The 60,948-nt window shown below is 59.1% G+C and overlaps 1 protein-coding gene across 1 annotated transcript; it reads right to left on the bottom strand.

Annotated features, from left to right (window-relative positions):
• Positions 1-3,835: 3,835 nt before the first annotated feature.
• MYT1 (myelin transcription factor 1) lies at positions 3,836-47,095 on the bottom strand. The gene is made up of 22 exons (XM_060120558.1): positions 47,003-47,095; positions 39,051-39,105; positions 38,000-38,030; positions 32,645-32,707; positions 31,650-31,897; positions 29,417-30,202; positions 28,179-28,313; positions 27,614-27,704; positions 26,439-26,552; positions 22,712-22,926; positions 21,148-21,272; positions 20,356-20,616; positions 17,618-17,772; positions 16,544-16,606; positions 16,354-16,422; positions 11,980-12,042; positions 11,565-11,648; positions 7,916-8,137; positions 7,240-7,331; positions 6,572-6,675; positions 4,299-4,442; positions 3,836-3,976 (listed from the first exon to the last, which is right to left on the bottom strand). The coding sequence occupies exons 2-22, from the start codon at positions 39,103-39,105 to the stop codon at positions 3,836-3,838; spliced, it is 3,261 nt and encodes a 1,086-aa protein (XP_059976541.1). The 5' UTR covers positions 47,003-47,095.
• Positions 47,096-60,948: the final 13,853 nt, after the last annotated feature.

Consider the following 60,948-nt stretch of genomic DNA (forward strand, 5'->3'; position numbering starts at 1 on the left):
CACCAAAAATAAATCCTAAGAGAGCATATGCCAATGACACCAAGACCCTCCCCCAACCCTGGACCCCAGGAGGCTGGTGGCTTAGGCAGACCCTCCAAGCAGGAGGTGGGATCGGCTTTTTGGGGGGTGAACAGCTAACATCATCATCAGACTGTGGGACCATACAACCTTCTAGCATCTGCTTGAAGCCAGAGGGGCTGCCGTGGTCCCTCTGCCCACAGCATCACATACAGACACCAGCAGGTAAATGCAGAGCCCCATTCAAGCCCAGGTCTGCTGACACCACAGTGGACAAAGCCTCAGAAGCCCAAGATATCATCGTGGATGGAAGCCGAGAGATACTGAGGACCCAGAACCTCGAGGCCAGGTTGCCTAGTACCTCCCAGAATCCTGGAGCCAGAGAACAGTTTGGAAAACCTACAGGTCTTATAGGAGCAAAGCAGCCTCCTAAGTGCTGTGCTTCTTCAACCTCAGGGTCCTACACACCAGCACCCGTGCCCACAGTGCTCCCTCTCCAGAAAGCCCCCTCTCCTCCAATCCACCTGCCACATTCAGCACACGGCCTCTGAGAGGTCTTCCGAGATCCCACACTCCAGGGGCCACGCCCTTGGCCCACCCGGCCAGCCATGGGCCTGAGCAGCCCTGAGGGCAAGGCTGAGTCCATCTTTGCTGGAGCCCAGGCCCAGGGCCAGTCCAGGGCTGGTTTGGAACTGACCTCTCCCCAGGCTGTCCTTTCGCTATGGCCCACCTGTCCCCCAACTATGCACAGAGGACTTCACTGAGATGCGGCTCGTGGAGGGAGCCTCTGGCCCGCCCCTGCCCCCACCGTCCACAGCCCCTCTGTCCCCCCCCCCACATCTGCACACTCACCTGCTCTTGAGGCTGACCTCTGGGGCCCTCTTCCCAGCCGTGTTGTCTTTGTGGTTCTTTGGACCAACCAGGTTCTGCAGATCCCACAGGCAGAGCTTACCGCGACGAAGCCAGCTAGAGACCTGCGTGGCAAGTGCACCGGCACCCAACCGTCACCTTCACGGGCACCAGTGCTTCTCACGTTGCTGGAGCCCTTGGAAATCTGTGCTGAGGCCATGCCATGTGGCGCTGGGGAGAGGTTCTGGCTGAACTGGTGCCAGGAGGGGAGGAGGTAAGCTGGGTCCCCCGAAGCGCAACGTTTCAGAGTCAGGAGGCTAAGAGGCCCGCTAAACCCTCAGCAGGGAGCGGCCGAAGCCCGGGGAGAGGGTGGGAGCAGGATGTCGCACGTGGGACGGACATGGCCCTTTGCCCGTTCTTCCGCAGTCCTGGCCTCTGCCCGTCTCCTGCCAACTCTCGTGCCTCCAGAATCCTGTCACCCCAGCATCTGCGTGCTGACACAGATGAGTACCAACCCGGACCACTGGTCCCCTGTGCTCCTCGGGGAGCCCCTCCTCAAGGCTGCACAGGTTCCATGCACTGCCACATGCTCTGGTCCCCACAGCCAGCAGCTGGAGCCCTCCAGACCCTCAACTGTCCAGCTGGGACAGGTCTTGGAAGTGAGGCCCAGAATTCCTAAGAATTTCCTTTCCTTCTCAATTCGGGTGGGAGCTCCAGTTTGCCCTCAAGGGCCAGATTCCCAGTGAGGTCAAAGTGTGTTGACAGTTCAGGTTGAATGTGACCAGAAGGCCCAAACCTAAGTCTCACCTGGGAGAGCCCCACCTGACACAAAAGGGTAAAAGAGTAAGGAGCTACTACAGCCGTTGCCTCCTTCAGGTACGGCTAAATCCAGGAGCTCTGTCTGCCTCCCCCTCCCACCTCCACCTTTCTCTCTCCCTCTCCCAGCTCTGCCTTCCTCCTAAATGTCCGAACTCCCTTCTCTGCAGATGGCTCCCTCCTGCAGCCAGGAGAGGTGGCCTGGGGCAGCCCCCGTTTCACACCCTGAGTCTAGCAACCCCAGCAGGAAGATTTCTTCTGACCCTAAGAGAAAACTCTGATTTACACATGCATGTCTGTGACTCAAACCCTGGGGGGGAGGGCGGTTCCACAAAGGAGATGTGGGTTCCACGTGTAGCATCAAGGAGAGCCCACCCACCACCCACTCCCCAGGAAGGGGACCCCTAGAGCTCTCGGGACAGAGACGGCACCCTCACCAGACACAGCTCCCACTCGCAGTCAGAGTGGACTTTTATTAGGAAATCACCCTGCAGACACACTGAGAAGTGCTGTGCTGTGGGTTCAACGTTTCCTGAGGAAGGAGAATCACAGTATCAGAGCTGTCAGAGGGACGGGAGCCTAGAGCGGGCAGCTGCTCAGGGAGGCCTGCGGCCAGCACCCCTCACAGCGACAGGACTCAGCCATCAAGAACCGGCACACAGACGCGACACAAGAAACACGCCAGAGCACACACATCTGCACTACGCTTAAATAAACAATAAATACAGAATTCCATTTGCTGTCGTCGCGCCTGAAACAAGAGGAGCCAAAAGGGACGAAGAAAACCAAAAAGTCCTTCTTTCCATTGGACCGAGGGGGAAATATCCCCAAATTATCAAAATGCCTGTTACAAAATACTGTTTTAAAATTCCATTATTAAAAGAATAAATAACAAAATATATAAAAAATAACTCAGTTGCATTAAAATCATAACTAGAAGTTATAGCAAGATTTTTCTGTGTGGCCTGTCTCATAGTGAAACCGTTAATTTTGCTTTGATTTCATTTATTTCCCTCTCACGTGTCCCAGTGTGGGGTCTAGGTAAAATAGTATAAAATTAATAAATAAAAATGTTAAATAAATAGCAAACGTTAACATAAGAGGCTGTGAATATAAATACTTACATTTTGACAAAATTAAATAATTTACAGAATAATTAAACTAACTACTTTCTTATTTCTTCCAGGAAGTGCAATTTCTCTACTTTTAAATACTAACTTGGAATCGCAGTCACAGTTGATTTGGACTCTATTTACATGTTAGGAACATTGTGTTTTTAACACATTAAATCAAAATTTACCTTCTTTCGAATCTCGAATGGATCTAAAAAGAAGTGACACCTTGGTGGTCTCTAGCTAGGAATTTATCCCCTGACCGCGCTAACACTGTCCCCACCTCGGTAAAGCTCAGCCATGACCCGGGTGATGGGCGGGTCACGGGCCACGTGGGCACACAGAGAGCCAGAGACCCTGGCCTTGACCCCAACATGGGTCTAAAGGCCACAGCCTCGAGGGAGCCAAACCCTGAGCACAGGGTCTGCAGGCTAGGCCGGGGGTGCTTCCATGTGGAGCTGGCGCTGTCTTTCAGGGGGTCCCGGGCCAGCTTCCTCAAGGCCTACTCCTAACCTACCCTCTGGAACGCTGCTCTCTTCAACCCTTAACGTAAAAACTGAATTAAAGGACAACAGGAAACACACTCGCCACGCGGCCTCACCGCGCAGGCGCACTGGCCGCTCCAGGCTGACTCATCACACGCACCACCGCCCGGCTGGGCTGCCCTCTCGGCCTTGACAGACAAAGGAGTACTGTGGTTGCAGCTCCAAAACTTCCCTGAGAACCTTGTCCTTGAGTTTCCCCTGGAGACTTCGAGCTTTCAGAAGCAAAAATAAATCACTTTGTAATACTTCACGCCCCGCACTCGTGTGGAGAGGTCAAGGCCTCTGGCCCGGCGAGCGCATCGCATCGAGGGAGACACGGACTTCCAGGCACCCCTCTGGGTAAACCCCCCGAGGCCGCCCTGGGCTGCCAACTAGAAGTCACTGTGAGTTGGGAATCTCCACTGGGAGGGCAGGGCAAGGGAGGTAAAAGATGGAGGCAAGTCGGGGTACCCCAGGTGCCCCGGATCAGCACGATGGCTCCTCAAACGAGGAGGACTAGACCTGGATGCCCCTCACGGCCTGCTTGATGCTCTCGAGGAGGTCCTTGTTCTCGGGGTTCTGGTAGCACTCCTGGTTGGAGTACATGTCGGTGAGGGTGCTTACATAGGCATCAAAATTCTGTTCGCATATTGGCTCCTAGAGAACAGAACCAGTTTAGCGAGGCCCATCCGTGCAGGGGGCCCCAGGGTTTCCAGAAGCAAGGGAAATCGATGGGGGAAATCTCAGACCCACATGCCCACGCCACCAGAGACAAGCCCATGGACCCACCACAGGCAGCACATGGCACAGGCTGCTCAGGATGCTACAGCCGCTGTGGCCAGCTGTCTGCCCAGGCAGAATCCCCAGGTCGGGGCCCTTCCAGAAAGACCCCAGAGGCAGAGGGGTGCCCGCCCTCCCAAGAGCCCCAGGACGTGGCTGCCAGCTCAGCTGTGGTGGCCACGGGGCCGCTGCTACTTACCATGTGCGGAAGGCGGATGTTGGCAAGACTTTGGATGAGGGCTTGGCTCAGGCCGGACAGCTCCAGGAACAGGGCTTCGTTCTGCTCCTCAATGAGTCTGTTCTCCTCCTCGATGTTCTTCAGGCTTTTCTCCATGGACGAGATCTGCGCCAGACAGAGACGGGAGCTGCCTTCTGACGCATCCCCCTGGGAGCACGCGGGGCGTGCCTGCTGGGCCACGCCTCACGTCCCTCTGCGAGAGGGTGAGGAGGCAGGGGCCCTGCCACAAGTGAGGGCTGGCAGCACCCTGGTCCCTGGGTGGAGGAGGGGATGCAGTGACTGAGCCGGGGCGGGGGTGCCACGGCTTTATGTGCCCCATCTGTCCTACGGGGTGGAGAGGAGCACAGACTGAGGCACCTGGGCTCAAGTCCCAGCCTGCTACTAGCTTCCTGTTCTTCCTCTCTGGTAGGGACACCGTACACACCTTGCGGGACATCCGCCTGCCTTTGGGTTTCCCCCACCAGAAAGACCAACCAAGTGCCTTATGAACGCTGTGAAGGCAAGCAAAGCAGGCCGCTGCAGCTCTCTGCAACTCACGGCCGAGTGGAACCAGCTGATGATCCCTCCAGCACACCAGAGAGCATCCTGGGATTTCTGGCACAAACCCTTCTCCTTCTCTGGACCCAGCAGGGCACTGGGAGGGAGCCTGGAAGTTCTCCCAGGGGCTCTAAGGGTTCCACATGGAACAGCAGAGGATGGTGATGACAGGGCTGATGGCCATGGGCAGTCTCGCCTGCTCTAGGTGCCACAGGCACCACGTGGGTCTCAGCGTGAGCAGAACCCTGTGCAGAGGGTCACCACCCTGTGGGGAAGGTGGGCGAGAAGCCCACCCCGGGGCCTGGCCCAGAGGAGACATGCTTGGGAGGGCAGCTCCCAGCCCCACTGCATCTCAAAGGAGCCTCAGGGCAGAGGCAAGCTCATGCAGTGTGTATGACACACCAAGCCATCCCTCAGGGGCAGGATGGTGAGCCGCCTTTTAGGAGGCTATGGTTCTGTGACCTGCGGCTGAGGAGCATCACTCTCTCATCACCTAGTGACAAGCCTTTGGCTTTAAAAGCTTTGAGTCGCGGTCTGGAGCCTGCCTTCTCTGCCTGAGCCCTCCTGCGAAGCACACAGCTCAAAACTCCCTGGACGGGACAGGGGACTCCAAGTCCTTCCAAAAGGAGGACAGTGAATAATCTGTCTATAAATAGGTGGACATTGGCAAATAAAGAGAAATCAGAGGTGCTTCCCAAGGGTGTTGACACTGGGAGATCCCTTGGACTCTGAGAAGGAAAGGGGCAGGGAGGTATGGGGGGACAGCCACCCAGTGGGGTGTCTCAGTCCCCAGAGACAGCCCCTGCACCCCTTCTCTGCTTCCACTGCCTGGGCACGTGGAGAAGATGCTGCACAGCAGGACAAAAATCCCTCCTGATCCCCATGGGCTGATGCTATTTTTACACCGGCTTCTGGGTAACAGGAGGTCAGCGTAGAAGCCCGTCTGCCAGGGGAAGGAGGGGCGGCACAAGTCACGTGGACTCCAACATCTCACACTTCCCATGCATCCCCTCTGCCCTCCAGGTCCGCAGGGCCAGGTCACCTCCTTGTCCCTGGGGACACGTCTGTGTGCAGCCTCCCCTCCTGTGCCCCTGGCTCTGCTCCGGCCCCAACTCAGCAGCCCAGGGAAGGGCACGGTCTTCTTTTCAAAATAGACCATCACTGTTCTTTGTGGGGTTTTGTGCTTTCTTCTTCTGGTTGCAAATGTTCGTTTTGGGGAAATCAGAGAGATGGGATGCAGACACCTAAAGGAATGTGTAGCCCTGTCCCTCAGCACGGCAGTTCTTTCTGGGTGGGACACCGTGCTCATCGCTTTCCTCGTAGAAATGCATTCACCTTACAACAAATGAATGCAGTAGGTTCTCTGATTATCTGCACTCTTCCTGGGAGGACATCCAGGTACAGATCAGATGAGAGCCCCACAAGGTCACGGAGGCGGTTTGTGGCAGCGCTGGGCTGGAACCCAGCGCCAGCCGGGCTCTGAGGACCCACACTGGGGATCTGGTCCTACTAACCCACGGGACCAACCACCACCAGCACCTCAGGATTCCTGACGCCGCTGAGCAGAGCACATGCTGAGCAGAACCTTGACAAGGCGCTGGGCTCCCCCCACACTCCCCAGAAGAGGAGGTCGAGGATGGGAAGGACGTCCTTGGGCTGGGAGGGCGGGGCGGGGGCAGGCAGGCAGCACCACCCACCTGGGACTGCAGCTGCACCATGGCGGCCTCCATCTCGGAGTTGGACTCGTTCAGGTCGCGAATCTCCTGGTTCAGCTGCTTGATCTCCTCGTCGTTGTCCAGCACTGCCCCAGAGAGAAAGCTGAGTCGCGGCTCTCGCATGTGGGGGTCAGCCGAGGCCTGATTTCTAGATGGACCCAGGGACCCCCTTCCCAAGCAGAAGCCCTGGCTCATGGCCCACAGCTCAGGCTGGGAAAGGTGGCCTTCAGGACTTAGTAGACGTGTGTCAGCTGTTTGCCTCCTGGCCCTGGGTCTTGGTGGGAAAATAGACGCCTCTTGGGCCAGTGTTAATTGCTGAGATAAAAATGGAAGTTTTTCCAGATGGTGCTGATTTCCTCAGCTTCCCTCTTCATTGAGCCTGAGTGAGTTCCCAGGTCCACACTACGGCTTCCAGCGCTGCCAGCAGGGCTCACCAACCCCCGGGTTAGAGCCGTAATGACCACGCGAGGGCCAGGGCAGCCAGAGGCTCTGAGCCGAGGTCAGGAGGACCAGCGGCTCAGCTCAGGAGCCCTGTCCCCACCGCGACTCGCTCCAGGGTGGCTCTGCTTCCCGACCCACTTCGCGCCAGTGCCACCCGCCCACTCTGGCTGCACAGACCACGTGCAGGGGTTGCAGGAGGGCAGCCTTACCATCGCTCGTCTTGAATTTCGTGCCGAGAACCTCATCCCCTGAGACTTTTCCCTTCTTTCCAGCAAAGGTCGCTCTGGGACAGCCAGACAAGCTGGAAGCAAAGGTCACACGTGAAAAGCCAGTCCAAGCTCACGCACCACGGGCCAGTCCGAGGTCACATGTCACGGTGAGAGCTGGCGGCCTGCTGGGATCCTGTCTGGAATGTCGTCGCTCATCCCCGGTGCCCCTCGCTCCCGACTCCAGCCCCCAGGCTCCCTCAATCCTCAGCAGCCCAGGCCATTCTCAGCTCAAGCCACTGCCCTGAAGTCTCGTCCCTCGGACGGCTCGGGGCAAGCGCCCCACCACCTTTCCAGAAAGGACTTCCTACCCCCTCGCTGCTGCTATCTCCCCCCAGTGTGTACCATCCTTCACCAAACTAGGTATTTAACTTATGTGCTGGTTTGCAGGGAGGGCTGGTTGTCCTCTTGTTCTCCAGAGACCATCTATCTCCAGAGACTGATATTTGATGGACTTTCAGTAATGGCTTGTGGAATGAATGCGCTACCAGTCTGGGTCTTACTTTTTCCTCGAGAAACTACCTGAGCCCCGGTCTGGCCCTCCCTGGGAGCCTTGCCCACAGCCCCGCAGCTGGGGCCCTCCTGGGTGATGGAGGGGCAGGGAGGCTGGGATAGTCACCTCCTGTGGGTGAGGAAGCTCCCGTTGGCATGGCCGGAGCCGTCGCAGCCTGGGGTGGGGCAGGTGGGCCCCTCGTTCTTCAGGGGCTTCCAGGAGGAGGATGAGCCATTGAGGGAGCCCTCTTTCTGCCTTCGGGCGGCCAGAGGGCAGCCCGACGCACTTCTGTGAGAGGCGTATTTGCCGCTGATGTGACCAAGCCCCACGCAGCCTGGAACTGGGCACCTGGGCACAAAGAGGTCAGAGGTGAGCCCCAGGCACCGGAGCCTCTGAGAGACCCCCCCCAGGCCAGACCCTAAGACACGCCGGGGTCTCCTGGATGAACTCCAGGCCTTGGGGCAAGAGAAGCACAGAAAGCACAGAAGGACCTGGGCCTGCCCAGCACAGGGCTCATGCTCCCTCCCCAGCCTTGGCCTCACGTCCCCTGCACAGCTGGGGGCTCAGCAGCCACCTTCTCGTCCCGTCCCTCAGCAGCAGTGACCCCTGGGGCCTGGGGCTGGCTCTTGGTGGCCTCCAGGTCCACAGCTGGACCGTGCGGCCAGCATCATTTCTGTATCACCCCAGAGGCCGCTTGCTGGGAGCTTCCCCTGAGCACTAGCTGTTTGTCACCGCTTTCTACATGCCACAGACCCAGCAAGCACAGAGGACCCAGTTCACAGAGACACGTCAGAGGCAGGAAGCCCCCGGGAGGGGGCAGGGCTGGGGGACAGCGTGCTGCCTCGCGGCCCGCACACTCGGACTCATGTCACAGGCGGCCTCCTCAGCCGGGCCCGTCCTCATACGTCCCCTGTATCAGCTCTCACTCCTTTCTTGCTCATCCCAGCCACGTGGGCCCTAACATGGGCTGTCCACCAAGCCGGCCCAAGGTCACCTTCGCCGCCGATCCAGAGCGGAGTCACTGCCAGGGGCCCCTGCGGGGGACTTGGGGAGGTTCCCTTCTATGTCCAGCACCAAGCTTGGACACCTCCCAACTGTGAGGTCCCAGGGGGACCCCTGGGCCTGGCCCTCTGAGGTACCTGTGAGGTACCTGACGTTACAAGATCAAAAGGCCAAGTGAGAGGCAGCTCTTCAAGTCGCCACCCACAGCTGAATCTAAGCGCTTTCTTCCCACTCTCTTTGCGAAACCCTTGCCTTCTCCTCAGGAGGGTCTGCTGGGGTTTCCCAGTAACTGCCTTCACGGCGAGTCTTTCAGCTATGTCAACAGTGACACTGCGAGTCTTTCCCCCCACACCCCAGGTCCAAGTCTTCAGAGCTGTCAGGTGACCTCACGTTAAGATGCGTGGCACACCCAGGGGACCCCCGGTCAGAGGCACAGCTCTTTGGTCAGGTGCCAGGGCGCCCGGGGGCAACCGAGGCCTCTCCACGGGCAGTGGATATGCAGCTCCCCACCCGCCACGCTGGAACCTCCACAGACTTTCCTTCTTTTTTTTTTTTTTGCGGTACGCGGGCCTCTCACTGCTGTGGCCTCTCCCGTTGTGGAGCACGGTCTCCGGACGCGCAGGCTCAGGGGCCACGGCTCACAGGCCCAGCCACTCCGCAGCATGTGGGATCTTCCCGGACCGGGGCACGAACCCGTATCCCCTGCATCGGCAGGCGGACTCTCAACCACTGTGCCACCAGGGAAGCCCCCTTCTTTTCTTTTTATTGGGGTACAGCTGTTTTACAATGTTGTGTTAGTTTCTACTGTACGGCGAGCGAAGTGGAGCTTCCTGCGCTATAGAGCAAGTCCTCGTTAGTTATCTATTTTACACGTATTAGCACGTACACGTCAATCCCAGTCTCCCAAGTCATCCCACCTGCCACCTCCACAGACTGTCTAGGTCAGTTATTCAGTCGTGGGCAAAGGGATTTACTGCAACGTGCTGACCAACTCAAACGCTGCAGACACGAGACGCCTAAGAGGAAGCTCTTCCTCTATGGGTCCCTCCGCAGCCGCGCCAGTGCCGGCTGACCAAGTCACGCCACGCAGCAGGGCCTGGCACACCGATGGAGGTTTCTGCGGCCACCTGCCCTTGTCTAAGATGCTCGTCAATTATAAATACGGTTAGTCTATGGCTGGGGAGGAGATCTTATACAACGGAGGTGCTAAGTGGGCGGCCCCCTCTCCCTGCCATGGAGCCATTAGAAACTTCATCCATCCTGTAAATGCTGAACTGTTTCTACAAGTCACATTCTCCACTTGGCTGCAAAATCTTGTTGTTTGTTTTTAAAGCAAAGTTGACAGCACATCAGGGAAAGGAAACCCATTTTTCCCCATTAACTTGAAAAACGCTGATCTTGACTTTAATCATTTGCAAATGCAGCACAATTCATTTATCATCCCTGCCAGCAGGATCCTTGCTAGACCCATAAGAGCAATGCGTTTGTATGATCACAGGCAAATTCCTAGGTTCTCAGAAGAAAAAATATTCTTTATCCACCCTCTCATTTAGTAGGCAGCATTCACAACACCAACAACCATGTACTTTGCATTTTTGATTTAGCATTCATTACAGTTTTACTGTATAAATTAAATAAACAAGCCACTGCCTTATTACAGCAAACAGCCGGTGGGGCTGTCCCCTTTGAAGGGCATAATGCTGGTCAATTAGGCCCCTCCTCTGCGGCCAAGCAGATGTTTGGGTGGCCAAGCAGCTGGGCTGAGCTCCCAGGAAGAGCAACGGAACCTCGGGCCAGGTTGATCCCCTCTACAGAGGTGAGTGTCCAGCTGTTCCTGGTCCACAGGGAACACAGTCAGGGCAGACCTGCTTCCCGTGGAACGGCGTGCCCTGCCCCAGCCAAGCCACCCGAGTTCCTGGGCCACCAGGCAGCCAGAGCCATTGTCTTCCAGTCCTCAGCCGCCTGGGGGCACCCACTGCCTGCTCTACCTGGTGTCAGCTCTGAAAGTCCTGGGCAAATGGGGTGGTGGGTCACCCCGTCTGCACCTGTGGCACGGCCTCGCCCCCACCTGCCAGTGGGGAGCCCGGGCGGTCCCGCCTGAAAGGACCAGTTTTCAGCGATACCAGCCCCCACCAGGCGAGTCGGGGTCTGGGTCAGGGTTCATGACATGTCAGGCACCCCCAGTGAGAAGGTCCGTAGAGGGTTTCAGGCCCTCCGACCACTTAAGGCCCAGGATGTCCTCTCCCTTCCCCACAGGACTGTTGAGGTCCCAGTTCAAGGTGACCCTCCCAGGCTCCCTCACGGCACGTCAGCTCCCTGCAGAGGTGTGGGAGCACGCACACATGATTCAAAGACTTGCTGTCTTCCTAACCACCCTCTCCTCGACCCTTGCACCTGACCTTTCCCACCAGGCCAGGAGCCGTGCAGACCACAATGCCCGTGAGTGCCTGGGGTTGCCAGGCCCTGAGGTCCATGCCCAGGTGCCCAGGTGCACGGGCAGCAGGGCACTCTGCCTCTCCCGGCCTATCAAACACCGCAAACGTGAGAAGCCCAAGCAGGAGCCAGCACACACGCGCATGGGCCCCTCACACAACGCACGCGGCTCCCGCCTGCAAGGGTGTCCCCGTGCCCGGTATGAGCGCGTCTGTAAAAGTGGGCATTGTCACAGCTATATTAATGCGAACGGAATCTAGAAGGCGCTTTTAAAATTATAAAATCCAGGAAAACCCCAAGTCTGCACAGCGGCCAAGAGGCCAGCAGGACCTGGACTCACTTCATCAGCTCAGGGTCTTCCTTGTCATCCTTCGCGGGTGTAGCCTTGGCTCCAGTTTTCTTGGCACGAGGGCAGCCTGACAAGCTGGTTTTGGAAGAGGAAACAATGCCACAGTGGTCCCGGGACAGCAACGTCTCACACACACACCCTGCCTCACCCTCCCCTTAAGCTCTGTCACAGCACCCCGGCGGCCCCCGGCAGCAGGGCCACACGCAGGAAGCGGCACCGTGTGCCCCCAGCTCTGGCCAGAGGGTGCCCTGATCAGGCTCTGGGAACACTGGCAGTTCCGATGAAAGGGACGAAACCGCCTCTGGATGCAGCAACGTTAATGTCTTACTTGGAGCCTGGAACTCCGTCTGAGGAGGAAACCGTCCCCACCCGCTCCGGCCTGGCACCCAGGGCACGGCAGGCTCACCTCCGGTGCGATGCGTAGTTCCCCGTTATGTGGCCGGAGCCGTCGCAGCCGGGTGTGGGGCACCTGCGGAGGAGAGCGGAGCTGGGACCAGAGCCACGGAAGTCACTTGGCCACAGAAGACGCCTCTGTACTGAGCCCCCTACAAGTCCACCCACTAAGGTCTCACCAACGGCCACGTGTGTCCCAGCCAGCCTGTTACCACAACCTCCGGGCCTCAAAGCTTGGCCACCCACTCTCCCCAAGGGGCCCCAGGAGGGCGGAGAGGAGAGCACGTTTCCGCTGCGGGATGATGGGCTCCTGGCTCAGCCTCCTGCTGAGGCTAGAGGACTAGGCTGGACTAGAAGGTTCCAGAACACATCTGGGCCTTTAAACAAGCGCTCAGGATGCAAAGCTCGCATCTAGGACCGGTTCATCCTCCTGAGCTGGCTGGAGGAAGACGGCCTTTTCTCACCGAGGGCTGCCATCGTCGTGAGCACGAACGGACAGCACCGAGCACCTGAGACGTGCCACCCCCAGAGTGGCGACGTCGGGGCGTGAGTCCTACTTGCTGAGCACTGAGTCCACACGGACGCAGGCTTTCGCGGGATGGCTGGCCCCAGCCGAGGGGAGGGAGGGGAGGGACAAACCACAAAAGCCCACTGTGTACACCCAAACTGCCTGATGAGTATATCACGTAGAAGGTAACAATTCTCCTCTGATACACCAGCTTGGGTTTTCTTATTTTTTCCCTGAATGTCCACTGAAGAAAAATGAATCATTTCCTGCTGGCGTCAGTGGGGAGAGCACCCAATCCTGCAGGTGGGTCCTCAGGAGGCCTCCTCCAGGGTGGATCTGCCGCCTCTGCCGTGTCCCTCGGGAGGGCGTGGTTTCGTCCTATGGGACCCGGCAGGACCATGGTGCTTGCATCTGGAGAGCCTAGCACTCACTGGGTGCTTATCTGCCATTCCTGGCTTCATCCTCACACGGAGAGAGGACTGTGGGGCCAAGGCCAAAACGTGGACCCAGAAGGACAGAGGGCCGAGCGCCAGCCGGGCAGGACACAGGTGGCCCGTCAATCCACAGAGGGCTCCCTCGCGCCCAGGCTCCGGCAGCGTCCGAGACCCTTCCTTTGCATCCTCCTCCCAGCCGTCAGTGGGCGACACTGCCCGCCCATCTCAGGCTGGCATGGCAACACGGAGGGGCTAGATGCCCAGGAGCCTCCTTCCCGACCCCTCGGGCTTTCTTGGGGTCCTCTCTTCACCCCTGCCCCAACTGTCACACATCAGCGCCTCCCTGGCCTGGCAGCCAGCCAACAGGTCAATCTCCCTTCGGTCGGGTTTGGGGTGACTCTGACCCCACTGAGGCTGGGATGCCTCCCGCCCGTCACGTGTGGTCATATTCCAACCCCCACATCTGGGGCAAAGAGGCTTTTGTGTTCTAACGGAAACCACCCACCACCTCTGTCCAGGTAAGCATCACCCTTGCAAATGAACCTCAGCTGCTGGGACCTCCTGCTCTGACACTCTGCGTCTCTGCGTGGCCCGCGGTCCCAGGGCGCCAGCTGCTCAGAAAGGCCCTCTGGGCCTCACTGAGGGCACCAGGGTGTCCCTCGCATGGCTCTCTGCACTGAGGCCCAGGCCTTGTGACACCCTCTGGAAGGACAGTGCTTCTCCTTCCTGGTCCTTCGCAGCTTCGGAACACACAAGCTGGGCGCTGCAGGCAGTGGCCAGGACGGCGGGTCCATAGCAGTCCCAGGCCTCTGTGGCCATAAGCACAGCTCTGGTCTGTGGGTGACACCCCTGCGAGTTGCAGCCTCTGGTGGTGTCTGTGAGCGGGTCTCAGGTCTGGGGGAGGTGACTCGGTGAGAACACGCACGTTGGGGCCCTCCTGCTCCAGGAAGGCGGGGCAGCCCCACCCTCCTTGCTGGCCTTTCCCCAAGAGGCATGTCCAAGAGAGGATGACATCACACGGCTGGAGAAGCAGGTGTCTGCTCTGGGCACCAGTAGCCTCGGCTACTCTTATGGCCCTGGGTAACCCCAGGGCCAGCTCCAGGAGCCCTCCCACCTTCTGTTCTGAGGGTGTTGTCTGGGCAAGACGAAGAGTCCATGCAGCTTGGTGCACAGCAGACGTCACCCCACCCCCACCCCTGTCCTGTGGCCGGGGCGGGGTGGCAGGGGGCTGTCCCCCAACCTGTGCAGAGCTCCCCCATGACGCCCTTGCAGGCTGGTGGCTGCACTCCGAACGCCCACACACGGAGTGGGCTGCGCAGCCCAAGGCAGCCGAGTCCCCAGCTCCTGACCACACTGGGCACGTGCGTGGGAAGAACAAACGCCCTTGGGATTTGATTAAAACACGGAAAACACATCGCCTGCAACTGTCACTGCAAACCGGGTGTTGATGGGGGGCCACCAAAAAAGACTCATTTGCAAGGCATGGCACAGGTGCCTTTGCCCCCCGTGGACAGGTCACCTTCAGCTGGCACTGCCACGAGGCTGATCAGGGTGCCAAACCCCCACCGAGCGGGGGAAGGAGAGAGGGGCATGGGGGAGCCAGGCCACATCCACATTGCGGCCTGCGAGAAGCAAGGAGCTCGCTCCACGGAAGGACCCCTGGGGGAGAGAAGCACGTCGCAGGGAGTTGGGGGGTGACTTGTTCTCAGGCGAGGGAAACTTTCCACTGCTAACTTCCAGGCAAGTCTGGGTTACGGTTCTTCACAGGCTCTCAGCCTCAGAAGGGCACTGGCCCTCCCTGTTGGCCACATTTCTGGACCCAGACCAAGTCCGCGTGTTCCTTCCAGGAGCCCCGACTAACGGCTCTGCAGGAAAAGGGCTACTGGGGGTATGTGGTCACTTCTAGAATTCCACCACCACTCAGGCAGGCCTTCAAACTGGAAAACCATGAAAACTGATCAGTTAGAAAAGCAAGTCGAATTGGAAAAGATAACAGGAGAAAGGATCACGAGAAAGATGGTAGAAGAAGACAGGAAGGAAAATGGGAAGAGGACGGTGGGGAAGAGTGCTTCGAACCTACAGGACTGAGGGCCTCGCTGCGTTTCTGGGGCTGGACACGGGGTGAACGGGCATGTGTGTGAAGCTGCCATGATGAGCTGAGCTTCAGAGCACGCAGGTGTCAAAGCCGACAGTTCCCAGAAAGACGCTTCTGGTCATGAACCCTGCCCAGCTGTGCCTGCGGGCACGGAAGGCCCCACTGGTCAAAGAGGCAACGCCACGCTTCTCCTGGCTGCTGGGACCACACGGGCTCCCCGGAGCCACAGAAATGAGGCCGGCAGGACCGGACACTCTGAGAGACCTGGAGCTTCCTGCCCCGTTTCTGAGTCGGCTCAGGTCGCTGGAAGCCTGCGGCAACCGTGGCCCTTCACCTGAGAGGCACCAGAGCCCCACTTCCTCTCTGGCCCCAGATGGGGATGAGCCGGGGAAACCCGGCCTGGATTCAGGGCCCCAGCACAGAGGCCCAGGGCGGGAGGAAGCCCCTGAAGAGGGGGCGAACCGAGGGGCGAAGAGGGGGCCCTCCTTCCACAACCTCGGTTCAGCCTGGAAACCCAGAGCCAGCGCCTTGTGGCTTAGGGCTTAGCTCTGCAGAAGGCATGAAACCACAGGCAATCACAGTCCCCAGGTCCAGCCCCAAGAGGACGCTGAGAGCCGGGAAACCTCCGGGTGCTTGCTGCTTGCCTGAGCAGGACCATCAAGCAGAGTGGCTGGTGCCACAGGGCGGCCCTGCCCAGACGTCAGGGGCAGGGGGAGCAGAGAGAGGGCACGGCCAAAGGAAGGGGTGAGCACGGAGGAGAGGCGTAGGGGGGAGGGCACGAGGGGCCAAGACGGAAGCGGCGGGAAGGGGCTGCCTGAGGAGGGAAGCGCACAGAGCTTCCTCTGCCGTCACCAGCACCCAGTTCACTTAGCAAGAGCTGCACGGCCTCTGAGCCACGGTGAGACGTACAAGCTAAGGCCAGTTCGGGACTCCTCCCGAATCTCCACGGCAGGAGGAAAGCAGGCCCAGACAGCCCGGCAGGGGTCCTCAGGAGAGGGAGAGAACGGGCCAGGCCACCACGAGCCAGAGCCGGGCCCTAGCCCTGCTTGGCCCTCCCGGGCCTCGGCCCTCAGAGGGGAGCGCGGGAGCGTGTAGCGGCCCCGGGCCCAAGGAGGCAGGCAGACAGCGGCGCGCAGAGCAGGGGGATACAGGCAGCAGTGGCGACAGCTCAGCCAAGCAGAATCAGCCCCTCCGTGGCCCTGCCTCTCGGCCCCACGGCCCTGTGCCTCGGACTGGGGCCGGCCGGTGCCAGAGCCCTGCAGAAGGCTGCTTTGGGCCGGAGCCTCCTGGAAGGCGTGAGCAGAGCAAGGAAGCCACCCAAGAGACGGGAGGCCAGGAGGGCAGACATACTTGAGGTCAGCAGAATGGGCAGCCATGAGGTTTCTGAGGCTCTTGTCAGCAAGAGGGCAACCAGAGAGGCTGAAAGAGAAGAGATGGGATATCGGGGTGAGCTAAGAGGGGGGGCAGGGGGCAGAGGCGCAGAGGAGGAAGACCCACCACGCGGCACCCAGGCCGGGCCAGACCCGCGTCGGGGACGAACCTGCGGTGGGAAGCATAGTTCCCAGTGATGTGGCCGCTGCCGTCACAGCCGGGGGTGGGACAGCTGGACAAAGGAAACAGAGCGTCAGAACAGAGAGCGAGGCAGCCCCGCCAGGCCCGCCCCCCAGGCTGAGCCCGCTCGGAGAGGGCGGCGGGCACCTGCCTCTGGCTCACCCGAGAGCCAAGGCGCGTCTCCTCCCCGCCAGCCCTCGGAGCCGGGCCCTCGCCTCTCCGACTACAAGTTTCTCCCACACAACTTAACTCAAGAAGCAATGGGAACCCACGTGAAGCTCAGCCTAAAGTTGGGGTGCCTCCGAAGCAAACGTGCCGCGCATGCACACGTGTGCGCGCTGGGGGATGGGTGTGCAGGGAGCCCCTTCCTGACGTGGCAGGGCCTTCCCCGAGGACAAGGCCCCAGACCAGAGCCATCCTGGGGCGAGCCAGCTACAGGGCAGGAGGAATCTGGAAGCTGGCGGGGTTCGGGGCAGGAAGAGGAGCCCCAGGAACAGACTCTAAGCGTCGGTGGGGCTGCATCACCTGAGGGGCAGGGGCCAGGCCTCTCACGTCCCCTAGGGAAGGTGGTTCTCGGTGGGGGCTGGCCAGAAGGCTGTGGGGTAGCTCACGTCTACCAGTAGCTGCCCCCTCTCCAGTGGCATCTGGTTAAACTGACTGGGCTGCCGGAGCTGAGGACACGGAGCCCAAGGCAGAGCGCACCTCAGGCGGGGGCGCCGAGGGCCAGGAGCGCAGCGGGCGCTCGGGGCTGGTCCCCTCCCCTCAGGCCTTGTCTGCTTTGTGGGCCACACGGGGGCTCGCCCTCACTCTTTATCGGCCTGAAGGAGTGGCTTAGAGGCCAGCGTGGTACAGGGGTGAGAGGACGCCTTCCCCCGCTGCCTGGCCCAGGAGGGTCCTAGTAGCAGAGGCCCAGCCTCTGCCCACCAAGCAGCCAGGCCAGGAGGGCGGCCAGCGCGGGGCTGCGCGGGGCCAGCCCGGTCGTCACAGGCTCCCACTGAGGCGCGCTCCTCTCCAGGCCGTGGCGGTCCCCTGAGGGGTCCTGCCGTCCAAGGTGGGGACTTACGTGAGCAGCTCCTTCTTTATGTCCTTGGAGAGAAACTTCAGCTTAAAGTTGGCCAGGGTGACCTCCCCGGGGTACTTCCTCTCCTCAAAATTCTCCTCCGACACTTCCTGGTCATCTGCTTCAGAAGAAGCAAAAGAATGGGCTGCTGGTTCTGACTGCAAAAAACCAGCAGGGAGAGGTTTTAACCAGCTGGCGGGGGGCCGGGCGCCCGACCCGGGGGCTGAGGGAGAGGGGCCTTTCAGAACTATGTCCACAGAGGCATTTTCCGGAGTCTCCTGTCTTCTGGAAGCAGGAGGAAGACACAGAAAACAGCACCCCGAGGGGCTGGGTGCTCCCTCAGCTCAGCCACTGCTCCTGAGCTGCCCGGGAACGAGCAGCCCCGGGCGCTGCCCAGCACCGCGGCTTCTGACGCCCTCCGCGGACTCAGGCAGGCGGGTGACCGCCAACTACCCGCCCTGGGCTGCCATCTACACGCCAGGGTGTACACCAAGTGTGGCTCCTTTGGGGCTCGGGATGCACTCAGTAGGCAGTGGCACTAAGTGCTTGTTGAAATGCTATGAGGATGAGATGGCACAATGTGTAGAGAATGATCAGAAATAATCACAGCGACCTTGGGACCGTCTGGCCCTACCGTACCCCAGCCAGCACGATGACCTGAGCGCAGCAGGCACCGAATAAGCACTTTGACCTCAAGTGTGGGGCCTGGAAGTGTTCAATCGCCCCCCAAGGGCAGGGTGCCGTGGATGCAGGGTGCACAAGGGGGGCAGTCCCTCCGCCCAGGCGCAGGGAAGGAGTCCACGAGTCAGGAAGGTCAGTGCCCTACAGGTCAGTCTGCAGCAGACCATCAGCCCCCGTGGTGGATCACAATTCAGATCTCAGGACTGGTACTTGCTGTGCATCCCAGGCACGCTGTCCAACCTCCTGGGCAGCACACTTTGAAACTGGAAAACATAGCAGCCCCTCCCAGGACGTGTGGGGATGGAAGGAGGAAAGGCCCTTGGCACCACGTCCTGCTGTGGTCACTGTTGCCACTGTTACTATTACTGAACAAGGCACAGCTGGGTGGACGAAGTCCCTCAACTTAAGCCCAGCCTGCAGGAGAAACGGGGCTCTCCTGAGGGGGGGACCTGAGGGGGGGCTGCTGCCAGACTTGGGTGAGGTAAGGCTAAAGAGTGGGGCAGGATGCTCAAGGAGCCTCGGACGGAGCTAGAAGGAGGGTCTGAGCAGGGAATCCAGGGCCATGGTAGAGGGACTGGGAAGGCCTGATCCAGGACCTGTTTCTGGGGGGTCACCCAAAAGGATGTGGGCACCTGTGCCCAGGGCACCGGGGAGGAGAGGAAGGGCCTGGGGGTCAGCTGAGGCTTCCTGCTGGAGAGTGGACTGTGGACCATGGGGCAGAGCGGCAGGCTTCTGTGGCCAGGGACCACAGGACCTCTGAGACCAGGGTCACCCCCAGAGGACATGACAGTCCTGGGAGGGGATGAGGGCGCTCAGGGGGCACGTGGAGGGCGCGGGGGGCAACGTGGCCAGAGAGGCCAGCCTGAGCTGGGGTCAAAGAAAGGGGCAGGGAAAGGGAAGGAGCCAAAGAAGGGGCCGGAGGGGCGGAACCGAATAAGGGCGACCGCAGACGTGGGGACGCCACACTGGTGGCCCAGAGAGGACCAGGAGGCGCCACCAGGCTCAGACTGCGGCCTCCTGCGGCCCCGGGTGGGCACCCTCCGCCAGCCTCCCTCCCCGGGGGCTCCCTCTGAGAGAGGTGGCCCTCTTCTGAGGCCAGACGTTGAGTTGCAGCCACGTGACTCCGGCAGAAGACCTAGGCCTGGGGCTCAGTCGGCTCCTCTGTAAAGTGGGCTTGCATGCGAAGCCTGTAGAGAGAGGGGCCCTAGCTGGCCCTGAGGCTGGGACTGCGGGGGGGCTGGGCTCTCAGAGGGACCCTCACCACCACCCCCTCCTGCACAGGAACCTGCCCCCCTTGCCCTCCTGGGAGTGGGGGCTGGGAGGGCACCCACAGGCCCGTCCACACTGTGCAGAGGCCACCTGGTCTGAGCCCTCAGAGCGCGGCTTTGCTGTTCGGGAGGCTCTTCTCCTTGGGGAAAAGCCCTCCATCAGCCCCCATCTCAGCTGGGTGGAGTAACTGGGAAGGGAACGTTCCACTGCCCCCAGACTACAGCTCCAACACAGCGGCCTGGTTTGCGGCTCTTTACCAGGCAGTACTGTCCTGGGACTCTGGCCACTGGCCACCCAAGGGGCTCCTGAGTCCAGGAGTTTTCTCCTGCCTCCGTCCAGGGAGCCAGGCGCCTGAAAGTGTCCTGGGGACAGTGAGAAGAGGCTGCTGCCAGTGTTCAGGGTGTCCCTAATCTGGACAGCAGGTTGGTGGGAGGCCCACAGAAATGAGGAATTCGGAGCCATTCCCAAATCATCCCCCGTGGGATCTGAACAAAAGCCCTCTCCTCCCCGTGCTCTGGGAGAACCACATTGGTGTTGACCACTGATTCTGCAGAGGTGAGAAGGCCGCCTCTCTCTCGCAGGGGACAAGGCCACAGACTGGCCCCATGGTGGAAATCCCTCCAAGAAGGTGGGCTCAGCTGCCCGAAGGGTGCAGAACCCTGGGTGGAAAGGGGCAGGACGCACGGAGGCTCTGCCTGGAGCGAAGGTGCGTTCACACCCGGCCTCGGGTAAGGCAAACTGGCCACCCGCGCCTGCTCAACCTTCCGCCAGCTCAGGACCCCAGGACCCACCTCCTCAGGTTCCTCCTCTCGCTGGCGGCTGGGCTTGGTGTAGTCCAGGGGCCGGTCCCACTCGTCCTGGCGGGAGGCATGGCTGGACTGGGGCGAGGTCACGGAGCTGCTGGGGGCGCCAGTGATGCTCTGGCCCTGGGAGGCATCAGGTGAGGTCACTCCAGGGCCACCACCACCGCCGGGGAAAGCGTTCTCCCGCCTGCGGTGTCTGTGCATGCTCAAGTCCAGGGTTCCGTTCTCATCCACCTCAATGTCTGTGGCCTGCGTTGCAAAGGTAACGTCTGTGTTAGACACCACCCCCTTCCCGTGTGTGCCTTCTGGTCCATTACGCAGCTCCCCGGAAGCCCAGACAGTGCCTTCCTCCAAAGGAAGCAGAGCCCAGCAAGCAGAGAAGAGCCCGTGAGGGAAGAAAGCGCCCTGAGGTGCCGTGTGGACTGCACTCTGCCCACTCCCTCGAGGCTTCCAGCGCCGTAAAACCAGACCCTTGACACGGCAGCTCGTGTGGGCCCCCAAACACGTGCAGGGCCTGCAGACTCGGCGAGATACGGGAACACATGTGTGCACAGCCACTGGGGCCCCCTTAGGCACAGCACACGGAGTTCGGAGGGGACCCATCCAATGCCTCTGCCCAGCAGGGTCAACGGTCAGGAGGGAGAAGAGGAGAGAGTGGTGATCACCTAGTAGACCCTGGGTTCGCTGAGCCCCCGTCGTGCAGGCGGCACGTGCCCCTGACTGCAAATCCCAACCCCCTTCTCTGCCTCCGAAGGGTCTCCTGGCGGGGGACACACCAACCTTGCTGGGCAGGTCCTGCGGCTTCGTGCTGAGGTTCTCGGGCATCTCCCAGCAGCGCGTGGAGAGGTTCAGGATGGCCGTGGCGGCCATGTGTGCGGCCTCCGCGTCATGGGCGTAGTCGAAGCCTGTAGGAGAGGACGAGGTGCAGGGGCTGGGCCTGGGGGGAGGGGCCTCTGGGGAAGGTCGGGCTGCAAAAAGGGAACCACAGCAGGGCTGATAGACAACCTGGACGGGAGGCGGCCGCGCAGACATGGGGGGCGGGGGGACTTTGGGGTGGCTGGGAGCAAGTACACAGGGCGCAGCTATGTGAAGGTGAGCCCAGGGCTGGGTCACCCACCCGCTGCCGGGAGCCTGCACACCCACCCCAGGCCCACCCTTGTCAGGTATTGAGAAGGCCGTTTCTATCTCGACCGTAACTTGGGCAGAAACGGCAAAGCCTCCAAAGACGTTCTAGCGTCCCTGGCATTTCAAACAAAACAAGTTGTCTGTCGGTGAATGCTTATTGAGAGACTAAAGTCTGCGCATAGGAGGAGGGTCTGGAATATCATTCAAGTAGGACAATTTTATCACAACATCACAAAAGGCTGATTTCGGTGTCGCCCCCGCCCCCCTCCGCCAATAGCCACAGCTTTGGTGAATAACATTATTGTTCAAATAAACACGACACAGGAAGGCATAAAATGTTATCTTTTCTAGTAACTGTGCTATAACCATAAGATCACCCTCAGGTATGATTTCTGAGTAATCAGGGTATCGCCAGCAAATTTCCAGCACCCCAGCGTAAGTGGGTGCCTTGCGGGAAGGCATGAAGCCCCCAGTCCTAACAAGTTGGAGACACGCTGGCACTCCAGGCGGCAATTGTACTGATCAGTGTTTCTATTATTAACTTGTAGGAAACTCATCGCCGCCAATTCTGGGGGCTGGCAACAGCCACCAGTAGCCGCCAGCGCCCATCTCATGTGTGCACTGGGGTGCTTTTCCATTCTATCTGTATTTCCAGGGCTAATACATTTGCAACTCACAAATTAGTGCAATAAGTGACCCCTCCCCCCCCCCAAAAAAAGACAGGAAGGCTTGTTCGGGAAGGTTTGGCGGAGTGAATTTTGTTAGTGCTGAGCACCCGAAAGTTTGCTGCTAATATCACAAATGGCACATTGTATCCAGCAAGATGGTCCCCACGCAGGAAGCATCTGTCCGGTACCCAGGCTCAGCACAGCGGTTGTCTGATCCTCCCAGACCCCCACCCCCTGAGCTAGAATAAACTGGCTGGGAACGGACAGCCAGGGGAGGGCACGCTCGTAGGGTGAACTACGGCAGCGACGTCGTTAAGTCTGTGGACACGCACGGCATAATGGACTTGGGTGTGTTTCACGTGTAGTGAGGAGACACATCCAGTTTGATGGTGAGCATTTGGGCAGCAACATGGGTGAGACACGGACTCTGAGAAAGTCGCCACGGGGGGTTGGGGCCCCAGGGTGCAGAGGACCGACACGCTGCTGCTGAGGGCGCCCCCTCTGCTGCCCCTCAGACGCTACACCTCCGGGAGCCGCTCTCCCCAACTTACATTTAAAGGCTTTCGGTGAGGTTTCGCTGGTCTGAATCTTTGGGGCAAGCATGCGCTTGCCAAAAACCTGAGCGTCAAAACTTGCGTAGTCGAAGGTGACCTTGGAGAACTTCTCCAGCTCCTTGGCCAGGTTGGCCCTGGGTGTGGTGGAGGCCACGCTGGGCCGGTAGCTTCCATATGGAGGGACCTCAAGCTGCTTCACGAAGCACATGGGCCTGGGGTGTGAGACGGAGATGAGAATCATGAAGACAGGACGCCAGCACTCTGTGCTGTTCATCCCAGGGACCCGTGCCATGGCCTGGCCCAGCCATCCCTCAGACCCCGGTGCGGACAGAGACCCAGGCAGGCCCTCCCTCACGTCCACCACTACAGGGGGCCTAGGGGCTGATGTGCAGGAAGAATTGCCCCAGGGACGAAGCCCTAGGAGAAGAAGAAACAGTGCGTGTCCCCTTGCAGCCCGCGTCAACAGAGAAGGGAATGAGAAGAGCAGGTTTCAGAGCCCTTTGCAGGGAGCCCTGGAGGAGCGCCCTTAGGGCGGCAGGCAGCCAAGGCAGGATTCTGGTGGTGGAATAACTTACAATTCCCCAGAGGGGAGGGAGCTGGGGGGCCTGGAGGGGACATGGAGGCGTTTCTGAGAATCAGCCTCAGGGCGGCCGACTCAGCCCTTCGCAGCGAGGGGCCTAGCCCTCCCAGGTCTTCTGCTGAAAGTCACTTGAGATGCCCCTGGAGGGGCTGCTGCAAGGGTTAAAGACAGGCCTGAAAGGACGCTGCAAGCATTCAGTCACTGTTACTGAAGCTCTGGACGAGCTCAGATTTTTAAATGCACAAGAGATGGTGCGAACGCACCAGCCCTGACAGCACTGGAGCCACGGCAGGAGGAAGCTCAGCCTGGCAGAGCAAGGCCACAGGGTCTGTACCGCTCTGTGCAGGGGCTTGTGCACCAGTCAGCTCAGAGAGAAGAGAGCGGGGGAGGCAGCGACTTTAGTCTGGAAAAGGTGGGTGGGCGGAATTAAGACGGAGCCAGTGGTGAGGCCCCCAAGGTGCCAGGCACTATAAGAACTTGAGCGTGACCCGAAAATAGGAGCCGGGTGCCAGGAAGACCCTGCAACCACGATAAGGCTGGCTCTGAAAGGCCTTGGGAAACCGATGCCACCAGAGCGCGAGCAGGCTCTCCTTCCCCAGGAAGGGCAGGGGGGCCCCTCTGGACCAGCCAGTGGCATCTGAGAAGTTGCTGGTGAGTGCTCAGGCACCCCTGCGGGGAGACAAGTCCTACACTTAATGTCTGTGCCACGTTTTGGTGGCTTCCTCAGCCAGGGCTTCCGCCAGCAGCAGACTCAGTGTCCGTGTGGCCCACAAAGCTTTGCAAAGATTCTCCCCACACCCTGGGGTACAACATCCAGAAACGCGGCCCCATGGAACACGTGGAGCCTGCATGGAAAGCTCTGCACCCGGGCCGCCACTGCTACCATCCGGCCTCCTCACCGAGGGCCCGGGGAACAAAACGTCCCCGCCTCATTCAAGCCTCGTGAGAAACTTCTGAAGTCGATAACCTTGTTGTCCCACTTTTACGGGCAAACAAACTGAGTCACATTCCCGGGGCACAACCTCCACATCTGGCACCTGTTTGGCCCCCACCCTGGCCTCACCAAGCCTTACCTGCCTGGTAGTTTGACATTTTGTCAGTGACTTGGATCAAGGCAAGAAAACCGACAAGAAGCCAGAAGGAACAGGAATAAGATGGAGGAAAGAAGCAGTTTCCACCATCGTGAGCGCCCCCTGGTTGAAAGAAGCCAACTGGAGTGCAGGGCGCCCCAAGGACAGGGCTGCAAGGGCTGCCCAGTGCGGGAGGGCGAGGCCCAGCCCGGAGACCACTTGCACGTGACCCTCTGAGGCCAAGGTGGGAGGCCAGGCTCCTCAGGCAGAGGCTCTGCCAGTCACATGCCAGGGAAGGGACAGGTGGGTGACGGAGGTGGCCCGCCCACCTCCAGACCACGGTCTGTGCCGCCGCCCGTGCTCATGACTGCCAGACGCCGGGCCTGTGCAGGGTACAGTGGCCCTGGTCTCCCACACGCTCCTTTGGGAGACGGACGTGGAACAGGAGTCTGGACGGGACGACCTGTCAGTTCCAGCTCCTCGGAGGTGAGGGAGCAGGGAGTCCACTGAGCGAGGACCCGGGGGTGAGGGAGAGTCCGCCAGCATGGTGGGCGCCAGAGAACCGGTCCCAGTGGGAGGAGATTCTGAAGGGGGCTGCCGGGGGAGTGTGTGGCCTTGGGAAAGTTCCTCAGCCTCTGGCCTTGTGCGTGGCACCTACAGGAGCTTGCAGGTGAGGTCACACTAAGCAGACTCGTTCTAAATGGTCTTTCAGAAGCCCGCTCATGGATGAGCCATGTCTACATGCACACATGGGTGCACACACACACGTGTGCATATGCACCTAAACACACAGCACCTCAAGGGTCACAGGGAGTGGCACTCTGGAGGGTGCTGCTGGCACCCACTCCCCTCCCCAGTTCAGGGCCCGTCCCGGGGTGAGCAGCTCCCAGGGCTCCCTAGACAGCAGGGGTCCTTGGCTGGTGCAGCCCACTCTCTCCAAACAGGACCAGCGACTCCACAAACAAATCCCTGAACACAGCCCGTGCTCCGCAACAAGAGAAGCCACCACAATAAGCATGTGCACCACAACGAAGAGTAGTCCACACTCTCCACAGCTAGAGAAGGCCCGCGCGCACCAATGAAGACCCAACGCAGCCAAAAATAAATAAATTATAAAAAAAGAAAAAAGAAAAAAAAGGGGCTTCCCTGGTGGCGCAGTGGTTGAGAGTCCGCCTGCCGATGCAGGGGACACGGGTTCGTGCCCCGGGCCGGGAAGATCCCACATGCCGCGGAGCGGCTGGGCCCGTGAGCCATGGCCGCTGAGCCTGCGCGTCCGGAGCCTGTGCTCCGCAACGGGAGAGGCCACAACAGTGAGCAAGGCAGGGGCAGCCGTGCGGGTGTCAGTGCCCACAAAACCACCCTCCAAGTCCGCCCTGGGAGACACAGACACACGAGCGTGGACACACACACACAGCAGCGGAGAGGCGACTAGCCCCCTGGGCACTTGGGGAGGCAGCCCATGAAGCCAAGCAGGACCCTGCAGGGCCTTCCCAGGTAAAAAAGCCCCTGCGTGTCCCTGATTCTTGTTTGTAGGGGAAAAAGAAAAGTCTTTCAGCCGCTTAGGCCTTCCCACCCAGTTCCAGAGCAGGTTCAGCCAGTTAATCGGACGACAGAGTCACGGGGCTCCTATAGTTCCTCCTGAAGAGACAGAGGTGACAACCTGACGCGTACCTCCGAGTCATTCTGCAGAAACTAAGACCCCCACCCGGTGGAGGGTGGTGATGACGTGCTGACCACAAGCACGTGCACCCCAGACTGGTGGGAACCGTGAGGCTGAGATTCCCGAAACGTCCCCCAGCTACCTCACCATCAGCTGATCAGAAGGGGGCCCACGAGCTGATCACCATCCTGGACCCTCTCCCCTCGCACTGGCTGTAAAGACCCTGCCCGAGAGCCATCGGGGAGTCGCGTCTTCTGAGCACAAGCCACCTGCTCTCCTTGCTCGGCTCCTGGAACAAACCTTCCTCTGCTCCAAACTCTGACCCGGTTTTGGTGTGTTTGGCCTCACTGCACATCAGGCACATGGAGGCGGGTTCGAAAACACCCCTCCCGGCCTGTGATTCATTTCACTCACCTGAGGATCCGATCCGAATTGGAGCTATTCTTGGAGGGATCTCCCGTCTGTGGCTGTTGCTTCTCGTGAGATTTGGCTAATTTTTCGGCAGCAGCAATAGGACACCCAGACAAACTAGAGGAAGGACAAGAGGACAGCTGAGCCCTCCTCCAGGCCCCACCCATCTGAGCCGGGAGCCAGGCGTCAGCAGGAGCTCAGGGCAGGCTGCCTTGCCTGTCGAGGGGCCTTTCCCCCAGGTCTGTCCTCAAGCCCTCAAAGCACCTGCTGCTCAGTCAGCTTCTGTTTTTGGAAATTCTAAGCCAATGACACAGGGACAAAACGCACCCTAAAGTTCTTCAAGGCTCTGAGCAAAGGCACCTCCTCTGGGTGGGTGTGGGGCCCGGGCCCGCCTCTCACCTCCCTCCTCTCCCCTCACCACCAACCAGAGCTGCTCACATTCTATCAGCCCACGGGCCATGGACTGGGTGCTGACCCTGGAGGACATGGGCCACCAGGGTCACACGAGGAGGGCACAGGTCCTGCCCAGGAAAGCACCCAATCCGAGACACCACGGATGCAGCTTCAACTGTCAGAACTGAGAAACTGTGATCAGCCAGGAGAGGTGACATAATCCCAGCAGTGTTGGGGAATTTAGTCTCTTCTCAGTGACTGGACCTCAAAAACCCTGGCCAATCGTTCCAGCTGAGTGTCACTTGCTGGAGCCACTTCACGCCCCACCACGGTTGCAGCTACCCATGGCTCGGGGCGAGGGCGAGGGATACGGCGACCTCTCACCAGAAGACGGCAGACAGCTCAAGCACTAGGGTCTCAGCACCCCTACAGAGCAGCCAGGCTCGGTCCCGGCTGCTGAGGTTCTGCCTTGAGCAAAAGCTAGTGTCCAGAGGTTTCCCGAATCTCAGCAGGGCGGGGTCTCTACCTGGCTCTCCCCACAGGCTGCAGGCCTCCCTGCGCTGCGTGCGCCCGTTCCTCCAGCCGCCCTCTGGTCTCTTGGGACCCCCACTCACAGTGGCACAGGTGACCACCCCTCCAGGTGCTGCTCTGCTTCCGCCAAAGGTCTGCCCTGACCGTGCACTCACCCCAAAGAGCAGCACACAGGGAGACCGTGTCCCAGGCTGGGGCACGCACTGCAGGCACCCCCCTCCATGGCCCTCACCATTCCCAGCCCAGCCCCGTACCTTCTGTGCGTGTTACGGTTGCTATTCACGTGGCCCTGGCCTGTGCAGCCAGGAGTGGGGCACTTGAGCACGTTCTCATGCATGGCCAATACTGCAAGACAACCAGGGGAAGCCGGTGAGCACCACCAGCCCCGGAGGGTGCAGGAGCCCCAGGCCCACCCTCAGTCAGGCCACGCCCCCTCTCAGTGTGGCCCTGGCCTCCCTGAGGCAGAAACCTTACAACCTCCCTCCTCTAAACTTACCGGTCACGATTGTTGCCCCTCGCCTAGAAGCAGGGGCAGCTTTTCTCCTGAGCCCTCAGAACACAGACAGCGGCCCCTCCCCAGCTCCAGGGCCCGGCCTCCCCTCCTGTGTGCCCGTGTCTGTGGCCGGTTTCCAGGGGCCCTGATCCAGGCTGCCGTTTCAATGTGAATAACTGGGCATGCTCCATGTCGCCATGCTTGTAGGGCCCAAGTTTGGGCTTCTGGACGTGCCAGTCCAGAGGGACAGGGTCCTGGGTGGCCACTCCTCTATGTGGACACCAGCCAAACACCAGAGGCAGCCTGAGCCGTGCAGAGCTACTCACTCTCCGGGGGGATCCTGTCCTTGTGGGGGCAGCCAGACAGGCTGCGGTGGTGCGGGTACAGCCCGGTGACGTGGCCGGTGCCGTCACAGCCTGGGGTCGGACACTTGATCTCACGCTTCTCAGCTCTTGAGGGATCTAAACACACAAGGCCTATCAGTCGGAGGGCAGCCAGGAAGCTGGGTGGGAGGTGGTGAGCAGGGAGGCGGCAGCCGGGCAGCTCATGACCCTTCACGCTGGCTGTCCAGAGAGGAGAGTGACCAGACTGCCCATGAGCCCAAAAGGGACCGTGGCTGGACAGCACGGGGACCCTGGAGAGACCGCCACACTGGCCGTCTGGGTGGAAAAGCTCCCCACAGATTGCGGCAAGCCACAAACAGCGGGACCCGCAGGGCTTTAGGGGGGACCCCCCGGATGGCGGCTGCCACCTTCTGCCCTGTCCTGCTAATGTCATGCGAGGGCCACTGGCTTCGGGGTGGGAGCCAGGCCTCTGCACAGAGAGGTCAAGCTGTGTGACAAGGTCTCTGCCAGGACACGTCCTTTGTATTTGACAATAACGGGGACCGAGGGGCTGAGTAACTTACCCAAAGCAGCTAATAAAGGCCTGGGCAGAAATTTGACCCCAAACCTCAGTTACTGACCTCGTACAGCCTCTGCAGGCCCAGAGAGGTCACTTTCAGTGCGGGGCAGAAAGGAATGCCTCTCAGGACACACACGGTCCCCAGAGCATGGCCAGTGTCCCAGAGAAGCTTCCAATGAAGCCGTCCGTCCCCTTTGGTAGGGAAGCCACAATGCAGAAGTCACAGACCATGCTCAGAAAGCCCACCCCAGGGAGGGCAGGGCCCTGGCGGGCTCTGTGTGATTTAACTGGGAGGAAGTCGTCCTTTGACCATCAGGCAGGCAGGGGCACCCTAAGGGGCTCACAAGCCTCTCCCGGGCACCGCCTTCCTGCACTCGCTGTCGCCGGCCGCTCTGTCCAGGGCTTGTCCGGCGTCTGCACCTCAGCGTCAGTCAGCCCCTGAGAACCAGTCCCACTGTCCTCCGTGGCTCGGGCCTGCTCTACACTGCCCAGTGCTCCCAGCCTGGCCACCTGCCTCACCGACCACAGGCTGCTTCTGTCTGGCCCACACCACCTCTCCCGGCCCGTGCCCTCCAGCCTGTAAAGGCCTCAGGACTGGTCCATGGGTCCGGGACGGCGCATCCCTGGGAGGGGGCGGGGCAGGGCCAGGTGCCCGGCCTACCTTTGCTGCAGTAGCTCTTCCGGGTGGCGTCCAGGGGCCTCGCCGCCTTCCCCGGCTCGCCCGGGCCCAGCAGGCCTTGCTCAGCGGGTGGGCACCCCGGCTCGCGGACGGCCCGCACCTGCTCGGCCTTCAGGGCGATGGCCTGCTCCAGGAGGCCCAGGTTCCCGCGGGTCATCATGTCATACATCTCCGACTCATCCGTGACCGTGGACTTCTGGGACTTCGAGTCCTCGTCCTTGCCATCGTCGTCCGAGCGCACTTCCACGAGGACGGAGTATGCGGGCTTGGGGCTGGGCGGCGCCGGGCGCCGGGGCTCAGAGGCCTCCGGGCGGGGGGCGGGGGGGGCCTCCTCCCGGCAGATCACGTCAGGCGGGGCCTCCCCCACCTCGTCCTCGTCCTCCTCGTCCTCGTCGCCCAGGGCCACCCTCTGCTTGCTGGACTCCGCGCTGGCCACACCCTCCAGGGCCTGGGGACGCAGCTCCTGGGAGCGCTCACTGGTGACTTCGATCACTTCCTCTGCGTCCTCCGGCTGGATGAAGACATCCTTCTCCCCCTCGTCGCTGGTGGCTCCTTCCTCAGCCTCCTCCCGAACCAGGCGCACGATGCCGGCGCCCCGCTTGGCCCCCTGGCCCGAGTCTTCCCCGACCAGTGTCTCTTCAGCGATTTGGCCCAAATTTAGGAGAGAAGTTGCAATGATCTCCTGATAGCTGCTGTAGCTGCCCTTGGAGGAGCCCGTGAGGCTGCTGATGGGACTGGATCCGAAACGAGCCTTGACGGGGCTCCTTCCTGCACAAAATCAGAAACTGTGTGGGAGGTACACGGGGAAAGAGGACAGGTCTCCAGGCGGGGCTCCTCCAGCCTGCCCCACTGCCGCTGGGGGACACCAAACCCCCAGAAATGGGCTCGGGGTGGCCGTTTTGGTCAGCCCCTCTGTCCAGATCTGGAGATCACAGTAAACTTATGTCGGGAGGTGGAGGGAGAAATCACTGCTGTATTTTGAAGCTGAGAATTACTCTGATATTTTTGATTAATGGTCCTCCCTGTTATGTGTACTTTCTTAAATCAGGCGAATCTACATTTCATAAAATGGAGCTTAAAGAATGGATCAGGGCTTCCCTGGTGGCACAGTGGTTGAGAGTCTGCCTGCCGATGCAGGGGACACGGGTTCGTGCCCCGGTCTGGGAAGATCCCACATGCCGCGGAGCAGCTGGGCCCGTGAGCCATGGCTGCTGAGCCTGCACGTCCGGAGCCTGTGCTCCGCAACGGGAGAGGCCACAACAGTGAGAGGCCCTTTTTAAAAATGGTTTCATAACTGAGAAACAGCAAAAGTTGTTTTTAAAGTTTAAGTCTTTTAATTGCCATGGCTAAGACGCAGTGGGTGCTCACCACACCCAGGCCCCCTGGGATGATCAACAAGGACCCCCCCCCCCACCAGGGCGCAGCAGCCAGCCCACGTCCTCCCACTCTAGGAGGGGCCGAGCCAGGGCCGATGCCTGAGCGCCAAACTCCCTCCTTTATAAGGAACCCAGCAAGCGAGAGTCCCCTGGCCCTGCACCCTCTCAGGCAGAGCCGGGTCCCCAGGAGGGAGGCGGGTATGAGGACCCTCCCTGGAGTGGCTCCAAAATGAAATAAAAATCCACCTCAGGCCCTGAGAGGTGAGACCACCAGAAGCTTGGAGGTGTCGGGGGGTTTGGGCCTCAGGCCTCAGCCACATCCCCAGGACCCTACAGTCAGCCAAGGTCTCGGGACATGGACGTGTCCCAGCTTCACACTAGTGTTTGCCAAGGGCAGGGGGCCCCGCAGGAAAGAAGGTGCCAGCAGGGAGACCCCCTCAGTTCCCCCTGCCCGGCCCAGCTTCCCTGAACACCTGCACCATCTCCCCTAATGCCAAGCAGACCCCTTGCCCCTCCCGCAGGTGGCTCTCCTGAGGCCAAGTGGGGCGGGTCCATCTGAGACCCCGCCACATAGACGCACAGCCACATCCATCTGTCCGACCGTCTCTCACACACACAGACACACATCCAGATGCACAATGCTCACATACAGATGAGCCTCTGGGCCCCCCGAGCCCCAAGCGCCAGCCCCTCCCCAGGAAGCCTTGCAAACGTCAGACAAGAGGCGCTTGTTCTCAGCAGGGCTTCCTCGCTCGCGGGAGCCCTGCCTGCTCACAGGCTGCGATTCTCCGGGGCCACACTAAGCGCCTTTATTCAGGGGAGAAAGAGCAACAAAGCACCTTCAGCTGGCTCGGGGCGATGAATCTCCTCCTGTCCTGACGCCTCAGCCTCGTCCTCCTCCGCAGTTCCTTCCGATTCATCAGAAACAGAGGCGTCCTTCACCTCGGCATCCTCGCCGCCGTCGCTGTCCACGCCGTAGCCCTCGTCCAGAGCCAGCTTCAGGGGGTGCGCCTTCCGCTTGGACCCCAGGTGCTCGGCCTCGGCACCCTCCAGCTTCCTCTTCTTGGCCAGAGGGCAGCTCAGTAAACTGGGAGGGAGGAGGCCGGGCCACCTGTCAGCACCTCCCGGGCCCCCGGCCTTCACCCTCTGCAGCGCTTTCCCTGTCCTGGAAATTTCTGTCTGCATCTCATCACCACCCCTCCGCCAAAGCTCCAAACTCAAGACTGGCAGGTTGATGTGTTCAAAACTTTACAGTAATTGTCCGCATTAAAAAGGACCTGATTGTGCTTTACATTTCACTTCCTGCTTCTCTGGGAAGGCCTAACCTCAACGGCCCTGTCCACACCAGAGTCATTCCCCCTGGGATGGCGGGGGGTGGGGGCCGGCCCAGGCTGCTCTGCTGCGTGCCCACCACCCCCCAGGCAGGTCGTCAGGAGTGCCCAGGCCCTTCCTCCTTCACTCCAGACCCTTCACACCTTCACCCACCTCCTGAGCCTGGCACCGCAGTCGGGGGCCCCTGAGGCCCAGCAGACCCCCGGATGACAGCAGTGAGAACAGCCACCCAGCGTGTGCCGGCTCTGCTCTGGGCTCTCCTACACAGACTTCTCTGGCCTCACCGCGGCCCCAAAGGGGAGACACCGGAAAGGCACGCCACAGCCGCGCTCGGCCTCCCAGTAAGAGGGTCCCATGGGAGGCCACCACAGCTCAGCAGCCAAGAGCAGAGGTGGAAGGTTCTAGACCCACAAAGGGTCCCAGAGCAGGAGAGGAGCTCCAACCCCCTAGCAGCCCAACCTCTTTCCCAGGAACCTTGTTGAGGGCCCTCCAGCCTCCTTACCTTCGGTGCCTGGAGTACTTGCCCCGGATATGTCCCGAGCCCGTGCATCCGGGAGTGGGACAGCTGGGGGGAGACAAGCAGGGGCGGTCACCTGGGGGCAGGCCCCATGGGGCATGGGGAGAGGGTCCGAACCTCGGGGCCCACCCCAGACCCTCACCCTGGGAAGCAGAAGATTGTCTCCAAACAGTTCATCTCAGAATGGCTGCTTGCACTTTGCAAAACATTAATGAAATAAGTCACCCCCATTTATATAAATGAGTGGCTCCTCACAATTTTATGAGAGTGTTTAATTAAAGATCTGTGTGTATGAAATCAAGGCTGGACGACTTCCTTTTTCCACAATGAGTCTTTCCCATTGCAGGCAAACCACCACCAGGCTTCCAGCGGTGTGGGAACAAGGAAGCTCCAGGGTGCCCCCAGAACCAGCACCTGAAGGTGGCCCAAGGGCAAAGCACAAACACGGGGATCCTCCATGGCCTTCAAGATGCTGCGAGGCCCTGCCAGGCGTGCCCTTCGCTGGCGCACTGAGCTGAAGCCCCCCCGCAGGAACAACCCTGCGAAGGTGCAGTTTTGACCCGAGCCACAGGACCCCGGCTGGAGGTGGCAGCAAAGACCCCTCCCCAGAACTGGCAGCCTGGTGTGACCCCAGCTTCCCATGAAGGGAGGTGAAGCCAGGAGGGCCGATGACCCAGGAGCTGCCCTGAGACCGCGGTGGGGCGAAGCCTGGCCTCTTACAGCTCCAGGAGTTCCTCTCCCTTCACCATCATCTGTCTCCCCACAGAACCAGACGGTGGGAAGCTCTGGAAACTTCCAGTCACAGGCACAGACCACCCAACCCACTTCCCCAGGAGTCAGCTCCCCAGGGCAGCAAGGGGCCTGTGTGGGGCTTGAGGCCAGGGTCCTGTGGGCTTTTGAGACGGAGAACCCATGGTGGGAACAGGGGGAGCCCGAGCTCCTCCCGGGAGGGATCACCGCAAGGTGCCCCCATCCAGGAAGGGACCACCTTGTCGTCACAGGGTCTGAGCCCCCCACCTCCAAGCAGGCTCTCCCAGAGCCTGGGAAGGAAGGCTGTGCGGACCCGCCAACACCAGTGGGCTCCTGAGGCTCAGAAAGGGGCACCACTCCGGACCTCTGTCCAGACACACTGATGTGTCTAATCTGATTGATCACAGACCTGACTACAGAGGACTGTGGGGTCCCACCGGCCGGCAGCCCACACTCGCTGACGGATCAGCAAGAAACAGAACAGTCCGTGGAGGCAGGGTCGCGCCCCCCAGCGCAACGGTGGCCTTTGCGGGAGCCGGGGTCTCTGAGGGGGATGCACCCTGCCGCCCCCCATGATGAGGCCACCGTGGCTCGTCTCCTGGTGTTTAAAAGAAGAGAGGAAAGGAGAGAGGGAGGAGAGGGAGATGGAGGGGGAGGATGGGGGGTGAACACGCCAACTTTACTGTGCGTTTCCTTTCCAGACAGACAGGACTTGCTGCTGCCCGAGGCCTCTCCCTCCGAAGTCTATGCCCCACACTTGCTGTCACTTTCTCAAGAACTAGCTTTGAGACTCTTCACAAAAGCTCCTTGTTACTGGGGATCTGAAGCTGAGGTCCCAATTAGTCGATTAATCACTGAGTCACTCAGGCAATTAGGTGCCAGCTGCTGTGGCACTGGCACTGCCCCCAAACACGTCACCTGCTCCGAGCCACACCTCCGCCCACCAGTTCAGAAGCACCTGGCCTCCAGCCCTGAGGGCCAGCGCCTCCAAGGGCAGTGGGCCAGGCATGCGCCACACGTGCAGAGCTGCCAAGGGCCGCTCTGGGAGGGGAATCTGGAGACCCCCTTCTCTCCATGTGCCAGCAGAGACAGTACCCATTGAAAGCGACCTGAGACCCAGCCAGGGCCCCAGGGGTTCAGTGCCAGCAGGTCACCCTATGGACACCCCCAGTGCTGGTAGGATGCCCTCTGTGTGCTCGGGGCCGGAGGGCAGGGTGAGGCACCAGCTCCGGTTCCAGGCCTCTGGAGCCCCTCCCCAGCATGGGGGAAGAGGGAGACCCGGCCAAGCCCTCCCCCGATTCCCCAGCATGGCTCCGAGTGTGGCAGAGACAGGGAGGTGGGCAGAGGCCCTGCCTGCCCTCAGCCTGAGCGGGGTCCTGGCGATGGCTCAGAGGGATCTGAGGATCTGAACATAAACAGTAGCTCTCAGGCCATGGCGGAGGCTGGGAGGAGCTGTGCCCCAGCGGGAGCCCCTGGAAGGGACTGGCTTCCCTCCGGCCCCGTGGAGGCAGGTAGAGGGCTTCCCACTCCCTTCTGTCGCCTTGGCAGGAGCTGGCCAGTGGCTCAAGAGGAGGCCCTCAGGTGAGGACAGGCGGGCTGGGGACTGGGGCGTGGGCGTGGCAGACGGGCGTCCTTCCCGGGACTGGGAGACGCCCCAAGGTTGCTCCAAGAGGGGTCCACCGACTCCCTTCTGCAGAGAGGGCGGCGCCCACCTTCCCTGCATAAGCCACCTCCCACAGCATGGACAGCAGATGGGCCCCATGGAGACCGGGGCAGGGGGTGGGAGGGGGGTGTCTGCTGGCTCTTCACTGCGCAAAGGGAAAGGCCACCAGCCCCGCTTGTTTTCTCTCAGGGACTCGGCTTCAAGTCAGAGCAAGAGCTGAAGGGGCTCCGGGTGGGAGGAGGCAGCTGAGAGTCCTGCTTGGTCCAGGCCCACCCGCTCCTCAGCTTGTGTCCTAGCAACCGCCACTCGCCGGCAAGTGGCTCCCGGAGTCTCTGCTTGAGCCGGGGAAAGGGCCGCTGGGGGCCACAGATTCTGGGTCCACAGGGCGCAAGTCCCTCGTCCACAGAGTGTCCTGTGGGTGCGGCTTCCCTGTGACCCGTCCTCCCGTCAAGTGATTCCGAAGGGGTTCCTTTGACATCCCAGCGGAGAGTCTGCTCCAGAGTCGCTCTGCCTGTGCTGGCGCCCACTGCGGAGGCCCCGCGGGACCAACCACAGCCCCCCACGTGCTGGGGGCAGGAGTCGGGCTTGCAGCACCTGCCCCTTCCCGCGGGGTGAGCGCACAATCACAGTGCCTCGGGGATCGTGCCCCACGGGTGGTTCGTGGCCAACAAACGGTTGTGAACTCAGGCGTGAGTGGCACGTTCCACGTGGATTTTCCTCTAAGCATCGATTCTCAGAAATGGGAAGAATTGCTGAGGACATCGTCGCTAGAACACGTTAATGCATTTCTCCCCAGTTTCTCCATCAAATTGCGTGCGGGCCTCACTATTACCATGTAGACAGGGTGAGACCAAGAGATCGATGACGCTGCACAAAATCCAGATGCTCACACAATCCCCTTACTTACACTGGTCAAGTCCGCTCTTAGAATATTTCAAAGTAAATCTATTCTGGGTCATTTCTGCTTCAAAGTTTCAAGAGAAACTTTGCCCTTTGGGTTTGCCTTTCCAGTCTCCTCCATTACTTCATCTGTTACCAAAACTCAAGTCCTGTGCCCAGCCTCCTCCCCCTCGTTGTCCCCAGGATGTCCCCAGGTGAATGTCACATAGCCCAAGGGAAGCAGCACCTCCCCCGGGAGACCTGCTCTCCACCCTGTGGTCTGTGGCCCCTCTGAGCATCACGTGGGGTCTCCTCCAGTGGTCCACCCGCAGGCCCCTACCCTCCAGGGAGCCGACCACTGTGCTTCATGCAACTCCCAGGGGCCTGGCTTGGCTGCTGTGCCCCCCTCACCCTCCAGCCCTGCGGCCAGGACTGGCCTTTGAGCAGGAGGGTGTGTGATTCAGCTATTCTGGCTGCGTGAGTTCTAACCCCCCGAGCCTCAGTTTCCCCACTTCACAAGTGGGGAAACACCACCAGCCGCCAGTGCCTCCATGAGAATCCCTGAGGTTGGACTGCACTGTGCAGCCGCTGCAGGGCTCGCCGCGTGCGCGGGGCTCTGAGCACCGCTCCCATGTGCTTCCCTCCCGCCTCCAAGTTACAGCCTCAAAGGTTGAAGAGATGCTGGTATGTTTTGGGGTCCTCTCATTTTCCTGACTGCCAAAAGCCATCCACTCAACCACTATCTGGTGAAGAATAAGATGGTCCCAGCCCCAGATGTGTTCACTGTCTAGTGAGAATCTTCACACCTAAGAATGTAGAAGTGGCTCATGCCCTGGAACCATGTGATTAGGTGGACAGAGCTGTTCCAGGCTGGGGCAGGGGGAGCAGGAAGAGCAGCATCCACCCTCAGTAACTAGAAAGCCCTGCCTGTCTCCATCCTCGAGTCTGGAAGCCCACAGAAATGTCCATCAGGGAGTGGCCGTCACCCCCAACCCCGCAGCACAGGCAGAGCAGCACGGTGGTGAACTCAGCACGAGCTGCCCCAGGGGCGGGAGGCTGGGCTCGGAGCCCCTTCAGCCCTCCAACAAGCCTCAGGCAGGTTACCTTGGCCACAGTTCAAGCCTGGCCCCGTCTCACAGGAAATTTATAAAAATTAGACGGGGCATCCAGAGCCCACCTGGCACATTGGGGGCCCTCCCTTCCTTCTCCAGTGTTCTGAGCCAGATGCACTGGCACTACCCTCTCGTCCGGAAAGGGGGGATGCGAGAGGCTGGTTTCCTTGCCAGTCACTGGACACCACTCAGTGGAGCTCTGTCTGGGCAAGACGGCCCAGGGGCCGGCCCTGGAGGCCCCAGGAAGAGCCCAGGCCCACAGAACCTGCAGTCCGAAGGCCACGTGGGGTGATGCTGGGGCAGCCCAGCCCGTAAGCACTGGGGTGGCTTTCTCTCTGGCCTTCCCCCAGCCCCTCCCCTCCACACACACACAAAGGCTTTGGCCAAGCCCAGGACGGAAGCCAGCAGACGAGGGCGAGTCGACCTCTGGGGAGGAAGCCTGGCCCCTCCTGCTTCAACCCAGAAAACTGCCATGTGTCTGTCCTCTCTCCTGTTCAGGATGCCTGTCCCTGTGAGGCCGGCCTGGAATCTGGAAAGTCACAGCGCCCAGTCGATACATAAGCCACTGCCTGCCCTCAAGTCAGTGGAAGACTCGGGCGTGGGACAGCCTGTCCCCTCACCTCTGGCCGAGGAGCCACTCAGACAGCACCTTGCTGCTGGCTGAGGACCGTGGTGACAGTCATGCCCCAGGGGTGACAAGGTGTGAGCACATCTGTGCCACTGTGCAAGGCTGGCTGCGTGGTGGTGCCAGGACAAGGTGGGAGAGGACAAGGCAGGGCGAAGACAGATGCACACAGGCCAGGCAGAAAGGAGCCTCGTTAGGGAAAGCAGGGGCCCGGGCGCGACTGCTCAATTCCAAGCGCCCAGTGCAACAATTAGGACGAACGGGGTCACAGGCGTGCACCATGCTGGGTGCAGGCAGGAAGCCTTTCTTACCTGAGATCGGCACCTGTGGGCTCTGGGGGAGCTGAGTGAGAGAAAGAGAAACAGGGAAACTCGTGTGGGAAGCAGAACTGAAAAGGTACGTGTGTCTTCACAGCACAAGCGACTGAAGAGCGGGGGCGACCCCCGTCCTGAACCCCGCTTTCCCTGGCCTCCTAGAATGTTCTCCAGGGTCTCACGGAGGGAGCTGCCTCCTCCAAGCCGGTGCTCATGTCAGACCCCCCCCACCCCCGCCCAGTGGCTGCTGGTTTTGCAGAGTCGGACAGAGGCCCCAGCTAAGACAGGCTCCCTGGGACAGCATCTCTTTCTCTAATCTCAGGGAGAAGTCAGCTTCTGGCTGGAAAGAGGACCCAGAGGATAGAGCTGGCCAGAGAAGAGAACAGGTGGTCCAAGCACCTGGTCCCTCAGTGATGGGGCCACTGGGACGAGAACTTGCATTAGTCTGACTGGCAGACACTTGAGAAGCTCGGGGCCTCTGGCCCCTCCTTGAGGGCCACCCACGCACAGGAGCAGTGTGTGCCCTGTGGTGTCGGGGTGGCAAGGCTGGCCAGGGGGTCGGGACTTGGTCCTTGCAGAGCAAGCCGGGCCTCGGCCCCTCTCCCCACCCCAGTGCCATTCAACCCAGCAACATCCCAGTGCCCTCAGAGCCCAGACGGATCTCCTGGGAGGCAGAGAGGCTGGTGAAGCGAGGCTGGCGGCCCCTCCTTCCCAAGCAGATAGGTCTGTAGCCAGGTTTTGCTTCCCCCACTCTGCAGCGCTGGGGCTGCCACCTCCTCTCCTCCCCAGCAGGTGCATCTGGGCCAAAAGCCCCCCAGTGGCCGTGGCCCTCAAATGCACCCTGAGGCTGAAGAAGCCGGAGGCCACCAGGTGCCCGGTGTAGGGGAGGAGCGGCCCAGGGGCAACACACCGCTGCGGGACTCTGTCCTCCTAAGGACAACTGCTGCGGAAAGTGGCATTTACAGCTTTAGGACCCGGGACTCTTGGCCAGAGACAGGCTGTGGACGGCCCAGGCCAGACCCTGCTGGGAGGGGAGGGTGGAACTCACCTCGGACGGCCTTGGATCTTGTACGAGCTCTCTTTTCGTCATTTTCTAAGCTCATCTGCAAGTAAAAACAACTGCGCTGTCAACAGGAAGACGGGCAGAACCACCCCCTGTGTCTGCAGCGTCACCTCCAGGCATTCTCTGTCTCAAGCTTCACCGGTGCCTGTGAATCTGACACAGGAGACAAGGAACAGCTCACAGGGCAGGAATGGCCTGCGAGCAGCAGGTGAGGCAGAGGCGCTTCAGGGTGGAGACCACTGGCCCCATCATGTCCCTCACCTCCTGCTCTGGGCCCTCCTGCTGCCCCCAGGCTCACATCCGAGGAGGAAGCTGCAGCCACCAAGCCTTCATGAACGTCCGGGTGTCGCAACACACGGTCCCCTGGTGACACCGCCCACCGCAGACTCTGACCCCGCCGTGCTGAGAGCCCAGCTTCCCCTGGGAGTTGGCGACCCCAGCACTCGAGGGTCGTCTTGTTAGAAACAGGTGCCTGGGACCTGAGCGGGCTTCGCTGTCCACCGTGTGTTGTCCCACGGAGCCCAAGGGGGGCAGCCTGAGCCTGGGGACCTGATCACCCTCAACATGAGATGGGCACCCTGATGCGTAGGTGCTCCCAGCAGCACAGGGGCCTCCAGGCACCACTGCCCAGTGGAAGAGAGTGCAGGTCATCCACATCATTTAAAAGTTTCTAATAGCCACACGGAAAGTGTAAAAAGAGGGCTTCCCCGGTGGCGCAGTGGTTGAGAGTCCGCCTGCTGATGTAGGGGACATGGGTTCGTGCCCCGATGCGGGAGGGTCCCACATGCCGCGGAGCAGCTGGGCGCGTGAGCCATGGCCGCTGAGCCTGCGTGTCCGGAGCCTGTGCTCCACAATGGGAGAGGCCACAACAGTGAGAGGCCCGCGTACCGCAAAAAAAAAAAAAAAAAAAAAAAAAAAAAAAAAAGTGTAAAAAGAAGCGGGTGAAATTGATTTTCATACTAAACTTTACTTAGCCCGATCTCTCCAAAACATTATCATTTCTACAGTATCAACAGAAAAAGTTATGAATGGGATTTTGTTTAGTGCTAACTCTTAGAAATCCTGCACATCTCCTGGACTCACAGCCCCTCTGAGTTTGACCAGCCACATGCCAAGGGCCCACGGCCACGGCACTGGCTCTGGAGGCGGGAAGCAGACGGGGGTGAGAGCTGGTAGGAGTGCAGGTCGAGACATCCCCTGGACCCGACACACAGCCACCCTCCCAGAGATGCTGACTCCCCCAGGAGAGAGTGAGTGGAGGCCCTTGAGGGGGGCGGGAACCCCGCGCTGTCCAGACCCCGCACGTCCTCTGGCTCCCCTGCCTGCGCCCATCAGCTCCTGTGCCGCGTTCTCTGCCTCAGACCCACTTCCATGGGGGATGCTGCGCACGTCCTTCCAGGGGACGAGGCAGACCCCCGGGAAGGTAGGGACGCCCCGGGGCACAGGTCATCACACGGGATCCCTAGCCGGGTCTGGGCAGGAGCAGAGCGGGAGACAGAAGGGGCCCTCTTCCCAGCAGGTGTGCTCTGTGGTTGGGGGGGAGGGAGCAGCCCCACCTTCCAGGCCCCCGAGAGGCCATCAGAGCAAAGCCAGCCAGTGGGAAAGGAGCAGTCCCCAGAGGCCAGCACAGGACAAGCAGCTAAGGTCCCGCTAAGGAAGAAAGACAAGGGACCCCTCCCGTGAACTCCCCCGCTCGTCAGCTAGAACTTGCAAAGTGAGCCCCCCACCCCGGGCAGCGCGAACGCACAGAGATTCATGTGCTGTGTTAAGGACGGAAATCACAACCTGGGGTAATTTATGCGGCCGTCGACTCCAGGCGGTAGAGCTGAGAGCTGTGCGTTTACAGCCTCCTGACAGCACGGAAGACAATTACTATAATTTCTATTTTTAAAGCAGAGTTCCCCATGGACCAATGGCTCACATTTAAAGTGAAGAGAGGAGCAGGTGTCAAAGGGACTTCATTACATGTATGAGTCTTCAAATGTCGTCTGCGCTGAGCCCAGCACAGCGGCTTCCGATGCAGTGGCACAAAGGGGCCGAGGCGTCTGATTGCCAGGCCGCTCTCAGCTGAAATGCAATCTACAGCTCCTTTTTTTTTTTTTTTTGTCAGTTTTCCCAAGGAAATTGGCGAGCATTCTGCTAGGTTAAAGCGTGCCTTGGCAATTTGGATTTCCTGAAGATAAATGATTCAAAGAGCACAGAATAGAGAGGGTTGCAGGATGCGTACGGGCGCTGCTTGCACGCCGCAAGCTCCTGTTGACAGAGCCGACAGCTGTAGCATTCATTCTGCCAAGCACCTTTCCATTTGCAGTTTATCTGCATCAAATGGTCAGTAAGTGAGAAGTGCTCTCCAGTGCACGGAGCTTGGATGTGAAAAGGGGGAACACTGAACTGCAGGAGGAAGACCTAGGGCTAGCGCTCCAATACGAGAACGAGCTTCGAAGAGCCGGACACCGCCGTCGACGGGCAAGCAGGGAAGCCTTGGTTTCTGAGCCAGCTCCACCGGGTTTTCACTGTTTTCCTCCTCGGAGGGTGGTTCTCTGCATCCTCCCACCCTCAGCACTGGTGCCTCACGGGTGGACGGGTGGCCCTGCTCAGCCTGCTGGCCGCCCCGCCTTCTGCCCCGACCACAGCAAGACAGGCCAAGACAGTGAGACACTTCCCAATTTGTCATTACTTTATTTTTAAAAATTCTTCCCTTGTTCCGAGCACAAACCAGTCAAGTCTGTTTCTGAAAGGCCCACGCATAGTTGAGTGATCTCCAACCTGGAGGGTGGAAGGCCCCATCCCGGCCTAGCCCGGCCTCAGTGCCCCCGCTGTGGGGCTAGTGATCTCTCAAGAACTGGTCCACACTGCTTCTGTGATGCCACCTGCCTTCCAGCGGCCGGTCTTACGGCCGCCCTGGGCTCCCTACACCAGCTCTTCACTCTAATTAATATTTCAGTCGTTCTGTCTTCAGTAGGAAAACTATGGGAGAATAATTTACAAATGCAAACACACCCCATTTGGCCACATCTCTCTTTTTTAATTATTTGTTTGTTTGTTTGTTTATTTTTTGGCTGCGTTGGGTCTTTGTTGCTGCACGCAGGCGTTTCTCCGGTTTCTGTGAGTGGGGGCTACTTTTCCTTGTGGTGAGTGGGCTTCTCATGGCGGTGGCTTCTCTTTTTCTTTCTTTCTTTTTTTTTTTTTTTTTGTGGTACTCAGGCCTCTCTCTGTTTTGGCCTCTCCCGTTGCGGAGCACAGGCTCCAGACGCACAGGCCCAGCGGCCATGGCTCACGGGCCCAGCCGCTCCGCGGCATGTGGGATCTTCCCGGACCGGGGCACGAACCCATGTCCCCCTGCATTGGCAGGCAGATTCCTAAGCACTGTGCCACCAAGGAAGTCCCTGGACACATCTCTTAACCAGCGAGAACAGTCTCTTCGCCCTTCTTCTGAACCTGCTTTCTTTTTTTTTTTTTTTTTTGTTTTTGCGGTATGCGGGCCTCTCACTGTTGTGGCCTCTCCCGTTGCGGAGCACAGGCTCCGGACGCGCAGGCCCAGCGGCCATGGCTCACGGGCCCAGCCGCTCCGCGGCACATGGGATCCTCCCAGACCGGGGCACGAACCCGTATCCCCTGCATCGGCAGGCGGACTCTCAACCACTGTGCCACCAGGGAGGCCCTGAACCTGCTTTGTTGTGTCACGTGATGGTCTCACTCAAGGGGGTGGCAATGCTTGGTTCCGTTTTGTATTTTTTAGTAAAGTCAAGGGTAATCGTGTAAGCTCTTCTTAAATGTAAACGGTTCTCACAATGACTTGTTACCAAAACCAGCCCCTTCCACATGGCACCCTTGCCAAACCTGAGTTCCCCGAGTTGGATGTTTACAAACACGGGGACCAAGAGAGCAAACGTGCTGAGCAACCTTGAAACCAGTAGCGTCTTAGGCTGTGGTTGTGAGAAGGGCTCTCAGAATCCAGACGCACAGCCAGTAACACAGCTGACAGGGTGGACCCTCCCCCAGGAGTGTCCGGTCAGAGGCCCAACGGGCTGTGCGCCGATCTTCAACTTTATCCCCAGAATCCAGGTCTGCCCACCCCCTGCCACGTTCAGGGACCTGCAGGTGGTTTCCGGAGGGGCGCCTCCCCTGCTTCTCTTTCTTGCTCAGTCATCCTCCCTCTGTCTGTCTGTCTGTGTCTCTCCGACTCCCTCCCTCCGTCCCTGTCTCCCTCTCTCTGACTCTCTCTGTCTCTCTCTGTTTCTCTTTCATTCTCTTTTCTTCTTGGTTCTTCCCGGGGCCTTCACAGCTGAAGAGCTTCCCCCCGTCTCCACCCTGTACCACGCCCCCGCCCTTCTGCACCATGGCTAAGGGCCAGACGGAAAACGGACTCCACGCTGGAGCCTGGCCCTGAGCAGCCCTGGACGTCGCCTGATGCTCTGGCCCCTGCGGGCTGTCCTGGCCTGAGTAGCACCAGCTATGGGACCCGAGGCAGCCGGTCCCTCACTGCAGAGAAGGGGAGATGTCAGGGCGTCGGGGCGGAGTTCAAGAGGAAGGGGCTGCTCCGCCGTGGGAGCCTGGGTGGGAGTGGGGAGGCCCCGTGGATCAGAGAGGACCTGAGGACATTCAGGGAAGAGGGCCTCAGGGGGTGGGTGCCCCTGACCCGTGGAGAAGGTGCACCCTTGGGTGGCCAGCACCTCTCAGCGGTCAGGCCTGCGTCCTCACTCTCTGCACCCCCTCTCTCACTCTCCCCCGGGCCTGCTCATCTCCATCTGGAATAAGCTCAATCATTCATGTGTTTGAGGTCAGTGTCTCCCTGCAGAGACCTCATTTACTGCTCGGGGCATATTGTGTAAGGTCAGACAAACAGGCAGAGGGACAGACAAATTGGGACAATCTGAAACGTCTCTGAGACCCGAGAGCTGGGGAAGGTGGCCAGGAGCCTTCAGAGCAGAGACCAGAGCCCCGAGCTGCTGGAGAGTCCAGGGCCCCTGGGACCACAGAGGACTCACCCTGGCCCTGGGCTGGAGGGGTAAGTCCAGCAACTCAGGCTAGTGCTCCATGTGACCTAGAATGCGTTGCAACAGCTCGCAAAGCTGGGGATTAGAATGGACTTAGGACAACTTTTAGAATGCACAAGATTGTTTGGGTGATAGCGTCCCTTTTCCTCCGGGAAGACCCAGACGAAGAAGAGGGAGTGTCTGCTGGCTCGCAGGACCAGGCAGCCTGCCTAGAAGGAGGGGGTGACGTGGGGAGAGGAGGGCAGAGGAGGGGCACCATCTGGGCTGGTTTTATCCTCTCGCCGTGCGCACAGCCTGGGAGCAGAGTGCTGGGACAAATCCATGCTCCTACCTCTGGGGAGACGCCCCCCCTGAAGGATTTCCGAGCAGCTTTCAAGTACGTTCCTTGCTCCGTCTCCCACCAAGCATTCCAGCGGAATCCTCCCCATCTCCCAGCCCGGCCCGCAAGCCGCAGCAGGGCAGACCCAAGAGCAGCCTTCTGCTTTGAAGACGCCGAAGTCCTGCTCTCTGGAGGGACCCTCAGCATACACCCTGCTCTCCGGTCTCTGATGGCTGAGGCTAAACCACACACCCGCACCCCTGCACCTCTTGACAGCTGTCACAGCACCCCTGGTTCCTGGCGGTGACGCCTGTGTCCCCTTGGAGGACGTCTGACTGTGTGTCTGAAAATCTCTGACGCTCCACTCATTGTTCAACCGACTGGCAGCTGAATAGACCAGCCCTCTCTTTGGGTTGTAGAAAGGACACCCCATGGAGCATTATTTAATACATGTCTTGGGCGGGGACCTCCTGGCATCTCCAAGCATCGCATCATGGCTCACTCCAACACCTACATTAAAATTACAACTATATAATAGACACCCTGATACAGCAGCCATGCCTGGGTCCATCTGTCTAAAATTTCAGCATAAATGGAGTTTCCACCTTCTCGGGGTAGAAATCTAGCCACACCCAAGTAGGCAGGTCAGAGGACACACCTGGCGCCACCTCGTTCCCTCGTCAGGAGCGTCCACTGGGTTGCCAGGAAGGAGGCCCTGCTGAGCACCCACGCAATCACCCTGCTCCTGGCTTGCATGTCTCTAGTCGTCCACCGAACACCCATGATCTGGGGCCCAATGCTTCATTCTTCAAGGTCAAGAAGAGGTTTAAGGTCCTACCATCCATACCTACTCCTTTTCTCCTTAAGTTTATTTTTTAAAAAGCCCGATGCCCAGCACTTCCCACAAAGCACACAACCACCTAATCTTGTCTAACAGCCTCTTCCAAACCCACCTGCGAGTGGTCCACACGCCTGGTACTGAGCTCGGAGGCCGAGGCGGCTGCGACCACCCCCGACACAGGGCGGCTCTGCCCCCGCTGCCCTCCGGGCACCGAGCTCCCCAGCTCCCCGCCTCCTTCTCGGGCCAGTCCTGCCGTTGTGTGAGCTCTGCCCTCTTGTGTCCCCACCCGCCTCGGCCTCCTCAGTCAGAAGGTTACCCCAGCACCAGCCCCATAGTCCCTCCTCCTCTGGCTCACTCTTCTTAGCTTCTCTGCTCAGAGAAGTAACTCTGGCCCTGTCTGCCCAAACTAGAGGAAATGACCCTAATGGAGCAGGTGTGAAAGAGTCGGCGCTGGGGGAGAAGGTGAACGTGGCCACCAGGCATGTTCCCAGCAGGTCCCACACGCTCCAAGCTTGTCACACCGGAGCCGCGGGGTGACTGCAGCCTTCCTACCTGTCCCTTACACAATGCCAGCCACTGTGAAGACACGGCATCCAGAGCCCCTGGCCTCAAATCAAGTAGCTTCTTGGTCACGTGATCCCTGAGTGCTCAGGGCCAGATGGGTGAGGCGAGCAGGGCATTCAGTCAGGTGCACATTTAAGGGGGAAACAAAACTAAGTGATCAAATTAAATAATAAGTTAATGCAATATTTTAAAACATCTAAATTAGTGCAAAAATTCCATGATGAGCAAAATAACAAAACTTTAAATAAAGACTGGGCCAGCATTACTGTCTTTTCCTTTTGCCTCAGGCTCCAACATGGCTCAGCAGAGCGCTGATGATCACACAGGAATAAGAGTGTGAGTGGAGGTGCTTGATGAGGTGCTTGGACACACCCATTCCATGTACACTCCAGTCCCCAGGTTCGAAAGAAAAATGCTGGGCTTCCAGAGTAAAATACCAGCACCCTCAAATGAGGCTGCCACCTAGAACTTCGCAGCCCTGCCTGTCTATACCCTGGGCTGCCACTTCTTGGCGGCCATGCTCTGGGTCATGGCTTGGATCCTTGACGGAGAGCATCTACATGTCAAAGAATATGAGAGATCAGAACCTGAGATCTGGGAAGGGATGCCCACCAAGCCGGTTGTCACCCACACTTCCATCTCTGAGGGTCACCTGAGCCTGGGCACCTGGCATCACCCAGAGCACATCATGGGGAGTGAACACATCCAGAATGAGAGGTTTGGTGTGGCTATGAGTGCATGGGATGTCTGGGTTTGGAGCATCCCTGTGGAGGTGGAGGGCCCGAGTCACCTCCACCAGCGAGTTCCAGGAGGTATGAGCAGGGCACCACAGGCCCCCACTTGGGACGACTGCAATAAACCACACCAGCAGACCTCAGGAGTCCCTGCAGCAAAGGCTGCCCAGCGAGCAGCGGGGAGAACAGCAAGTACTGCAGTGCACCGGGGATCCCGGGGGGGACGGGGCCCAGAGCAGGGACCTGGCAGACGTGGGACCTGTTGTCACATTTTAGTTTTACTCTACCCAGAGTCACTTTCCTTCCTTTCATTTTGAAGCGACAAGATCACTGATGGTCCTAGCCTCCACTTATTCTTCGCCTAATCTAGACTGATAATGACTAGACCAAAAGTCACCTCCACGCTCCACGCCAAGGAGTGAGAAGGACCGTTGCCCGGACCCTGGGGCCCCAGGCTGGGGGCTGCGCTCCAAGCACCTCACCTTGCCGTGTCCGCCCAGGAGGAGTCTCGGGGCCCTGCAGCTGTCGGTCTTGTCTCCGTGCGTCCACCTCTGACTCAGCAGCTCACCCCGGAACTCATTTTCTGAGAGTCAGAAAAAGAAAACCTAATGAACGCTAGGTGTGCCAGATCAAGGGGAGAAATCGAGAAACTTGGGCCACTCTTGTACACAGCACTCATACGATCCTTGTTTTCTGGAATCCACCAGAAAGACACCCAAGGTCATGGCCCCATGACTGTCTCAGGAATAAAGGACAGGAGCTCTTGGGGGAAAATCACTCTCTGCTTCGGACAGTCCTCGGAGGCTTCTAGCACCCTCACCCCTGCACCATCGTCCCAGCCCTTGCGCTGTTTTATGGAACATGTCAGGAAGTGGGGGTGGATTTCCACTAACAGCCACTCCGACCAGAGGCCTGACACAAGTCAGGTGAGGTCCAGCGCTTTGCCTCCCCTGGGCCCGGGTTCCCGGCATCTTTCCTCTCCCTGTGTTTCTGCCTCTCTCCAGGGCAATACTTCCAGTTAATATTTAATTCCTCACATAAATTCACACGTCAAAGCAGAGGCTAAAGGCATCAGCTGGACCGGACAAAGAAATGCATTGTGTACCTATTCCTTGCACGGCACTCCCTTGTTTCCATGACAACCAGCTTTCTACAACTGCAGCGTTTCAAAGGAAGGTCATGAAGTAACCAACAATAAAAACAGGAAATGACTATTCCTGCATTCCGCTCTCTGCTTCTCCTTGGAGGTGAGTCTGGGCTCCGCTGAAGGCAGGCCAGGCACACCTGCTCTAACACCCAGCATCCTTCCTCCCTCACGTTTCTGATGTGCAGCCCCAAATGCTGTTCTGCTATAATTCCACCACTCCTGCCCCGCTCAGCCCTGTGCTCCGGCCACAGTGCCCTCTTGTCTGGAAATGTCTCCATCCCATTAAAGGGCCTCCTCTGACCTCCGGTAGCACAGGAGGGAAGCAGATTGGTTGTCAAGGAGACGGCCTCATGCACGGTCTTCAAAGGAATGGGTGATACCACCAGAATGTGGCACTTACTGTGTGCACCAACTGTGTGCCTCACCCTCACCGAGCTGTGGGTCACCTGCAGGGGACCCCCCTGAGGACTGGACTCCACTAGAGAGGTGTGAACCGGACATCTCGGGCCAGCTACCCCACGGCCATCAGCACACGGTAAGAGGAGCCAGGTCCACCCAACCAAACCCATGAGAGGAGTCGCCCAGGGCCCCGGACCCCGGAGGAGGAGGAGGCAGCAAACAGCACCTGTGTTGCCGAGGGAGCAGACAGTCTCCTCCACAGGCGATGGGAGGGAGGAAACCTGGGAGGTGGGTTGACAAGAACGGCTCTGGCCACAGGGTGTGCGTTGCACTTGAAGACGGGTGGTAGGAATTCTGCATCTAGAGTGACAGTGGAGGCTGGAAGACCCCTGGCCACAAATGGGGCTCCCTTTCCACACATACCTCCCGTCAGAGGAGACGTTGCAGGAACCCTCACCCTGGGCTGGTTTGCGGGGCTCCAGCAGAACTTCTTACCATGGTGACATACGTGAATAAGTGGGGTAACGGGGCATATCTCCCTGGCAGCTGGAGGGAAGGACATACCCTGAGATCTGTGCCGCTGGGAGCAGGACGGCTCCCTCCCCCTCGGCGTCCCAGCAGGTGTCCTGGAAGCCCCCCTCCCAGGTCTTCCTGCTCTCAGTCCCACGTGCTTCCCGGAGAAGCCCAGCAGGTGAAGGGCGCGAGTCTGTGCCGAGGGGCCTCAGTGGTCTGTGACGGGAGGGAACCAGCTCACAGGGCCTCGCCGCCGTCTCCTGGAGCGAAGCCCTGTCGAGGGGAGCCCTCCCCTCACCTGCATTCCCTGTGCCCCACGCCTGCTCAGGCCACACAAGAGGGGCTAAAGAACATTTACCCGGACTTCCCTGGTGGCGCAGTGGTTAAGAATATGTCTGCCAATGCAGGGGACATGGGTTCGAGCCCTGGTCCAGGAAGATCCCACGTGCCGCGGAGCAACTAAGCCCGTGCGCCACAACTACTGAGCCCACGTGCCACAACTACTGAAGCCCACGCGCCTAGAGCCTGTGCTCCGCAACGAGAGAAGCCACCACAATGAGAAGCCCGCGCACCACAACAAAGAGCAGCCCCCACTCGCCACAACTAGAGAAAAGCCCGTGCGCAGCAACAAAGACCCAACGCAGCCAAAAATAAATAAATAAAAATAAAATAAAGACTATGGTCTGTAAAGCTTAAGAGAAAAGAGTAAAAAGAGCAGGTGCCCAGCATCTCCCTCACAACAGTGCCCCAGCGATGTCTTCAGCACCAGCCCTGGGAGGCGGAGGGAACTTACAGGAGTCACACACCCGGAGACCAGAACCACCCAACGTGGGTCCGTAATTGACACGACTCCTTCCTTTTCCCGGGAATTTTCTGGTAGCAAACCAAAGCCACCGCAGTAAAGTGTGATGGTGCTTCTCCTTTGCTTGGAGATAACCCAGGGGCCCCGTTGGTCCCCCGCTGGGACCCGCCTACATCCCACCGCAGACAAGCCTGTGTGGACGCACTGAGCTGCAGCCCGGCTGCCATAGAGGCAGCACGTGACGCCCACACACGCCCAAACTGGGCCGCCAGCCACAGGGCGCGAGGAAGAGCCATCGGAGACTGAGCACCTGGCGCACGGTGGCCGTGTGAGGACTGCCTGCTTCCGTTGCCCGGGATCACAAGTGGGGAGCGCTCTCCTCCAGACCGGCCCTTTTCCTGGGCTCTCAGGTCTCTAGTGAGCTCATCTGAAGCCCTGCTCCCAGACACACAGAACAAAGAGGCCGCTTGGGAGCCGCTGGCCCTGGCCGTGGCCTGTCTTCGGGACGGCCTGCTCCGTGACACCCCAGCGCCTGACCCCACAGAGGCCCCAAACTCACTTTGGCAGGACTCCACTGGCAGACTAGCTCAGAAAAGCAACTAGGGCCTGTTAACAGCCACACTCGGGCCCACAGGGCAGGGAGGCTCCTGGGAGCTCAACTGGCATCCCCCTCCTGGGGCCAGAGTCAGGTCTGTCCCTCTCCTAATGACACCAGCGTTCAGGGTCAGATCAGGCCTCCCCAACACGTGCCACTCTGGCATGTGGATTGTTTAGCTCCGAAGGCAGTAGAGACCCTGTGGACTCAAGAGAAACTCCTGTCAAAATGTTTTCAGAGTCTTCACTGGATTGTTGTGTCTCTGGTGACCTGCCGGTGGAACCAAGAGCTGTCACTACCGGCCTTCCACCCAGCAAGCAAAGTAGGAGGCTCTTTGCTTAGAGGGAGCCCCCATCTTGGCTCCCCCATGCCCCCACCCGGTAGGACCTGTCGCCCCCGATCCCCCGCCTTCCTCTATCCCCACTCTGTCCCGTCCTGGCTGAGCCCACCTCTCCCCGCGGGGCTTGTCAGGCCCTTCTTCCCAATGCCAATTAAAGTGTCCTCGGAGGGGCTTCCCTGGTGGCGCAGTGGTTGAGAGTCCGCCTGCCGATGCAGGGGACACGGGTTCGTGCCCCGGTCCGGGAAGATCCCACATGCCGCGGAGCAGCTGGGCCCGTGAGCCATGGCCGCTGAGCCTGTGCGTCCGGAGCCTGTGCTCTGCAGCGGGAGAGGTCACAACAGTGAGAGGCCCAAGTACAGCAAAAAAGTAAAAAATAAAAAAAATAAAGTGTCCTCGGAGAAGCAACCACAGACCATCTTCCTCTCAAATGTTTGCTCACCTGCCCTAACTGGACCCTTCCTGGGGCTTCTTGACTCTGCAACGAGCTTGAGGCGTCCACATTCACAAAACACAATGTGTCTGGACTCCGCACACCAGTCCCGGGGCTCCACATCTCCACCCACTTCACAACCTGATTTCTTACGGGGTCCCGAGAAGCTGACTCCGTCCCTGCTCCCCAGGCCAGCTCCCAGCCCTCCACCAAAGCAGCAGCCCTTGAAGGGTCACGGTTACCATCCTGGCCGCCGGCCCGTCCTGCAGCGATACTCGCCCCCTCCCTCCTCGCCTGGGGCACGCCGGCCGCCCCCAGCCTCTGCTTCTCTGCCCCACTGGCCATCCTACCACCTCCTCCTCTGACTTCTCCCCTCCCTGCTGCCTGTCCTGCGCCCTGAGCCCTGCCTGTTATTTTCTGAATCTCACCAGTATCTGAGCACTTTTGACCTCTCCAGCTGTTTTGTTTTGTTTGCAAAAATTGATAAACTGATTCTAAAACTGATATGGCAGATCAAGGAACATAGAATAACCAAAACAATAAAGGTGGCCCCGCCTCACACCATACGTAAAAATTCACACAATGGATCAGAGATCTAAACATCTGAGTTAATACTCCTAGAAAACGCAGGAGTAAATCATCCTGACTTCTTGAGTTAGGCAGTGGTTTCTTTGACTCCTAAAACACAAGTGACAAAAGAAGAAATGGATGAACTGGACATTATCAAAGTTGAACACTTTGGGAAGTCAAATGACACCACCAGTCAAGTGAAGAAACAACCCACAGGCGGGGAGAAAACATTTGCAGGATCACATATCTGATAAGGGACTTGTACTCAGAGTATAGAAAGACCTCTTACAACTCCAGAATAAAACAAATAACCCAATTTTAAAGTGGGCAAAGGGGAATTCCCTGGTGGTCCAGTGGTTAGCACTCGGTGCTTTCACTGCTGGGGCCCGGGTTCGATCCCTGGTCGGGGAACTAAGATCCTGCAAGCCGCATGGTGTGGCCAAAAAAAAAAAAAGTGGGCAAAGGATTTGAGTAGGCGTTCCTCCAAAGATAACATATAAAAGATGCTCATCATCAGGCTTCCCTGGCGGCGCAGCGGTTGAGAGTCCGCCTGCCGATGCAGGGGACTTGGGTTCGTGCCCCGGTCCGGGAAGATCCCACATGCCGCGGAGCGGCTGGGCCCGTGAGCCATGGCCGCTGGGCCTGCGCGTCCAGAGCCTGTGCTCCACAACGGGAGAGGCCACAACAGTGAGAGGCCCGTGTACCGCAAAAAGAAAAAAAAAAGATGCTCATCATCTAGTCGTCAGGGAAATGCAAGTCAAAACCACAATATGATCCCACTGCACACACCACTAAAATGGCTATAATTTTTTTTTTAAAAAAACAGACAATAACAAGTATTGGGGAGAATATGGAGACCCTGGAGCCCTCGTACGTTGCTGATGGGAGTGTAAAATGGTACTACTTTGGAAAACATTCTGGTGGTTCATCAAAATATTAAACATAGACATACCATAGGCCCCAGCAATTCTACTCCCGGGTACAGATCTAAGAGAAGTGAAAACGTATGTCCACACAAAGCCTTGTACCCAACTCTTTATCACAGGTTTGTTTATACTAGCCAAAAAGTGGAAAAAAACTAAATGTCCATCAACTGCTGAATGGACGACACGATATGACGGGATAGTATTTGGCAATAAAAGCGGTTGAAGTCCAGGGTTCAGCGCGGGCAAACCTCAGAAACCTCCGGGGAGGAAGCTCAGCGGAAGAAGTCAGACAAAGAAAAAGATCCCAGATTGTACACTTCCTTAGTTACAGAATGTCCAAAAATGGCAAACCCATAGAGACAGAAAGTAGATTGGTGGTGCCGGGGCTCAGGGGAGGGACAGCAGGCACGGCTGTTCACGGGCACAGGGTCTCTTCCTGTGGGGGCGAGAATGCTCTGAAGTTAGACTGTGGTGATCGATGCCTAACCCTATAAATATGCTAAGACCACTGAACTGTGTACTTCTAATGGGTGAATTTTGTGGCGAGTAAATTATATTTCAGTAAAGCTGTTTTTTAAAAGTCAGTGGCACACACGAGGGAGCATAATGGTGAGAGTCCCACAGGCAAGCTCTGGACACACGAACTCCCACCCGGACATGGGTACGATGACCGACTTTAAAGAGGGCGGAGGGGGCTTCCCTGGTGGCGCAGTGGTTGAGAGTCCACCTGCCAATGCAGGGGACACGGGTTCGTGCCCTGGTCCGGGAAGATCCCACATGCCACGGAGCGGCTGGGCCCGTGAGCCACGGCCGCTGAGCCTGCACGTCCAGAGCCTGTGCTCCGCAACAGGAGAGGCCACAACAGTGAGAGGGCCGCGTACCGCAAAAAAAAAAAGAGGGCGGAGGCCCACGGGTCGGCCCAAGCGAGCAAACCTGAGGAAACCAGCAGGGCAGGGGCTCCCGTCCACCCCAGGAGCGCAGGGCGGGCGAGGGATGCTCTGATTGCCAGGGCCGTCCAGCCAATAGGAGGGCTCGGTGTGCTCTGGGTGCTGTAGGAGATCCATGTAATGGAGGCTCACATCAAAAATAAATTTCTGACGACAGGAGCTGCAGGACACGAGGTGAACTGCGTCCTCCGTGATGTGTGAGCTGCTGGCCCGGAGGCCTGGGGCTGGTCCGTGAGGCCCCCCAACCCAAGACCCTTGTACGGGGCAGCAGGTGCGAGCAGGCTGCCTTTGGCTCCCCCAGCCTGGCTTCTGTGGGCCTGTGTTCCGGGCCCACCTGGAGATGAGGCAGGGATGGGTCCAGGGGTGCAGGAAGAGGACGGCTAACGGCAGCGGTGTGGGACGGGCCTTGGGGGGCAGGGCGAGGCGTCTCAGACCCCACCCCGAAGCAGCTCTGGGGACACAGGCCAGGAGAAGACAAGTGCTTCTGTGCAGCAGGGGCCCCGTGACCCCACGCAGCCCACGCAGCCTTCCTCTGCCATGTCAGGACCGTCGGCAGCTCATGGCTGAGCCAGGGCTGCAGCCGACCTCTCCTCCCCTCACCCCCAAGACTGACCACATGGCCCCGTGTCTGGCCTGTGCATCGGTGGGGCTGCCACGCCGGGGGCCCCACTGTCCTGGAGAGGGCAGGCCTCCTCAGCCTTCACCAGCCCTCAGGCAACTTTGGAAGAACATTCTCCACCTCAAAGCCATGAACCGAACACATCCACTGAAAGCCTGGGCCCTGGAATCGGGTACAGTCGGCCCCCACATCTGCAGGGTCTGCATCCACGGATTCAACCAACCATGGATGGAAAATATACTCCCCAAAATTCCAGAACGTTCCAAAGAGCAAAACTTGAATTTGCCAGCGACGATTTGCCCAGCATTTACGTTGTATCAGGTATTATAAGTACTCTAGAGATGATCGGAAGTGTACGGAGCACGTGCGCAGGTTACAGGCAAACACTCCAGCGTTTTCTATGAGGGGCTCGAGCCTCTGTGGATTTTGGAATCCTGGAGCGGTGGTCCTAGAACCAACCCCAGCAGAGGCCCAAGGATGACGATATAAACACACCTTCCACTTAAAAGGAAAAATTCTCTCCTACTTTCATCTCAATCCTCATTCGCCCTCGCCTTCCGGGTCTTCGGGTTTAAGGCAAAGCCCAGAAAGGCAGGAAGAAAAGGGTCAGAATAAAATTGTAGCAACAATTGAAGGCCCACACAAAACTGACCACAGGTCGCAGTAGACACTGGGCGGGGGAGCGGTGGGTGTGCAGCCACAGCCCAGAATTCTACCCTCTGAAGCCAGAGAACCTCTGACCCCAAAGCCCTGAGGTGCAGACGGTGCTCCCAGACACGGGAGGCCCTTGGAGGGCCCAGGCCACGTTGCACAGCTCCCAGGGCTGCAGGAGGAGGTTTAGCATCCCTCCAACATCAAAGGGAGTTCCCAGGACCTTCCTTAGACCTGTGGGCCAGAACCTTGGGCAGGGTGGGGTGTGGAATGCACCTGGGCACCTTCAGTGGATGAGCAAGTAAGCATCGCAGGAAGCAGCCCTCCTCTGCGGTGTGGACAGCGGCTCGGAGCGGGAGCCAGGACAGAGCCAGCGACGGCTGGACAGAGAGCAGGTGGCCTGGCCCTGGCAGGAGCAGGTAGAGATTGGTCTGGGAGTTTCTTTAGAAGGCTTCACACCATCACATCTGTCTTCCCCAGTTTGGAAATAAAATGTAAAACCGAAATGAAATATCCAGTGGAAGAGTTGGGAGAGAGAGTCAAAGAAACACGCTAGAAAAGTAAATGAAAGAAAAAGACAGAGAGGAACTTCCCTGGCGGTCCAGTGGTTAAGACTCCGCGCTTCCATTGCAGGGGGTGAGGGTTCGGTCTCTGGCTGGGGAACTAAGACCCCGCATACCGTGCGGTGCAGCCAAAAAAAGAAAGAAAGAAAAAGACAGAGAGATGGGAGAAAAGGAGGAAAAGCTGTGTAGGACCTAATGGCCAACCCCCGAGTTCCAGAGAGAACCAAGAAAATGAGAGGGAAACATGTACTAAATAAGAACAAATAATTTCCCAAAACTAAAGGAAATTCTATTTTTAGACTGAAAGGCCCATCAAGTGCCCAACACAGTGAATGAAAAAAAGACCTGCTCCAACCAAGCCAAGCACCGTGAAATTCTAAAACACCAGGAGAAACGAGAGGGCCTGAAAGCTCCCGCGGCGGGAAGGTCACCCACGGAAGATACCCTTGGGATGGCGGATGGCATTCCAACAGCGAAGCCAGACCTGCAAACTGTAAGGTTGAAAATCAACTCCCTCTGCCCTCTGGGTCCAGACAAAATATCAATCAAGGAAAACAGTAGAATTAAAACACCTCCAGAGACAACCTCAAAGGCATGCTGCCCGCTGGACACAAAGAAAGTTAGTAGAGGGGACCGGGGAAATTATCTACAAGAAAAGCAAAACTTGTATGAGAAATAATCTTGGTGTGTATGACTGGGCGCAGAAGTGAAAATGAATGAATAAAGATGTCACTCAGCCTTACGCAGGGGCGGCCAGCCGGTGGCTGGGATGGAGAGTGGCAGAAGAGTCTGGTCCTGAGGCCGTAAGTCCTGCAGGGTCTGTCCTGCCCCACATCCTGTGAACCCACAGTCCCAGGCAAATGGAGCCCATGAAGGCCCGGTCTGGAGTGGAGTGTGGGGTGTCCCATGGGAGTGGGTGTCAAGAGCCCACAGGCCAGGCGAGCGCGTGCGGAAGGGTGAGGAGGGCCTGGCGCAGAAACGTGTTGATCAAGTGAGCATACGAAGGAGACTGGGCCCCTCACTGCCGAAGGAGGAAGCCGCTCATGCAGAAAGGGAGAGATCTAGAATGTACCCCGGGGGACTGGAGGCATAGGCATCAGTGTGAACGTGTGGTTCTCAGCAAGAAGTAAAGCCAGATGTGTGTGTGTCCACACATGTGCCCACTGAAAGGCTGGCAGCACATCCACGCTAGGTCCAGGGGTGGCTCCAGGTCCAGGGCACAGAGTGCTCAAAGAGTCACAGATGCATCAGAAGGACACAGAGGCCAGCACGGGCGGGCTTCCCCCGCCAGCAGGATAATCTGAGCATCAAAATAATGATTATAATCCACTGGCTAAAATAAACCGTGCGTCTATTCAGAGGTCAATCAAAATGAATACATTGGTAGTGTGAAGCGGACTGTGGTATTTCTGGGGAAAGTGTCACTGCAGCAAGAGACGCTGGGATGACAGCCCCCAACCCAGGACAGAGCTACCCCTGGGTGTCACCAAGCAGCCCACGTCCAGGCCCCAGGACAGCTCACCCGGCGCCCAGCGCCCTCCGAGGGGGTGGTCACGCCTGACCAAGACCAACACACCGCGTGGTTCTGAGCCCCCCAGAGACGCTACTGAGGGGCAGACGACCCCGGGTGACGGGCACAGAGTGGCAAACGCACCCTCACGTGGTCAGGAGAAACACCCTTTGAAAAGTTTCTGTGAGTTTGAGATTGCTTCAAAAACTATTTTTAAAACTGACATGGTGTGGGGTGTGACTTCAGTAACAAGTGGTCAGGGGAGGCCTCTGCAAAGAGAGCTTGAAGCCGGGGCCCGGGGGCTCCTCAGGCCCCTCCAGCGGCCCGTCTCCAGCTTCCTAAGTCCCAGGACTGTTCCTCGAAGACCACGAGGCTAAAATGTCCTGGGTCAAGGCTGGCTTCCCAGGGACCTCCTGGAGAGGCGGGGACAGCGGCGGCGGCAGGGCATGCCCCGGGGAGAGTCTGACCACCTGGAAAATCCAACAGGGAGCGGCACCCATGCCCTGGACACGGCGGGTCACAGGCCGGGCACAGGACAGGTGGGGCACCTTGAGCCCCCAGGAGCGCTGAACTGGGTGGCCTCTCCCTCTCCCCCTCCCCCGGTCCCTTCTCTGCTCCAGGCCTGTGACCTGGTTTCCAGGGTGTGGAGGCAGGACTGGTGTCCCACCCACTGGACCAGCTTCGGCAGGAAATGCAAACAGGGCCGATGGGAAAAGGAGGGCGAGGGTTGCTCTTCTTCTTTCCTTTTTTTTTTTTTTTTTTCTTTCTTGCTGGAATTCAGAGAGAAGTAAAATGAAGACTTGCTGAGTGGAGCAAAGACAGACCTGCTTTTGCTGAGTTTAGGTGAAAATGAGAGAAGAGAGCTGGGGGCAGGGGAGTCGGCAGTTCCACCGCTCGGCACGATTCTCATTATTTTCCTTCTAAATCAGCCTCGCTGGTGCTTTCTCTATTCAATAAAAGCCAAACGCGAGCCACGTCCCCTAATCTCTCCAACAGCAGCTCACTGCTGAGAAAATAATACAGATGTAACTTCCAGCATCGTACGCTTTCTTTCCCATTTATATGCAAATGGTGACCTTTCACCCAGGCTGTCTCAAAGAAGTGATTCCTTAAAAATGCAAATAGCATGTTGCAGGCAGTTACTGTCGCTGAGTCTTTCTTATATGATTATTATTATTTCTTTTAACCTTACCCACGCTGTAAAAACAACAGCTACACTGCCGGGCAGTAATGAAGACTTTCCAAACTCAATCACAGGACTGGCTCCCCAGGCGGCCTGTCAGGGAGCCTGCCAGCAGGGGAGGGGCCCCCGGATGATGAGGGGTGGGGGGCTGAGCATCCCGGGAGAGGCACAATGGTGTGGGGCCAGGCCTCCGACACGCAGGCAGGTGCGGGGACCGCGGGCCGCAGGCTGTGTCTGCTCCAGGCAGACGCACAGGATTTCACAGAGGGCCTTCGCACCCCAAATGGAGTTCAACACTAGCGGTCAACACGAGTGACCCCGACCTCGACCCCCGCCCAGGCACACGTGCTTCACCCCAAGACGAGGAGTCGGCGGGGTGGGGGGAGGCCCTCCCTCAACCCCCCAGGCCAACAGGAAAGGCCTGGACGGGAGGCTGGAGACGGGGCCTGGGAAATGGACACGGCTACTGGGGGCACAGGAGGCGCCGGGCTGGGGGCTTCCACGGCCCTGACCCACCCAACTGACCGAGTCAGGACGCAGGCCAGGGAAGGCGCCCGCGTCCTCGCCGTGCCCCCCCACACCCCGCAGGGTCCCCGGGATCGCCCCTGCGGGAGGCAGACCTGTCCGGCCCGAGGAGAGGAAAGATGGCCGCTTCTTCTTCCTTGAGACCACGCTTCACTTAGGCCCTTGAAGTTGACCCGACTAGAGCGGGCTCTCTCTTGTACAAACAGGGTAAATGCAAGCTGCTCGCGGCTCCATGACGGTCCGTCCATGCCCTGGCTCGCGTCCCGTTCAGGACAGGGGACCGGCAGGAGGGTGGGAGGTCCGGGCACCTCTGGGGCCTCGAAGCCTGGGGGACGGGGTTCGACAACAGTCCCACTCTCCTCCTCCCACCCCAGTCTCTCTACCTCCAGGGCGTGGCAGCACTCCTGTCTGGGGGAGGGGAGCGAACCCAGGGGGCTGACACTGTAGCCCCAGCCCCAGGGCTCAGAATGGCCCCCGTGTGGTGGCTGATTTTCGGGGGACGGGTGGCCAGCAGAGACACCCACCTGTCAGCCTCCTACACTGCCCACTCTGCTGCCTTTTAAGTTAGAAATACTGGGGGGCTGTGCGTGTGAATTTCCCAGTCTGGATGGGCACGTGCGACACACAGAGCGCTAACACGGAACAGAATTTGGAGAGAACGCAAACCACACAGACCAGAAGCAGCTGGCCTCCAAGTGGCTCTGGGCAGCAAGGGGTCCATTGCCAGGAGGGGGGCATGGCGGGGTGGGGAGAGCCCCTCCAGGCCCTGTGCCCCCCACCTCCTCCCCCATGCTGACACGCCTGCTCGGGAGCTGCCAGAATGCTCTCTGGGAGGGCATCACAGCAAGAGTGGGACTCTGACGCTCACATCAGGGCCCATTTGGGGTCCCCCACATGCCAGAGGTGCAGGCTGCGGCAGAGCCTGAGAGCCCAGGCCCTGGGCATGCAGGGTCTCAACCACACCAGGCAGCGGGTTCTGAACCCAGAAGCTGAACATGTGATTTGCAGCTGACGCAGCAAATCCTGGGCCCAGAAGTCTACAGCCGGTCCCATGACACACCTGTTTGTAGCCTTCAAGGGGGCTACAAAGTTTGCCAATGCAATTCAATATCAAGTACAACCTGCCTTTCCTCTCCCTTTGGGCTGATGCGCTGACTTCGGGGTCCCCATGGGTTTCTCTGATGGCTTCAGTGGCGTTTCCAGAAGCATCTGAACGGCAGGATGAAGGAAGGCGGCAGGCTCACAGCTCCTCCCAACTCACACACGTCGTGAAAAGTGCTGCTTTATGTGTGCTGGGGGAGGGGAAACCTCACAGCTAGCATGCTTTGCTACAGAATGAGACCCCACGGGACTCCCCTGGCAGTCCAGTGGTTAAGACCTCGCGCTTCCAATGCGGAGGGCGTGGGTTCGATCCCTGGTCAGGGAACTAAGGTCCCACCCACCCCACATGCGGTGCGGCCAAAGGAAAAAAACACTGAGACCCCAGGAAGCCAGGGCTGGGGCGTGGGCTTCATGAAATAAAAGGAGGTCCACAAAAATCTAAGTAATTTAGCCAGAACCTAATCAGACCACTAAAAGGTAATAACAGAAACACCCCCTCAGTCTGGACAACAGAGTCTAACTTTACACCCAGGCCAACAGGGTCTTCACTCACACATGGTGGAGGGAACACTCAGAACTGAACACTTAAGCACTCTCTTCCCACCTTGACTCAGAACCTTCCCTGGCTGCCTCCAGCCCAGCACTGACAGCTCAGTGCCCGTGTTTACAAGGGCACCCAAGCCAGCACCTGCATATGTACCAGAACCACAAACACTGAGGCACTGCCCACCAGGCGGCCCCGACCTGGTGGCCTGCAGGCCGTCCTCCAAGGCAAGTGGGGACACCCACAAGGGGGATCCAATATGATAGCAGAGATGTTTCAACTATTGGACACCTAAGGGTGTGACTGTGACGCCTGGGAGGGTCCACCAAGGGGCCCGGGTGGCGACTGTTAGAGGCCGTGGAAGAGAAGCTGGAGGTGAAAGGAGACGAGATGGATCAGGGATCTTGGGGTGGCCCAGATGGGGGATGGAGAATCAGGTTGGAAGACAGGCTGGAGACAGACCCAGGACGTCTCCCACACAGTGGGAAAGCACCCAGGAGGGCAGTGAGGGTCAGTGTGGTCTGAGGATGACCTCCTGGGCGGTCTGGGGTGCTGGGCAGTCAGGCTGTGCAGGCCTGGGACTTGAGTGAGAAGTTGCATAATTACACGTGCAAACTGAGGGTTAACAAACCAATTCACTGCGCAGTTAGCAGTCTGGTAACCAAGCAGGCCGTTGTGAACCACTGAGCCTGGAAGCCCTAGTGCGATTACAGTCTCGGAGCACCTTAGTCACGTCACAGGTGCAGCTCTGAGTCTGTGAAACGTCTTGTGCCGCCCCTTCACGCAGGAACCACCGGGCTGCCCGTAGGGGACAACGGGGGCCAAGCCGTTTTATACCTTGTAGGTGTGAAGAGTGAAGGGACACCGCCCGGCACGCAGGAAGTTAGGGACGTGCCCCAGACCTGCGACCCGAGGTGTCTAACCCTCTAGCACCGAGTAAAGCAGGCACAGGGATAAAGAGTAACCGAGAAGCCAGACCCTGCTGACTCCCAGGCAGGGGCAGGTGGGCCCTGGGTCCGGAGTCCGAGCCGAGACAGGTCGAGGGCTGCAGGCCGAGGGGAGG

Source organism: Mesoplodon densirostris, chromosome 16 (genome assembly GCF_025265405.1).
Source record: "Mesoplodon densirostris isolate mMesDen1 chromosome 16, mMesDen1 primary haplotype, whole genome shotgun sequence".
NCBI lineage: Eukaryota > Metazoa > Chordata > Mammalia > Artiodactyla > Ziphiidae > Mesoplodon > Mesoplodon densirostris.

Coding starts and splice junctions, on each gene's coding strand:
- MYT1 (XM_060120558.1), bottom strand. CDS start 39,105: ATGAGCTTAGAAAATGACGAAAAGAGAGCTCGTACAAGATCCAAGGCC. Junction 26,553..27,613: donor AACCGTAACACGCACAGAAG/GTACGGGGCTGG, acceptor TCCTTCCTCTAG/TTTGTCTGGGTGTCCTATTG. Junction 16,423..16,543: donor AACTATGCTTCCCACCGCAG/GTTCGTCCCCGA, acceptor CTTCTCTTTCAG/CCTCTCTGGTTGCCCTCTTG.